Source organism: Grampus griseus, assembly GCF_964374135.1.
Source record: "Grampus griseus genome assembly, chromosome: 13".
Lineage (NCBI taxonomy): Eukaryota > Metazoa > Chordata > Mammalia > Artiodactyla > Delphinidae > Grampus > Grampus griseus.
In genome coordinates this window covers 73,296,424-73,368,512 of record NC_139007.1, presented here as the reverse complement: position 1 = coordinate 73,368,512, position 72,089 = coordinate 73,296,424, and the positions used below count along the sequence as shown (strand labels likewise).

The following is a 72,089-nucleotide window of genomic DNA, read 5'->3' as shown; positions in this document are numbered from 1 at the left end:
TTATTTGGGGGGTGTGAGGGTGAAGCAATAGTATCTTCATGGAAGTTGGCGAAAGATGCATCAGGAGTATCAGGCCTGACATCACATTAAACCAGAATCCCATGATAAATCTATGTTGAGACTATCAAAGAGAAGTAATGAATTCTAGTTTTTAAAATTTGGTAAAAATTCATGTGTACATATAACAAAAATAGTGCTTAGTAAATGCCAGGGGCTATTCTCAGTGCTTTACTTTAACTCATTTTACCCACAGCCATCTCAGGAGATGGACACTGTTTTATTTTTATCGCCCTTTGATAAATGATAAAACTGAGGCACAGAGAGGTTCAGGAACTCACTGCAGATCACACAGCTCCCAAGTGGCAGAGTTGGGACTCGAACCCAGAAGTCTGGCTTGGGGCCTCCTTGCTCTCAACACCACACAGCAGAGGTTGCAGTGTCCACTCCCTGTGGGCCAGGCTTTCAAGTATGGTGCTTTCAGCAAAGGAAACCATAAACAAGATGAAAAGACAACCCTCAGAATGGGAGAAAATATTTGCAAATGAAGCAACTGACAAAGGATTAATCTCCAAAATATACAAGCAGCTCATGCAGCTCAATATCAAAAAAACAAACAACCCAATCCAAAAATGGGCAGAAGACCTAAATAGACATTTCTCCAAAGAAGATATACAGATGGCCAACAAACACATGAAAGGATGCTCAACATCACTAATCATTAGAGAAATGAAAATCAAAACTACAATGAGCTATCACTTCACACCAGTCAGAATGGGCATCATCAAAAAATCTACCAACAATAAATGCTGGAGAGGGTGTGGAGAAAAGGGAACCCTCTTGCACTGTTGGTGGGAATGTAAACTGATACAGCCACTGTGGAGAACAGTATGGAGGTTCCTTAAAAAACTAAAAATAGAACTACCATACGATCCAGCAATCCCACTCCTGGGCATATACCCTGAGAAAATCATAATTCAGAAAGAGTCATGTACCACAATGTTCATTGGAGCACTACTTACAATAGCCAGGACATGGAAGCAACCTAAGTGTCCATCAACAGATGAATGGATAAAGAAGATGTGGCACATATATGCAATGGAATATTACTCAGCCATAAAAAGGAACGAAATTGAGTCATTTGTTGAGACGTGGATGGACCTAGAGTCTGTCATACAGAGTGAAGTAAGTCAGGAAGAGAAAGACAAATACCATATGCTAACACATATATATGGAATCTAAAAGAAAAAATGGTTCTGATGAATTTAGGGGCAGGACAGGAATAAAGACGCAGATATAGAGAATGGACTTGAGGACATGAGGAAGGGGAGGGGGAAGTTAGGATGAAGTGAGAGAGTGGCATGGACATATATACACCACCAAATGTAAAATAGCTAGTGGGAAGCAGCCACAGAGCACAGGGAAATAAGCTTGGTGCTGTGTGACCACTTAGAGGGGTGGGATAGGGAGTGTGGGAGGGAGACGCTAGAGGGAGGAGATATGGGGATATATAGCTGATACATATAGCTGATTCACTTTATTATACAGCAGAAACTAAAACAACACTGTAAAGCAATTATACTCCAATAAAGATGTTAAAAAAAAAAAAAAATGTGTGGTGCTTTGCTTGCGCTCACCGTGGTTGCAGACGCCAGCTCTGCTCTTCCCCTGTCCTTGGTTAGCCTCTCTCTCTAGAAGTCGGATGCTGGGCTTTGAGAGTGGGATGCAGATGCAGCTGCGTGGACGAGGCGGGCCCCTCACTGACTCAGGAAGCCCTGAAAGTGAAGGGAGCTGGGCTGCCCTGGAGAAACTTCAGTTCTCCTGTAGCGTTCTTTCTGCTTTCATGTTTTGTTAGATGTTGAATCTCCCTCCTTATCCTCTTCTGGTGGGTGCAGACAGAGCCCAGGGCACCTATAACTTATCGTGGTCCAGCGCATCCCATAACGAATGTATTCTGTGTAGGCAACACAGTGCTCGCTTCCAAAGGCCCACACTTACGGTCCTTCTGCAGAGCCTGCCTCCCAGCTGCAGGGCCCCTCTGTGGGCACCAGCAGAGCTTGCACTCCCCTGGGCATCCTTGGCCAGTGGCTGGTAAGTAAGGGCTGTGAGAGTGCAGCTCCCAGGGCTTCAGGCAGGACAAATCCAAGACGCAAATGACACTCCGGAGTTCTACAGGATCAAACCACAGCAATGCTCCACGGGGTTTCGTCTGAAATTGCACCCTGGTTGGCTTCTCCCCCTCCCTGTTCTGCCTTCCCCACCCGCTCCTGGTTTCTCCTGGGGGCATCTTAAGAAACTGCTTCACCCCAATCCTCATCTCGGGGTCTGCTTCTGAGGAGCCCAGGCAGGAGGAAGGAGCTTGCCTGAGTGGACAGCAGGGTGGTGTCCTATGGATGGGAGGGAAGGCAGGGTGTCTGGTGAGGCTGGGACACTTGGGAGTGGCAGGGTAAGGATCCTTCTGGGTGTTTCTGTGATATCAGTCATTAAATAAACCGTCTCCAGTAGAGGGGGGAGGAGTGCTGGATGCCGGGGAGGAAGGAGGGGTGTGAACCATTTGGCCGCAAGAGTCAGCGCATGACTGTTGCAAGGAAATTTGGTAAGACTTCTAGGCAGTGTGGGCTGATGTTCTCTGGCCACATAAGCTACTCGGGTTGGGGACTGGATTAACCAAGACTGGAGTTATTTCTAGGAGAGTAGGCTGGAGGGAAAGAGGTTCAAGGGGTAGAAGAAGGGGGCTGGGTGATTATGATGATGAGGGACCTTGGCTGGATACAGAAGGAAGTGACAACATTGGAGGGGTGACCTAGAAAAGAGGGTGACGACAGTGGATTGCAGATCCTGATAAAGTTAGAGCCTTGTCAGCAGAGCAGTCCTAGGCTGTGACCATGGGAAGTGGTGGGCAGAGGGCAGGGTGCCCGGAACGGAGGTTGCGCAGGTGATGAGGTAGTCGTCATGCCAGGGTCAAAGGTGCGGCCAGGGCATGGGAGGCTGGCGTGGGGTAGAGCGCCAGACCACCAGCTGCTAGAGCCCCTCTTCCCTCAAGCCGAGTAACTGACTGTTTAGACATTCTATACATTTGCTTTGTTTATTTGTTTTTGCTTGTTTTTTGAGACTTTAGCAAGGAGGTTAGGAGCTATGGGTAGAACAGCACTTGAAAAGTTGCTCCCAACCTGCTTCGCCCTCACTGAACCTGTACGCGGTGCCCTGGAAATCAGCCAGGACGCCCCCCTCCACCCAACACGTGCCTGGACGTGACAGCTTTCGCTCTACCCCAGAAGTTCTCTCAGTTTTTCTGTTAAGTCTTCAGATCTATGACCTCTAATTTCCGTGGTTTTCTCCCAGGTTCGTTTGAAGGGAAGGAGCTGTGAGCCTTGTTCTCAACCCGTGTAGGTTTTGAGCAATTTCTCCACAGAACTTTGAAAGCCAGGACTGTGTCTATACTCTCTCCTCATTTCCACAAAAGTTCAATATTTTAGAAGGAAACTCCTCCCCTACAGCCAAGTCGGCACTTAGTCTTAGCTGCCCAATGGCTCTGACTAATTCTTTACAACAGGGTGACACCAGGAAGGATGTAGAATCTCTTTCCTCAGCATCTCAAGGGTAAGTATCCCCCAACATACATGTGCACACAAACACACACACACACATGCAGTGCACACAGTCTTGTGAGTATCTAGCATAACCCAAGGAATGATTGCCAACGCACAAACATTGAGCAGGGTAGCTAAACGGTAGAAGACAAGAGAAATGGACCCTCCCCATGACTCTCTCTCTCTCTCTCTCTCTCTCTCTCTCCTCGTTTTTAGGTGAGGTGTGGTGTCTGCCATGAATCCTCTGTGAGGTGAGAACATATGTTTTCCCCAAAGTCTTGAGCACAGCAGGCAGGAGGGGGAGGGCGAGGAGATGCCGGCAGCATCCTTTTCTGGGTCGGGTGGTGGCCCTGAGACTGAGCACAGCAGGGACTGCAACAGCCCACCTCAAGGGCGTCTGGTGGCACTTGGGGCTTCTCTACAGATATTCTTTCTGCCCTCCTACCCAACATGAGTGGGGGGATGAGTAGGATACCGACTGTGAAGATCTTTTCCTTCTTTTGAGCACATACCTATGTAATATGGCTGTAGCTGAAATGTTTTGTCCAAATGGCTTAAGTTTTTGAGAAGCCAGGGAGCATGGCAAATCCCTCTGCACACGCAACAATTTCGAAAATGGATTTATTTAACATGAATCATAAAAGTGTTGAAAGAGTTTCTACAGTGAAGTTTGCCTCTTGCCTCCAAACAGAGTAGTGGATGCCACCATGAATTAAGTTTTTCTCCCAGCGGCATCACATAGCAGAAGTTGGAAAAGATGGAGAAACACCAGTTTTCTCTTAAATGAAAAAGGTTTGGGGCTTCCCTGGTGGTGCAGTGGTTGAGAGTCCGCCTGCCAATGCAGGGGACACGGGTTCGTGCCCCGGTCCGGGAAGATCCCACATGCCGCGGAGCGGCTGGGCCCGTGAGCCATGGCCGCTGAGCCTGCCCGTCCGGAGCCTGTGCTCCGCAACGGGAGAGGCCACAACAGTGAGAGGCCCGCGTACCGCAAAAAAAAAAAAAAAAAAAAAAAGGTTTGCCCCATTCCTCTCTTGTCTAAACATAAAGTATGTATGATTCTTTATTTGCCTACCACAGCCTGGACTCAGCCCTTTGCCAATATCAACAAATACTGGCAACAGTAAATATTGTATCAACTAAAGGTGTTTTCCAACATTTATCCAGGTATCTGCAGAGCCAACTCTCCGTTATCCATGGTGCAGGTTAACTGGGCTCTGCCGGGCATCTCTTTGTCCCCTCAGTCGGCCCAAAGTCTCCTTCCAGTCCAACCACGTGCCGGATGTTGGATGTACATACCTTCCCAAAGAGCCAGCCACTCCTACAGAGAGGGTGGTATAAAGCGTTAGGATGCGGAGGGAAGGAAGAAGCGGGGGTACCCACCACCTTGGACTAGTTTCATTATTTCTCCTTCCTCATAGTTCCTAATTAAAATTCACATTAAAATGTGAACACGCGTTCTTAACATGCTACCTCCAGTCTTGCTGAAATTACCTGGATTATAGATCATGTCCAAAGTAATTTCTTCCCAAAACCTGGTGTACAACCATAAGCTGGGAAGTTCATAATATGTGTTATATTTTATGATAACATTCAGGTAAAGCCATGCAAACTTGTCTATCATTGAAAGGTTCATTTTGAGTCGTGTTAATTGAAGGTGAGTTGATTCATTTATACACAACTCCCTCACTTCCCTTTGAGCAATTGTCAAGCGTGCTTGACGCAGCGCAAGTGACCTTCAAATACTGGGAAGGGAGGTGGGGATATTGGCCTGGACTGTCAGTGTAGATTTGGAGCATGAATTGCTCCAAAGAATCCTGATTTCTTACGCATGAACTACTGACCCTGGCACCGGGGCCAGGAGAACAGGACGGGAAGGAAGGTGAACTCCCGCTGATTCAGGGGCCCTCCCAGGCTGCCTTTTCCACGGTGTCAGCAGTATTCACCTCACTTTCCTCTCCTCCCTCTTCCGCCCCACCATAAGTCCTGTCCCTGGAAGCACTTTTCAGTTGCCAAGAATCAGGAACATTGGGAAACCATCCAAAAAGCTGGGTGGCTACTTTATTTTCCATAGTCCACACAGTAACACGTGGCCCTGCTTTTAGCATCGGGTCATAGGTGTGGACACAGCATGGCTTAAAGGAAGGAACACAGCACCAGAAAGAGAAGTCTTCAGTGACTCCAGTACCAAGCAAGCGTGTGACCTGGAAGCCAGCCTTCCTTACGGGCCTGTCTAGCTGAAGATGCAGGAATGTTCTGTAGGGCTTTCAGACGTTTTTCCTCTAGCTCCATTGCTCGGAGCGATGCTTCTCGTGTTGAAGCTGCTGGTCCGAGGGCCACATTTTCAGCAGGAAGAGAACAGGCCCCCATAGCCACATAATTTCCAGGAGATGGAAATAGAACAAGGAGAAAATTCCCAGAAGTCAATGTGCTGCCCACTGAGGACCATAGGAAATGCCCTTGAAACCAGTAACGGATCCTGAGCTGGAGAAACAGCTCCTGTCTTTGCTTTCAAAACATTCCTGATGTTCCACTGTGTAAGAAATATGTCAAACACCTCCGTTGGAAAAACAGGCTCCAAAGATGAAACGGTGCCAGTTGTCCTTGACTCATCCAAGCAGATGCCCAGGGACCTGCTGTTACACTTCATCAGCTCTCTGACGACAGGTGTAGCTCAACCTCATGTCAAGCAGCAAGGAACTCAGTTGTGTGGGCAAACATCCCTCGTTCACGTTTGACAAAGCCTTCCTAAAGTGATAAAATGATGAAAGCTTCCTAACTCCTCTCTAGCTGGACACCTCATCCCCTCAACTGCCTCTGACTCTCTCATCCTCTAACCTGGTTCCATGGATGCAGAAGATGTTTACAGAGTCCCTCTGCCAGTGCCTGTGTCATTCAAAGACACACCCATAGGTGGCCCACAAAGAGTCTTGTGTGCAAGCATACGGCTGTCACTGATAAAGGCCGTGGGTGGTGAACAGTTCTTTTCACACTTCACATCCTTGAGCTTATCCTGTGATGTGTGTGGGTAGCACCTGTTTGCCTGGCCCATCCTCATCTGAGATTCTGCCTCGTAGGACACCTGGGCAGGGTGAGGTGTCTTTTTCCCTTCTCTTAAAGCAGCAGCTTGTTCCTGAGTTCTGCGTGTCAAGCCGCTATGTCTGCTCCGCTTGTTAAATACTCATTGGAACTAACCAATAAGATCACCCATTTAAATATTTTCTGCACTCTGCTTTTAGGGTAAAGAAGCCACGCAATCTAAGGAAGCAAAAATCTCATGGCTTTTGAAAAAATAAGCAAACAACAAAACATCTTGCAGAATGAGTTGGTTCTAACACAGATTTAACCTGGTTTCTTACACTTGCTACATTAACTCAATAATCCTACCTGATGTTTAGAATAAACAGGTACACTGGGGCCCCTCATCAGACATCAGATAGCATTATTGGATTCAATATTTTACCTTAAATTAGGAAATCGGACTAAGGGGTTTTTTTTTTTTTTTGGTTTTTTTGGGGGGTTTTTTGCAGTACGTGGGCCTCTCACTGTTGCGGCCTCTCCCATTGCGGAGCACAGGTTCCGGACGCGCAGGCTCAGCGGCCGTGGCTCACGGGCCCAGCCACTCCGCGGCAAGTGGGATCCTCCCGGACCGGGGCACAAACCCGCGTCCCCTGCATCGGCAGGCAGACTCTCAACCACTGTGCCACCAGGGAAGCCCCAAACTAAGTTTTTAGAAATAAATATCAACTAGCAGAATGAATGGCAAAGAAAGAGGGAATGACTGGCATTCTTAGAGAAAAACTCATTTTCTGATGAGGATGGTCAAGGTCTTATTCTCATAATCATCGTGATCATAGCCCACTTTTCACTGCACAGGGTATTTGACATCCACTATCACTGTTCTTCCCAGCACCCCAGAGACATGGGTCATCTTATTCTCCTTTTATCCATGAGAAGACTGTAGATCATCTGACAGTTAAACAGACTGGTCTTTTGGCAAGGAAGCAGGATAGACGTATTTTCAACTGAGACATGCTTGACGCCAAAACCCATGTTCTTGCTTTTATGCCAAGCATCCAAAACAAAATGTTCACTAAATCCTAACAGTCAATTTAGTTCAGCAGTTACTGAGCACCTACCATGTCTTCGTTGTGATAAGGAGGACAGAAATTAATAAGTTACAGCCTTCAGTTGAGCACAAACACCTTCTTTAGGGAATCTTTCAGAACAAACACTTTCAGAAAATTTTCCTAATTGGGCCTGAGGTACTGACTTGACCCTTTATTCAATTTTTTTTAACCAACCAGCTGATTTAGCTAGCAAAATGGCAACTCCTACAAAATTAAGCATTCTATCTTTGGTTATACATTTATGACCCCCCAACTAATAAAAAACTTTGGTCATACATTTATGACCCCCCAACTAATAAAAAAACTTTAATATGATTTCTCCTAAAGAAGGAGATGGAAATGTCTTTTCTTGTCACACCATGAAGATAAGTAAACATCTTATATTAGTCATATTTGTTTTAGATTACAGTGAGGGATTATCATATGTGAGACCATTGAAAAGAAGCAAAACTAAGCATTAGTCCAAGGTTTTTCATGTGACAGGGTTGGTGTGTGGTTTCTAAAATATTATAATTTCATATGCATAATGGCAGTTGCCGGAAAAGAATTCCATAACAAGAGTTAGTTATGTGAGCGAAATTGCTTTATATTTCAGGTTACACGGGAGGCAGACACCGTGGCCCAGAAGAAGTTCCCAGAAGTAGTTCCCAGAAGAGATTGCTAATGTGTCTGTTTGTGAACATTTTTGGTGTTTTTAGTCTCCCGAAGCACCTGGGACTGACCTCTGTGGGAAACACAAAGTATAAACAGGTCATTGTTTGTAAGTACTCCAAAGGATGTTTCTAGAATATGCTTCTGTAGGTGAATAAAGCTGGTTATTGTTGAGCCTTTCTTCACCAAAAAATAACAACGCTGATTTAGTAGGCTGTTTTGGAAAAGAGCCTAGTAAAATCTGTTGCAGAGTTAGGATTTACTCTGAAAAATTTCTCTGTTTTTAGAAGTTCACTGATGGAGTATTTTCTTTCCTTAAGTGATATTTGTCAAACTGTTTCAAATCTGTTTTGGAATGAAATTGGAATTTAAAACTTCGTATAATAATTAAGTTTAATAAAATATAATTCAATAATACCCATGTTCTCTAATATCCAAAGTATTTGATCTATTACAAACTTACCAATAATGACCATCTCTTAAGTCATTTTCTAATCTTTTAAGACTTCATCCAAAGAAAAAGTAATTTTAACAAGACCAGAATAAAAGTGTTTTCAATTGCATTTATGAGGCTGTATTTGACCAAAATAAAACTTTGGGTGTGACAGCAAGAAGAACCAATTTTGCAACCTATGAGTTGATTAGCCATAGAAAAATAGGGCTTTAATTGCTGCAAATCCTCAACCTGGGCCCAGGTGAATAGCAGCATGAGGTTAGGAGGTGATGGAAAGTGTCTGAATCAATGTGGAGCAGGTTGAAAGGAGATTTTATTCATTTTTCAAATTCTTAAATAATTTACTCTGTGCCAGTGCTGTTCAAAGTTCATTATAGTTATTGATGCATTTAGTCTTCCTAAGACTCTAATTAGCTAATTTAGAGATGAGGAAACTGAGGCAAAGAGAGGCTGAATAAGTTGCCCAAAGTCACACACAGTTATGGCTGGAACCGGGATCCAAACCCAGGCAGCTTGTTTCAGGAGTCTTAACCCTTCACCACTATGCTAGGCAGCCTTCCAGATACACCAGCTGTGTGTGTTTATGAACATTTACAAAACTGACCCGGTTTCTCTGCAGCTGACCTACACCTCCCCTGCCCACCTGACTGTAACTTTCAAAAAGTTCACGTCTGTGGAGGACGTCTCGTTTCTAGAAGGACACTACTGCAATGGAAATGTATTAACCGGGAAAGAAAATTCCAAGCTGTACTCAGTGACATTCAGCAGGAAATTATTTTCTTCTAAGCTATGAGCCATCAGAGAGAGGTCAGGGCCTCCAAAAATGAAGCACAAGATAACTTTGAAGGTAAAGAGAGAAAACAAATGAGCTCACATCAGGTCCCGCTAGCAGGAGGAAGTTTGGATAGGGACTCCTGAGAAGCCTGAAAAGAACTTTGTGAAATTAGGCCTATACAAATTCACCGAAGCTTTATTTTTAATAGTGAGAAAAATAGAAACATGTATATATCCATCAATAGGGGATTGATTAGTTTATATTCATATGATGAGCTAATCCATAATCACTAAAAGATGAGATTCGATACATTAAATCGGGTGTGATCCTATTCGGTAAATATGTATGGAAATTAGTGCTGTGAATGTATGACACATCTCAAGAGAATACACTTAAACTGAAATCAGTGATTATCTTCGAGGGATGGGATTTCTGGAAATTATACATTTTGTGCTTATATTTCAGAATTATTTACACTTGACTTAATATGCATTACCTTTGTAAGAATGAAGAATAATAAAGAAATCATTTTTTTCTTTTTTTTCTAGAGGAGGTAAGCACGTGTGTTGAGGGGCAGAAAGGGGGAAGGGGGGGGCTTCCCTGGTGGCGCAGTGGTTGAGAGTCCGCCTGCCGATGCAGGGGACACGGGTTCGTGCCCTGGTCCGGGAGGATCCCACATGCCGCGGAGCGGCTGGACCCGTGAGCCATGGCCGCTGGGCCTGCGCGTCCGGAGCCTGTGCTCCGCAACAGGAGAGGCCACAACAGTGAGAGGCCCGCGTACCGCAAAAAAAAAGAAAAAAGAAAGGGAGAAGGAGGAGGTTAGCAACATTAATAAAGGGCTTTGCTCTCTCTGCCACACTCCCTTAACCCCACAAACATTGCTTTTATTCAACTGCACTTTGATGTTATCCCCTTGGCATCTGGAGGAACATAAGAAACAGGTGCACAAAATTCGTCACTGTGTCTAACGAAGAAGACATTGTTGATGATGTTGTCCATTACATCTTGGTTCCTCCCATATGAGAATTCACAGGAGACATTTTTCTCCGGTCTCATTATCATAAAAAGCTACTTCTCTCAACAGCCGGGCGCCTTACCTTAAGGATACTGTGATTCTTGTGCGCCATCTTGCATACCTCTCTGCTTCGTCTATTGGGAGGCTTAGAGATAAGATTCTCACCTGTCCAGCAGCCGTACAGCACCAGCTGGCACAGATCTGAGCATGCTGTTCTGACATCCAACTTTGCTCTGATTCTTTTGTATTTTATGTATCTTTGCCGGGTGCCTCAAAGAATCCATTTCAAAAGTAAGTCACTGTTGAATACCCAGTTAGGAACAGGTGTTACTTTTGCAAATGCACACCTTTGCAAAGGGCATCAGTTTGGACTGAGAGGAACCTAGTGTTTCATGCAGATGTCGTAAGGACCATATCTGCTTTTGTCTGTTTTACAGACTGGGATTATAGGCGGAACTTCAGTTAACAAAAGGATTCAGCTTCCTGAAAAATAGGTTTTAAAACCTCTGAAATAGAATCAGACTTGTATGCATTTTGAGGCATGAACTTGAATTATTTTATAAAACATATTTCAGGTATTAAACTGCACACAATATTCTTTCTATATCTTCACCTGTCATTATATATATGATTTACTGATTATTTTAACCTTGACCACATGTATCCCTTCAGCCAACCCCATCTTCTTCCTCTGGTTCAGAGCCAAACTTCACAGGACCTGTCTTCACCCACCGTCTCCATTTGCCCACCCCCTGCTCACCACCCGACCATCTGGCTGTTTGTTTCCCTCATCATCCTATTAAAACCAGCCACAAAAACCTCCAGGTCATTCAGTTCCATGAACATGTTTCAGCTTTTTGACTTCTCAGCAGAGTTAATACAGTGGACTACACGTTGCCATAAGGCTCCTGATCGTTTTTGGAGGCTCTGGCTGACCCCCTTCCTCTGTGAGCTTGTCTTCCCTTCATGGCCATTAACATCTTGAGTTCCTCAAGGCACTGCCTACATCCACTCTTCTCGCCTGGCCCATGTCCCACAACGATCCCATGCCTGCCTGTGTTTTCAATGATAATACTCCAGGGTCTCCCAAATTTGTATCTCCAGCCTCAACCCCTCTTCTCACTCCAGACCTATGGGTCTGCCTGCTTATTCAAGAGCTCCTTTAGGGTGACTTCACACCCAACAGGACCAAAACTGTGTTAAGGATGACCTTATGATCTTCTACATCAGCCTGTTCTTCTTGCGGGGTTTCTTGCCTGACTGACTGACACTCTCTTCCATCTGGTTCTACAGGCAGAAGCCTAGGGCTTCCCTGCCCCTCAACTCCCAATTATTATCCATCTATATGGTTCTCACAAATCTCTCTATACCCCTTGGTCTCCACAGCCACCACTTCAGTCCAAGCCACCATCTCCTCTCACTGGAGTTATTTCAATGACCTCTTAACTGGTTCTCCTTAATCTATGCTTACCTGTCTTCAGTAACATTCTTCATGCTGCAGTCAAAGTGAAAAAGTTCATCATACCCGCTCACTAACCTCCCCTTCTTGGCTTGACACGTGGCCTCCCATTGCTCTTAAAGTAAAATCTTTCACGTTGACCTAAAAGGTCCTGCGTGGCCTCACTTTACCTAAGTTTCTACTCACTTTCTTTGCTCCAGAATCTTGAGCCTTCTTTGAACATGCCACAGGACCTTTGCATATGCTGTTACTTCTGCCTGAAATGTTCACCTGCCTTACTACCCCTTCCCTGTTAATCTTTACTCTTATTCAGATCTCAACCCAAACATTATTTTCTTAGAAAAACCTTCCCTACTCCCAGGAGATCTTTCATGTCATAACTTAATCATTTATAGGACTTATCACATTTTGTAATTATACATTTACTGATGAGATTATTGTTTAATACTTGTATTCACACCAGATCACAAGCTCCAGATTATAGGGAAAACCTCAGTTACTGTTCATTATTACACCTCCAGCAACTAGAACAGTACTTGACCTCTGTAGGTGCTTGGGAAATATTTCTGGAATGATTAATTAAAGAATTAAATCCTGCTTGTTATATACCTGTTATGTATTAATCTTTGTTTCACTGGGCTCTAAATCAGATGGAATTTTTCATTAGATTCTAGGTCCAATGTTATTTTGGCATGTAATGAGTTGTTAGCAGATTTTAAAAGGAGATAAAAAATATTCCCAAACTAAAAAATTTTAAACAAAATACTGGGATGATCCTTTAAGAGGATAACAAGAATTATACCTTATACATGTAAAACAATCAAGACCATATTTAATGATCACAGCTAATTAGAAAACAAAATAATAAATAGCTCAATATGAATTATTAGAGTTTTTATTGTTAAAAAATCATTTTAGGATTTAGTAGGAATAATGATATAATCCTAGGTGATAATGTTGAACAAGCAAAATCTTTGTGGACTAAATTGTTACCCTTAAAAAAATAATGGTTGAACTTGAAAAGTAGAAGACCAACAAAATGAGCAGATATTCAGATGAGTGATTTACTAATCGATTTCCTCTACATCAGCATTCATGTCTTTAAAGACCCATGCCCTTCTCGCTAGGTAGGGAGGCTGAGGTGCTAAAGTGAATCTTCAAAGATCAACATTACAGAGTGATTTGCTCTTAGTGAGTGACATTATTGGCTACCCAGCACTTCTGTTCTAAGCTCTCCTTATTTTAGATTACAGTTTAATTTTATCCCCTAAATTGTGCATGCTATCTCACTTTTATTACCGACATTGGAAAGGGTGAAGTAATAAAAAAAGATTTATTCTTTACAAAGGGTCTATTGTGACTTTGCTTCTTCTTGTTCTACTCTTCCCAAGTCTCTGTCAAGACTGACAGATGAAGATGCTATACATGCAATAGGTTCTGAGTTACTCAGTGTGATTTCTTAGACGAGTTACTTTTCATTTATTTGAGAAAGTGCTGCAAGTGGAAAGGGAGGACTGAAACCACATGAAAGCCTGGGAGCTACCAGCCACTGAATCATAAAACCGGTTCAAAAGGGACTCGATCTAATACAGCATGCATATCCCATAAATTGATAAATTGAACTTCATCAAAATTAAAATGTTCTGATCTTTAAGAAGACACTTTTTTAAAAAAATGGAAAAAAAAAACGACAAGCCAAATATGGGGGGAAATGTTTGCAAAATCACAGATCTTCTAAAGAACTTGTGTCCAGAATAAAGAATCTTAAAACTCAATACTAAGCAAAAAGCTCAATGAAAAACAATAGCAAATGCTTTGAGTAGACACTTCATCAAAGAAGATATACAAATGACAAACAAGCGTATGAAAAGATGCTCAATATCACCAGTCATTAGGTAAATGCAAATTTAAACCACAATGAGGCACTACTATGTTAGAACGGCAAAAAATCACATCAAACCAAGACAGAACTGACATTAACTGCTGGTGGGTATGTGAAGCAACTGGAGCTCTCATGTACTGTGGGTGCAGAATGGCACAGTCACTCAGCAGTTTCTTGTAAAGTTAAACATACACTTCCCATACAACCCAGCAATCACACTCCTACATATACATCCAAGTGAAATGAAAACTTATATTCATACAGAAATCTGTACATGATTGTCAATGGTGGCTTGCTTTTTAATTGCCAAAAACAGGAAACCACCCAAATGTCCATGAACTGGTGAGTGTATCATCAATCTGTCACACATCCATACATTGCAGTACTATTCAGCAATAAAAAAGAACAAAGGACTGAAACAGAGGCAACGTGGATGAATCTTTTGCATCCTCCATGCCCCATGTCAAAGCAGAAGTTCAAGTTCACCTAGGTTGGAAAATGCTCTTAGAACAAAAGCAACTTTGGTGCTTCTCCTTGGCCTTTCCAGGTTTCAGCTTTCAATAAGACATTGGCCTGATTATTCCTTCCTATTGTCTTGATGCTTTGATAGTTTTAAGGAGATATTTAAAAATCTTTTTATCCAGAATTTTTAGTTGTCAGCAGAAAGACTGATCCAAATAACATAGTCCACCGTATTACCAGAAGCGAAAGTTGAGTACCTGTATTGAATAACAAAGAAAGGACTTGGTATGGGTGGATTTTAGGAACCTGGATGGAGACTCAGGAGACATCTTTAGGGAAAAGAAAAGTTTCCCCAGTGATGCTCATATCTCCTCACAGAGGACGGTGTCTACTCATTGTGCTGGGTGGTGGCAAGAGAAATTGCGTGCCAAAGGAGTATCCCTCACGGAACAGCATCAGAGTAACCTACCATGTGATGAGTCCAGTTCTATACTTTCCTTTAATTCACCACCACTTCCCTCAGTCTATGTAGCGAGCAACATATGAAAATGAGACAGTGGCGCCCTGTCCATTGGCTCCAGCACTGCTACCCGAACTGTATTCATCTCACCACTTCAGACTCAGTTTCCCCCTCTCCCTTCCCCAGCTTCTCTTCAAGTGGCACTCTTGGTACTTAGCACTTTTCTCCATGTGGTTTTGGCTCCCCTCCCAGGTCTGTGCTCCTTTTGCTTCCTGGCCCCGCCTGCCCACCTGGATGAGCCCCCTCAGAGGATGGCATGCTGCTGACATCGTCAGAGCCTTTAGCAGCACCTAGATGGTCCATGCAGGCTTCACGGCCCTTTGCACTAGAACCTTCTACTCAGATCCAAATGTGAAAGTTAATTCAATCCCCACAACCTCTGTTCACTGTCAAGTGATTCATTTCTAGGGTCAATGGCATTTTAAATGCTACTGGAAAGTGCAAGTTTCAATTTCTTACATTTAGAATCCTGTATGACTCATTTAAAAATGCAAATGGAAATGAATTATACGCCACTCTGACTTTAATGCCTCTTGTGTGTAGTCTTACATCACATCATGAAAAAATTAAAAAACGAGCTATGTTATCAGGAAATGTACAATTAAAATGAATAACTTCTTTTTTCTTTCTAGCCATAACTTACGGAGAGAGATACAAAGATCAGCTTTGGGGGCATCCGAGGATAAACAATTAGAAACATATTGTGTTGGCACTTAAATAACTGTTTCCTAATATCTAAGACGGGCTCATGCAATAAAGATACATAACTATATCATAAAGCATAAACCTGGAAGTAGATGACAAGGGGTTAGATTCGTGTCCTACACACGCCAGGCTCTCTCACTCTACTTGCTCTCTCATCCTTGTGAGAATCTGTCCAGGGCGTGTCTGGCACATCATAGAATGGCTCCAGAGCTCTGAGTCCCAAGGCTTCACACATCAAGTGCAAGGCATCAAAAAGGGAGGGCGGGGCTTCCCTGGTGGCGCAGTGGTTGAGAGTCCGCCTGCCGATGCAGGGGACATGGGTTCGTGCCCCGGTCCAGGAAGATCCCACGTGCCGCGGAGCGGTTGGGCCCGTGAGCCATGGCCGCTGAGCCTGCGCGTCCGGAGCCAGCGCTCCACAACGGGAGAGGCCACAACAGTGAGAGGCCTGCGTACCGCAAAAAAAAAAAAAAAAAAAAAAAGAAGGGAAGGCAACTTATCACAGTCCCTTCTTTTTATTATGAGGGGGTAAATTTCCTTGTTGAGCACTTGGACCAGAACATGCTGTATTCATGTCCTAGGGTTGCCATCACAAAGGGCCACAAACTGAGTGGCTTAAACAAGAGCACTGTATTATCTCACAGTTTTGGAGGCCGGCAGTCTGAAATCAAGGTGTCAACAAAGTTGTCCCCTTTTTTTATGAGGACAGTAGTCACACTGGATTAGAGCCCACCCTCCTGACCTCATTTTCACTTGATTCCCACGGTAAAGGCCTGGTCTCCAATAGGTCACATTCTGAGGAACCGGGGGTCAAGACTCCAACATATCCTTTTTCTGGGGAAACAGTTTAAGACATACACATCCCTAAACCAAGGGCTGGAAAAGGAGAATTTCTACACTTGGTTCAGACCAATCAGATTCATGCTCTGGGGCTGAAAGCAAAGGCCAGAACAAAACTGGTTTTCCACAGATGAGGGGAGAGGGACAGTTATCGGGTGAGCACCCATTCCGTTTACTCACAAGGAAACTGAGGCCCAGGGAGGGGAGGTGATGCACGGACAGTCACAGCACCAGTTCTGACGGCCCAGGCCGCGCTCTTCTCTGAGACAAGGTCTATCAGTGTAGGAACTAACAATGCTTTCTTTTCCTGGAAATAGGATTTCTCTTCCTCCTTCTCTTTTAAGACTCCTCTACTCAGGATGGAGTAGGAAAGACAAAGGCCCCAGTTATGACTCAGTGGTCTTATCCACCAGCCCCAGCCCAAAGCCATATCTCATTTCCCCTTCTGCTTCTTTCCATCCCAGTGGCCCCAGAGATGCTACCATGATACAATTCCAAGTTTTAAGGTAAAACTCGCAATATATTGAGTTGTCTCCTGTATGTGCAGCACTTCTTGGAATAAATGATGACGTGCTCCTAGATGGTCCTCAAAAATCCGGTTTAATCTGTAATGTTTCTGAAGTTTAAAACTATGTGTATGTATATAATTATTTATGTATATACACACACACATATATATATATACCTACTACGTATATAAATGTGAAAGTATGTATACACATGTACACACACTTACTATGTACATAGTATAAAAGTATGTATACGCACATACTACATATATAAATGTGAAAGTATGTATACACGCGTGTGCACATACTATGTATATAAATGTGAAAATGTGTATACACATGTACACACACTTACTATGTACATAGTATTAAAGTATGTATACACACGTGCACACATACTATGTATATAGGTATAAATGTCCTTGGCTCTTCCTCATCACTTCTGGTCTGGCTCTGGCCTCTCATTAGTTCCAGGTGGGCCCAAGTGAAGAAAGCAGTTGACTTCCTCCCTCATGTATTGTCAATGGAGCCTGAATCATGGGTCACCAGCCCTTTCTTGTATGTCAGAAGGGAACCTGTAGGTCTCAGCATACAATGAGAGTTTTATTTCCAGGCAAATCAACAATTTCATGCCTTAATGACTTCACACCGCTCCTTCATTATTGGTTTCTCTGCCTCATTTTGTCATCATCAGTTATTTTTATTATTAAAATCTGTTTGGGGTTGTTTAAAAAGATTGTGCCCCAAGGAAGATGACATTAAGGGTGCAAGTAATTGAAAAATTAAAAACAAAAAGAGAATATCTGTCTGACATTGATATTGTCCATGTTATTTCTTTTTTTAAAATTTTTTTAAAGAAGATATTGGGTGTAGGAGTTTATTAATTAATTAATTTATTTTCGCTGTGTTGGGTCTTCGTTTCTGTGTAAGGGCTTTCTCTAGTTGTGGCAAGCGGGGGCCACTCTTCATTGCAGTGCGTGGGCCTCTCACTGTCGTAGCCTCTCTTGTTGCGGAGCACAGGCTCCAGACACACAGGCTCAGTAGTTGTGGCTCATGGGCCTAGTTGCTCTGCGGCATGTGGGATTTTCCCAGACCAGGGCTCAAACCCATGTCCCCTGCATTGGCAGGCGGATTCTCAACCACTGCGCCACCAGGGAAGCCCTCCTGTTATTTCTTAAGCTTATCTAGAGGTGACATAAATTGATCTTTCCACATATGACTTGTCCCTTTAATGCAATTTTGTGAGGAGGGAGACTGACAGCATACAATCTCCACTCTTTTCCGAACATTCATCAGAGGTCATTTTCAAGTCATGTGAAAGACAACAGAACCAATTGGTCAGTTTTAAAGGTTTTGACTTGATAAAGCTAAAACTGGTATATGCTGGGCCTAATGCAGTCTACCCATAATTTTAAATTTAAGCTGCTATTCAGTATCAGAGTTTCACAGACCAGTTGTTGATGTCTGTGTTCAGGGACAGGAGTTCAGGCAGAGAAGTATCCACAGAACCAACCCAGAGAGAGAGGTTCTTAAATCTCTGAAAACTGACATTTTGGTAAAACTCTACCCAGATAAAAGAAGCCCTGAAGCCCTTCTGTGGCATTTAATTCCCTACTTCTCATTCATTCATTAAATATATACTAATTGGGCATCTGTGTTTTAGAGTTTCCTAAAATTAGGAATAACTCCTTTCTCTGAACTAGACCATCTTTTGACTCTTTTACCAACAAGGAAATAGAAATTTTCAGGACTAGAAATAGAAATCTACATGCAAAGATCCATGAAGTGTTTTCACATCCCTTTTAATCCCTTTTGAGAGTAATGCCTGCACTATGGGGGGATGGAGAAGGCTAGGGTAAGGGTGAATATAAAGAAAGGAATAGAGAGTTCTGGTTTTGCCGTGTTCAACTTGAGATGCCTGTTAGACATCCAAGGGGTAAAGTCAAGTTGGCAGTTATCGAAGGTCAAGGAAGAAGTCAGAATTATAGATGTAAGCTTGGGAACCACCAACACATATGACATTTAAGCCCATGGCAATGGTTGAAAGGCCTTGGGAAGGCTGAGGACTGAGTTCAAGAGCATTCCAACAAAGACTAGGAAAAAGAGACCAGAGAGATCAAAGGAAAATAACGTAAGTGTGGTGGCCTGGAAGTCAAGTGTTTAAGGAGATGTAATCAACTGGTTTGATGCTGTTAAGAGGTCAAGTGAATGTGGATTGAGAACTGTCCACTGGACTTGGTCAGATAAAAATGGTGCAAGACGACATTGTCAAGGGTGGTGTCTACAGAGAGGTGCAGGTGAAAACCTGATAGGGATTGAGAAGAGAATGGGAGATGAAGAGCTGGAAACATCAAATGGATGATTCTTTTAAGAAATTCTGCTATAAATCCAGCAGCAACCACCTCTAGGAGATGGTGTCTCTTACGAGGCCATGATCCTTCAATTATTCCTTCTAATCTGAACAGCTGCTTTCTTAAACCAGCTTCCTCTTGTTCAGTTTGCCAGGATAAGGCACTCTTAAACACCTCTCTTGTTGGTGGGTCTCTTCCAGGCTGGGTCCAAGCTAAGCAATAAATCCTTCTGGAGACAGAAATATGAGCACAGTGGCTCTCCCTGAATAAAGCTGTTTGTCCGTCACCCTTCCTGGCTGCAGGGTTTCATTTTGAACCACTTCATGCTTAATGTCAGGGCCTAAGGTAAAACAGGATTGAATTTGTTTACATTGTTGTTGTAAACAAAAAAGATTTTATGTGAATTTAAATACTTTCTTTTCTAAATTCAGTTTGAGGTAGAAATTTGAGTTTAGTATTGATACAATGCCAAAGCATAAAGTTAGACTATAGAGTTTATCTTCTTCTAGAAGGGAAACTTCTAGCTGTGCATTAGGCTTCAGGACAGGAAAGTGAAGTCCTAAACACCCTGTGAATGCTTCCCAGGTGAGTGACGGGTTTCGGAAGTGCTGTCCTCCTTTGGATAAGGAAGCAATGAGCGGGTTTAGAGGGACAGGGTTCTTGGAAACCTGACAGTAACCACCACCAGAAGACCACCAAGGGGTGTCCGTGTCCCCCAAACCCACCCGCCCCACACCTTTTATACAAACACAGCTAATGAAAGACCAAAAAATGAGATGCCTTTTTCACTTTTGAGCAGTTGGTCCTGTTAGAAGAAACCTAAGTGTTATTCAGGATTGAATTGAAAATGCAGCCAAAAAGAGAAGAAAAAAAAAAAGCATGCCCATTATAGAAAGGGGGCCAGGGGTATAGACCCACAGGAGGCTAGAGCTGAGGAGGGGATGCCCTCAGAAATCATCCAGCCCAGCCCCTCATTTCACAGGGGGACGCTGAGGCTGGAGCTTCCCCAGAAGGCAGCCCCCAGAGAGCAAGATGAGAAACCTGCTCTCGGGCATCTCTGTAAAAATCCCATGACCCTCATCTTTCCCTCTTTAAACATTTTTAAAATTGTGAACTATATCATATATTCCAAAGAACCTACATAACGTATGTGTACTGTTCCCTCCTTCTTGTCTACATTTTTATTGTGGGACAAAAAAAAAAATCCAGGATCAAAGAACTAGCCTTTTGCACATCAGTGCTCTGAAGGGAGTGGGGCTGGAAGAAGTGAGGCAGCATGATGTCATGCATATATACCCATCAGGCGGGCCTGGGTAGCATAATAACGTGGCAGCTCACACTGGCTTATCTCCCTTCCCAGCGTGGCTGGTGGGTCCTAGTAGACAGGAATCAGGGCCGAGCCAGCCCCGCCCCTGTGAGCCCTGCACCCCTGGCAGCTGGCTTAGCGACCGGCCAGTAGGGCAAGGCTGGAGCGGCAGCAGTTCTTGTCATTGTTGTAGCTGCAGCCTCTTCCTTCGAGACAGTCCACAAGGTCATGGCCTGCAGGAATCCCCTAACTCTGCACAGCTTAATGCAAATATTTAAAGGCACCATGCACATGTAAATTGGTTATTTGCTCTTTGGAAAAAACTTTAGAGCCGTAGATCCTGATTCTCAATTCATATGGTAGAAGCGCTTTTATCCAAACGTTATTGATTAAGGGACCGGGGCATCAACTGGTCATCAGTTAAAAAATAATCCAGATGAATGGATTGCATAATCCTAAAAGCATTGCAGAAGTTGCCCTTTCATTGATTCTTAACAAGCCTTATGATTCTCATGGGTAAAATGGAGTCATTGTCCCCAGTGGGCCGGATGCTCTGCACAGCTGCCTCTTCACCCCTGGGCTTGGCACAGCGGCTCCAAAAGCACCTTCCTGTCCCAGTGTTCTTGACTCCCGGGATATTTCCAGGTTCCATCTCTCCAGCTCACTTGCATCTTCTCTGTGGCCAAACTTTCCCTTCGAATCCACCTGGCACCTCAACCTTGCGAGCAAAGTCCCCTTCCTCACCCAGGCCCGTTTCCACTTGGCTCCAGCAGCCAGGCCAAAGCCCAGACCCACCTTCAAGGGTCGGGGGAAGGATGACAATGAACGTCTCACACTCCAGACTTCAGGAGGCTCCGTCCTGTCCCCAGACACGCTCACCCAGCGTGGCCTCAGGGCTGGTCCGGCTGCTCCCTCGGGAGCCCGACCAGGTAGCAATATACCAGGGATGAGACCCTGCTTCTAAGCAGTAGAACAGGTCTTTCGGGGCAGTGTTCACGGTCTAACTGCAGCTGCGGGAACTGTGGCTGGAGATCAGAATCCACCAGAATGTGCCCTCCAGCTTCACCACAAGCAACTTCATCTCTTCCACCCCCAGAGATGTGCACCACGGCCTGAGGCCCTCCTGCACTTTCTCCCGCTGCTGGGCTTATATTAGCCACATTCATGTCCAAGTTTGTGAATATGAGCTACAGACAGAAAGGGGGTCTCTCATAGGAACACTCCTTGAGGAGGGCAGGCATGGTCCTGGCTGCCCCATCATCAATCTGGAATGTTCTCGATTCTTCACTCCTGTTGCCACATGACTGTGTAGTGGATTCGCTGGGGCAGAGTGTGCTCTCCCCTGGGTAGAGGTACGTGTGGGAGCCCAGGGGTTGCGGCTGGGCGTGGGAGCCTCGTTGCCCCCCTAGTACCTCCACTTATCCCCTGGTCGGCCGCTCTGAGACCCTCCTGCTCTGGCCTCTACCAAGAGCTCCTTGGTTTTTCTCTCTTTTGTGGAAGATGCCTCTGCAGGTTCCTCTGCCACTTCTAGGGCTGCTGCTTCCTTCAATCTACTCCACTTGAGTTCTCAAAACTTGAAAGATTTGTGTCATCAATTGACCCTTTGTCTTATAGCTCAAATCACTAATTGCTCCTTATACAAACTTGTCAAATAGCATCAGTGAGACAGTTTTCCAATAAAGCACTTAAATAAACCACACCTTTGTGTATAATAGCAGAGAGCAGTGAATACATTTCTATTAAAGGAGAAAGCAACAAAGGAAATAGGATTTCTAAATATATATCAGTGTAATTCCAAAACCCATTATAGCAAAGGTTTTTTCTTTTTTTAAATACAAAAGTGATACAGTTCCAAAGTGTGTTAAATCCTGCCAATGTACAGACATTTGCAGACACATGTGTGGTACTCAGGCAGGCCTGGACAACTCTTCCCCAGCATAAGCATCTCACAGACAAAAGCCCATTTACACCAATTCAATATATATGTCAAAGGCAAATTCATTCCTTTGCAGGCTTAAAGAAGAATTATTCCAGGACAGTTTAATCTTGCTCTCCAAGACAGATTCTTAGTGGGTGAATTAACTCTCTTGGAGTAAATGAGACACATTTTGGAAACTGCCTTAAACTCTCATGGGTGTGCCACCTGTACGGTTGCCCAGGGCCCACACTCTGAAAGAGGCTGCTCCTGGTTTAATGCTCTGCTCTAGGAGTCTTGGAATTCTTAATAATTTTGGAACAGGGGCCTGCATTTTTCAGCTTGTACTGGGCCTCCCAAATACTGCGGCTGGCCCTGCCTTCAGGTCCTTATAAGAAGAAAGAGGTTCTAAATAGTCCTTTAGTACCCTTGTTCTCTGTCTAAATCATTTGTTAATTTACATGAATTCCTGGCATCTGCTTTGGTGACTGAAACCCTCTTCCGCAGTATACTGAGCTTTCAGAAACCATCTTTCACCTCTTTTAATTGTGGCAGGAATGGTCATGGGAGTGGGTCTGATGTCACTGGTTTTCATGGCCAGCGGGAATATCATATTCCCTCCTCAATTCAAAACACACCCTTCAGTTTATGTTTGTCCCAAGCCTGATTTCTGCTGCTTGCCTGCTTCCCAGAAATAAATGGTGAGAATTTGCTTTTTGGGGGAAAACGGCCAGTTCAGCCAGCTTAAGTTCATTTGCATTTGTGGCAATGGTTTAAAAAGGAAACCCGAAAGGTAAAAGAAAAAAAAAAAAAAAGAACATGGTAGGCAGTGCAGAGCCTCAAAGGACAGTTGACTCGCAACATGGGGTATGGAGGTGGGACAGGAGATGGGTGGCTCCAAGGGAGATTGATGTCCCTCCCCTGAAGAAGAGAGAGACAGCTCACCTCCTTGTGGAAGAGTGCCCGTTAAGGATGTGGGACTGTGCTTATGAATATTTAATTTGTGCCTTTTAATGGGTTAGAGTTTATCATCTTTCTTAGTTAAAAATAATTCTGACTTCATTCCCCCCAAAAAAGGTAAGTGAAGGCAACATAGTGCTGAGACAGCATCTCACATGGCTTCCTAATCATTTTGCTTGTTTTAATGCCCGAGTCTCAACACTCCTCGGGTACACTTGAGGTTAAAAGGATTCTCTGAAGGGCTCTACCCTTCCTTGCCCTCCTCCCACAGTTCCCGTCCTTCACCTTTTACTGGAAGACCGTCTGAATGATGAATCACCCAAGAGAAACTGGATTAGTCCTGGGTCGTTAGCCTTCCCCACCCCAAATAGTGAGTATAATTATCGCGACAGTTCATCTCACGGATGATGGTGATGCTGGTTCTTCCTCAGCAGAGACAAACAGCAAGAGGCAATTAACCTGTTGGCCAAACTGGTAACTCGTGGGCACAGCTACCTTCTGAAAGTCACTCAAAGAGCGACACAAAACGAATGGAGAATAAGCACTTCTAGGATAAACTGCCAATGGTGAGAAATAGCAAACAAAAGACAATATTTAACCCTCTAAACTGTCCCACCATGAACTGGTCCTAATGTGGGCTCAGCAGAGCGCTAGCAGCTGACATTTATGCGGTTCCCTACTGATTATAAGGTGCCTTTCGGTACGTTATCCTATCTTCAAGTCCCTGATCTGAGAAAATGCAAAAGGGTGACTTCCCACTGGAGAGACTCATTACAGACTTGGAAAATATATAAAGAAGATAAGCGCTTTCTTCATATAAACAAAGTGTTTGAAGAGGCAGTGACGGCTTGACAGTAATACCTGCGTTACCGTGGTTGCTCCTCTTCTGCAAAGTTGCCTAATGACTGGGGTTTCCTCCATCCTCTTGGCTGCTTCCCCCTGTTTTCTGTACTGTTCTTCCACGTTCAGGTTCCAGCCCCTCAGTCTGTTCAGTGGCTGACTTCCCACCCCTCCCCACCTGGACCTTAGCGCTTGGTTCGCGTTGCTGAGTCTCCCTGTTTACAGAACATCTCTCATCCCACGCAGGACACATCTCTCATGTCCAAGCGAGGCCTTTGACCACCCGGATGACGTGACCCTGGCCTCATCTCCCTCCTCTCTCTGCCTCACCTCCGAGCTCCGATAACACTGCCCACAGTGGGCAGCTCTCCGTACACACTGCACGTTCTCTCACCTCGAGCCTCTGCCCTCAGTGTCCTTTCTCACTGAGCTGAAGGTCAGCACGCAGTCTCCCTCAAGGGCCAGAGAGTAAATATTTGAGGATTTGCCGGCCACACAGTCTCTGTGACAGCGACACAACACGCAAGCAGCCACAGACATAAATAAGCATGTTGGGTTCTAGCAAAACTTGATTTAGAGACACAGAAAATTGAAATTTCATATCATTTTCATATGTTGTGAAATAGTCACCTTCTCTTGATTTTTTCCCCCAATCATTTAAAAATGTGAAAACTATTCTCAACTATGGGTTGTATAAAAACCAGGAGCTGCCTGGATTTGCCTCCCAGGATGAAGTTTGCCAATTCCTGTCCTAGACTAGATTAGCTCTTCACAGCCATGTCAGATGGTGTCTCCTTCAAGAAACTTCTGTGAACGTTGGGCATGTTTGACCAAAAAAATCCTTCATCTGTGCTCCCGTGGGACCCAGTTCATATTTTTTTCAGCTCTTCCCAAAGCATTTTGAAATGACCTGCTTCTGTGCCTGACTTGCTACTAGCAACTCAGTCCCCTGGGGCAAGGTTGGAGCCTCCTTCATCCTGGGCTCCAGGGCCCAGCCTGGTACTCCCAGCTGGGTCAGGGCTCAGTCTTTGAGAGGCCACTGAGTGGAGCTGGGCATTCTGGGGTGGTGTCTGAACCATCTCCCCTGATTTTCTTGGGCCCTGCAGGGAAACAGACCACCGTAAATAAGAAAGGGGCGTGTGGACTACACTGTGGACCAGACTGTTACCTGATCTGGAGAGAAGGAAGCAGTGATTATGGGGAAAATATGCAAGATACTTGGAACATACGAGAGCTCTGGAAAGAACGGACCCTTGAAAGGTGGGGCATGTGAAGGGGGGGACATTTCCCTGCTACCGAGCTCTTCTAAGGGTCGGAGGTGTCCTTCTGCCTCAGAATCACCAGCCTCACCCCAAGCCTACAGCTCAGAATGGCCGGGGGAGCTAGGGGATCTGCATCTTAAACAGCACACCCACCCCCGGGCTTCTACACTTTGCAGCTAGCGGACCGTGTTGTCCTGCTTAAGCACAGGCTGCCTCTGAAGACTGACTCAGGCTGCATCCAAGCTGGGGAGTGTCTTGGTCCAGCTGCTATGACAAAATGCTATAAACTGGGTGGCTTCTAAAGATCGAGAAGTTATTTCTCACAGGCTGGAGGCTAGAAGTCCAAGGTCAGGGAACCAGCATGGCCAGGTGCTGGTGAGGTCCTCTTCTGTGTTGCAGATGGCCAACTTCTCACAGTATCCTCACGTGGTGGAGAGCAGAGAGGGGAAGCAAGCTATGGCACTAATCCCATTCATGAGGGCTCCACCCTCATGACCTCATTTAAACCTAATTACCTCCCAAAGGCCCCAGCTCCTAACACCATCACATTGCGGGGTAGGATTGCAACATATGAATTTTGGGGGGACACAAACATTCAGTCCATTACAGGGAAATTAGGGAAAACAGTAGTCTAGAGCCCATGTAGCTCTAGCAGAGAGCAAACACACTCCAAGTGTTTCCAGAGGTCACAGACAGCTCAGGCCATCACATGGACATAAAAAGCACTGCAGGCCACAGGGCATCAATACAGGTGAGTTGAGCAGATGTGGGCAGTGGCTGAACAGCAGCTGAAGTGGAGGGCAAGACACAAGAAGGCATTGGCGGGGAGGGGATGGAAGGGGAGGGGATGGCGGAGGAAAGGAGGGTTTTAGTGTGCCAAGGCTGACATAACAAATACTACAGACTGAGTGGTTTCAACAGCAGATATTTATTTCCTCATAGTTCTGGAGGCTGGAAGTCCAAGATCAAAGGGTCCGCAAGTTTGATTCCTTTTGAGGCCTCTCTCCTTGGTTTGTAGATGGCCACCTGCTGGTCGTGTCCTTACATGGTCTTTCCTCTGTGCACATGTGCCCCTGACATCTCTTTGTGTATTCAAAATGTCTCTCCTTATGAGGACACCAGTCAGATTAGATTATGGCCATCAAGAATCTGCAGGCCAGTAGGACCCACGGGGACAATGCGCCAAGCTGGTGCTAAGTACACAGTTGCTGAACTGCGCTCAAGTGACTTCAGGCCAAACCCAAGCCCTCACTGCCCAGCCTCTACCATGCTCCAACATTGCCCCTGCTCCTCCCTTGGGGCTCAACTCTTAATAGAGAAGTGTGGTTGACTTCAGGTAAGCATAACAGCCAGAATGATTGAGATATCCAGCTTCTGGAATTGTACCAACCTAATCCCAGATACTGGACTCTGCCATTTAGAACATGATCAAGCTGCTTAAACTCTCCAAGAGTGTATTTTTTCATCTGTAAACATGGCAATAATCTCCAGTATAAGATTCTTGTGAAGATTTACATGAATGATATTCTACTTAACTAAATGATCTCTTCTTCTCAAAAAGAAAATCAATCTAGTTAAGGTTATTTATGAGTTAATGAACTCAACCTGGTTGAAGTGGCAGTATTTTTATGAAAAAGCCTGGATCCCCGAATGGCTGTATGGAGCAGGGCTCCCTCCCTGTCTCCTGAGAGACCCACCGAGCTGCGATGAGAATGAGAAATGAACCTTTATTGTGTTAAACCACTGCACATTCAGGTTTTTGTTACTGCAGCCAGCATTTCTTGTTGTGACAAATGCCAAGCACAAATCCTATGTAAATCTTTGCCATCCTAGAATTGAATGTAATTTTTACAACACTGAATCCATGTCTATGTTCTTTCATATTTGTGTTTTCTCATAGGACATATCATTTTCTAAATAATAAGAGCACGAAAGCCCCAGAACATGGTGCTAATGTGCAAACGCATAATGTCACAACTTATTACATGACACCTGGGCCAAAAAAACAGGAAGGTAAGGTTTAAAAATAAAAGTAAATAAGGAATTACTAAAAATGCAGTGCAGTGGTTGAGAGTCCACCTGCCAATGCAGGGGACACGGGCTCGTGCCCCGGTCCGGCAAGATCCCACATGCTGCGGAGCGGCTGGGCCCGTGAGCCATGGCCACTGAGCCTGCACGTCCGGAACCTGTGCTCCGCAGCGGGAGAGGCCACAATGGTGAGAGGCCCGCGTACCACAAAAAAAAAAAAAAAAAAAAAAAAAGCAATACTATATAAAAATTGATTCAGTGTACTCAAAACTTAAAAGAACTCTACCTCTTCATAAATGTCAAAGGACCACAGGGTTCTTTTTTATCCCAAGGACTGAACCAACAACAAAAAACTTCTTTAACCATATACTTCTAGAATTAAAGGTCATCTCTGGAGACTTCAATAACAGACTTATAAATAGTTTGCAAGGTGTTGTTGGCATAATCAAGAACTGTTTCTCAATCCTTTTCTAGAAAAAACTAGATCACACCCTTTTTTTGTGACTTAGACTATTACTTTTTGTCTTCTCCTTGTGGAGAGTGAGGACCATAAGAGAATCGAGGAAAGCATGGTCAGTGTGTCCACTTTATCCCACTCATCTTCCATCCTCTGGGGTCGGGTCTGCTGTCCCTTCATACCACCCGCTCCAGAGGCCGCCACCGCCTCAGGGGGTGTCTCTTTCAGATTCCATGAGATCCCAAACTCAAACCCTTCTTGGGACAGCAGCAGGGCCCCAGCCAAGAGGTGGACCTCCCAGCCCCCAGACTGTCCTGGCTTCCCAATGCCACCCAGATAGCTTCTTTCTGGCCACATTTGTGGCACTGTGACCTCAGGCTAAATAAATCTCATTTCTCTCTTCTTGCCTCTAAGTCTCTTCCATTAGTTCCCTTTCTTGGCTCTGAACTTGCTCCAAATGATGTCCTACCAAACTTTTCCTCAGGAGCCCTGACTCTGTCTGGCTCTAGAGGGGGGTGCTGGCTGGGGTGGGGCGTAGACTGGGAAATGGCGTATCTCAGTGACCACAGGACAGGCTCACTAACATGGCTGGTCTTGCTGCTTCAGATTCTGGCTGTGAATAAAATGCTTCCCACCTCTCTCTCTCTCTTTTTTTCAAAAGACAAAGACAAATAAAGCTGAGTAAAGAGAGCAAACATTTGCTTTGTGTCTTAAGACATTTCTTTAACACTTTTCCAAAAGCTGAGCCCCTTAACACATGCAAAATAAAATGAGTGGCAATTTTAAGAGGGTTAGGGAATTGCTAAACTATAAAAGAAAAATTTCAGTACATTAAAGATAGTAGTTTTCCTCTCCATCAGTATGTGTACAGAAGAGAAGAGACTCAGGCCACTGATGTAACTGTATGAAAAATAAAGGAATGTGTGGCAAAGGAATAGTCAAAATACTTGAACTGAAAACAAAGGAGAGTGACCGTTTTTTACAGCCCTGCCTTAGACGCGGAACAGTTGATTTGGACGACTAGCTCTAGCACATCTGCATTTACATGATCTGGAAGGCATAAATTACTAACACACAGGAAAATTCGGGGGGGGGGGGTGGGAGAAGTGAACTGTAGCTCTTTAAGTATCTGATGAAGTTATCTGGTGAGATTCGCTGTCCTCACCTATGAGCAAGTCTTGATCCAGCATGCATGTGCCATCTAGTGGATTCACAGTAACTGCCTTGAGCTGGAAATGTCAATAGATCGGTTCAGAAAGGTGCTTTGAATTTCCCATCAACTACAAAGAAAGGGGGTTGAAAGAGTATTTCTATGGCATCCACATGTAGCTATTTCCAAATTACGTGAGCCGATTATGGAGTGAGAGCTCATGAACTTCACACAAATTCCTGATTTCATCATTTAAAAGCATTCACTCAAATGTCAAAGTGTGTATTGTGTCTGGACACCAAAGACACCAACCAGCTCTGTAGACGGTCCCTGCCCTCCAGTTTAACTGCTGAGTAGAGGAGCTACGGACTTCTCTTTCCTTCTGTTTATAAGGTACTAAGAAGTAGTGATAGTACTAGTAGCAACTAATAAAGATGCAGAAGGATCCCCAAACTCAACAGCCGTCCTTTGAATAACCAAAGGCTGATGTTCTTCACAAGGCACCAACGTTGACCTGCTGAATCTCTTGCTCTGAAGTGGTGATGATGGTTGCTAATTTTTGCTCAAAATGTGAAGCCTCGCCACACCAGCTCTGGCTCTCTCTTTAGCTGGAGTCTCCTGCTCCCTGACCTGTGTTATGGAGGTCATCAGTACCCGCCTAAAGTTGTCCCCAGCCCTCAGATTCCCCCAGTTCTGCGAAGTTCTCGGATCATCCATTTACACTCTCAACTGGGAGGTTCTGTGCCAACCGCGGTGAAAGAGTCAGAAGAAACTCAAGGAAGAAAAAAAGAGAAAACTTCCAGAGTTCATTTTACAAGTTGCTGTGGAATGATTACGCATTTCATACAGATCTGTAAAAACATATGAGTGTACAGAATGGTAAACTAGCTGAGATGAGAAGGAAGTGAGGCTGGGGCAAAAGCGTCTGCATCCTTTGGAAACATTGGTAAAATTGAAATGTGTCCAATTTTTGAAACATAATCTACTCTTGAAACTAGAATATTCCAAATAGTTGATAACATTTATCGGTTTATTTACTGTTTTTGTTGTTGCTGTTGTGGTTGAGTTACAATTCACATAATGTAAAATTGACCATTTTAAAGCATTTGGTCATTCACAGAGTTGGGCAACCATCACCTCAGACTAATTTTAGAAGATTTTCATGACTCCCCAGAGAAACCCCATACCCCATACCTCCCTCACTCCCTGTCCCTCTTCCCACGCCAGCCTCTGGCAGCCAATAATCTACTTTTTAGCTCTACGGATTTGCCTATTCTATATATTTTATATAAATGGTAACATACAGTATGTGGTCTTTGATGTTTGGCTTCTTGCACTTAACACGTTTAAAGTTCATTCACCTTGTAGCGTTATAGTCCTTAATTCCTTTCATGGCTGAATGATAGATAGTCCATTGTATGACTATGTAACACATCATTTATTATACATTCAGTAGTTAATGGACACGTGGGTTGTTTCTACTTTGGGCTTTATTACGAAGAATGCTGCTATGAACATTCGTGTCCACATTTTTATAGAAACATATGTTTTCAATGCTCTTGAGTGTATACATGCATACATATATACATATGTAAAGTCAAGTCTAATCTGGAGCCAGAAAGCCAGTCGCCATGCGCTTTATGAAGTCATGACTTTCAAGTAGAAAAGAGATGGAATGGTATTGTAACGTGCCACTGAGAACATCCATTTCCTTATTGGCATCCACAGATTTCTGCTGGTGATTAATACCTTCCCTTCAAAAGTGACTCACAAGGCAATAATTGTCTCGGAGAAAGGAGCAAATGAGCTGGGACCGAGGAGCGTCCTGTGAGGTCTTACGCATGCATTTCTAATGCTTTTTTTCTTGTATTCAAAAAAAGGATGCAAAATTATAAAATGTAAATACTCACTAATACAAAGTGCTGGATTCATGTGCGTTTTTATATTCTCAGTATTTGCCTACATTTTTCAAATGACCAAAATAATATTTCAAAAAACAAATCCATAGATGTTTGGACATGTTGATACATGTGAAACCACGGATGCCACAGTTCCTTTTGACATGGCTAAAGGAGGCGGGTCACAGATTTCATATTTTATCACAACAAAGTTAACATACATCAGTAAAAACATAATTAAAAAACCACTTCAGAATGGTTACCATAATGTTCATAGTTTCTTCTAGGAGAGCAATTCACCTTCCAGCACTAGAGGAGGGAGGGAATACCTAGAATCCCCTGGCTCTGTGGACTCCTCACAGAAGCCTCAATAAAAAGCTTCTGTTTGAAGAGCTAGGCCCTTAGGAAATGAACTCATACAAATTCTTAGCGCTGCAAATTTACTGCACATGTTGGCAACTAGGAAGAAATAAAGCAAATGGTTCACAAAGATTATTTCTAAGTTATAAGATCAACGGGAGATTTATTTTCCTACTCTTTATACATGTTCCAAATTTTCTACAGAAAAAAAAAGTTATTTTAATATATTCTCTTTTGTCTTCCACTGTTTTAATATTCATCTAGAAGTTTATATGCTCTAACACAGTGATACTCTTAAACACTATTGAAGTTGCAAGCACTTTATTTTTTTTTCTTTTTACACTTTTAATTCATGATAATAATTTAAGGATGGGCAGGTAGTATTAAACATTTTTTTAATCATTGATTTTAGGTGGTAGCCATATGAGCCTGGCTTGAGGGAAAGCGAAAATTCACCATTTCATTCAAACAACTGGTTAATTGAAAACTAGTGCTTAGACACTGGTGATAGGACTTAAATCAACCAATTCTTTTAAAGTAAAACATTTTGGCTAAATTAAACTATTTCTACCCCTTCCCCCTTCCCTTTCCATTAACTTTGGAATATAGATACAACTTTTATTTATTTATTTGAATTTTATTTTATTTATTTTTTTATATAGCAAGTTCTTATTAGTTATCTATTATATATACATCAGTGTATACATGTCAATCCCAATCGCCCAATTCATCCCACCACCCCCACCCCCACCACTTTCCCCACTTGGTATCCATACGTTTGTTCTCTACATCTGTGTCTCTATTTCTGCCTTGCAAACTGGTTCATCTGTACCATTTTTCTAGATTCCACATGTATGCATTAATATATGATATGTGTTTTTCTCTTTCTGACTTACTTCACTCTGTATGACAGTCTCTAGGTCCATCCACGTCTCTACAAATGACCGAATTTCATTCCTTTTTATGGCTGAGTAATATTCCATTGTATATATGTACCACATCTTCTTTATCCATTCATCTGTCAATGGGCATTTAGGTTGCTTCCATGACCTGGCTATTGTAAACAGTGCTGCAATGAATATTGGGGTGCGAGTGTCTTTCTGAATTATGGTTTTCTCTGGATATATGTCCAGGAGTGGGATTGCTGGGTCGTATGGATTTCTATTTTTAGTTTTTTAAGGAACCTCCATACTGCTCTCCATACTGGCTGTATCAATTTACATTCCCACCAACAGTGCAAGAGTGTTCCCTTTTCTCCACACCCTCTCCAGCATTCGTTGTTTGTAGATTTTCTGATGATGCCCATTCTAACCAGTGTGAGGTGATACCTCATTGTAGCTTTGGTTTGCATTTCTCTAATAATTAGTGATGTTGAGAGCAGTTTTCATGTGCCTCTTGACCATCTGTATGTCTTCTTTGGAGAGATGTCTATTTAAGTCTTCTGCCCATTTTTGGATTGGGTTGTTTTTTTAATATTGAGTTGAATAACTGTTTATATATTTTGGAGATTAATCCTTTGTCCATTGATTTGTTTGCAAGTATTTTCTCCCATTCTGAGGGTTGTCTTTTCGGCTTGTTTATGGTTTCCATTGCTGTACAAAAGCTTCTAAGTTTCATTAGGTCCCATTTGTTTATTTTTGTTTTTATTTCCATTTCTTTAGGAAGTGGGCCAAAATATTTGCTGTGAATTATGTCAAAGAGTGTTCTTCCTATGATTTCCTCTAAGAGTTTTATAGTGTCCAGTCTTACATTTAGGTCTTTAATCCATTTTGAGTTTATTTCTGTGTATGGTGTTAGGGAGTGTTCTAATTTCATTCTTTTACATGTAGCTGTCCAGTTTTCCCAGCACCACTTATTGAAGAGACTGTCTTTTCTCCATTGTGTATCCTTGCCTCCTTTGTCATAGATCAGTTGACCATAGGTCTTGGGTTTATCTCTGGCTTTTCTATCCTGTATCTCTGTTTTTGTGCCAGTACCATATTGATCTGCATTTCTGTTTTTGTGCCAGTACCATATTGTCTTGATTACTGTAGCTTTGTAGTATAGTCTGAAGTCAGGGAGTCTGATTCCTCCAGCTCCATTTTTTTCCCCTGAAGATTGCTTTGGCTTTTTGGGGTCTTCTGTGTCTCCATACAAGTTTTTAGATTTTTTGTTCTAGTTCTGTAAAAAATGCCATTGGTAATTTGATGGAGATTGCATTGAATCTGTGGATTGCTTTGGGTACTATAGTCATTTTCACAATATTCATTCTTCCAATCCAAGAACATGGTATATCTCTCCATCTGTTTGTGTCATCTTTGATTTCTTTCATCAGTGTCTTATAGTTTTCTGAATACAGGTATTTTACCTCCTTAGGTAGGTTTTATTCCTAGGTATTTTATTCTTTTTGTTGCAGTGGTGGATGGGATTGTTTCCTTAATTTCTCTTTCTGATCTTTTGTTGTTGGTGTATAGGAATGCAAGAGATTTCTCTACATTAATTTTGTATCCTGCAATGTGACTAAATTCATTGATTAGCTCTAGTAGTTTTCTGGTAGCATCTTTAGGATTTTTTATGTATAGTATCATGTCATCTGCAAACAGTGACAGTTTTACTTCTTCTTTTCCAATTCACATTCCTTTTATTCCTTTTTCTTCTCTGATAGCCATGGCTAGGACTTCCAAAACTCTGTTGAATAATAATGGTGAGAGTGGACATCCTTGTCTTGTTCCTGATCTTAGAGGAAATGCTTTCAGTTTTTCACCATTGAGAATGATGTTTGCTGTGGGTTTGTCATATATGGCCTTTATTATTATTAGGTAGTTTCCCTCTATGCCCACTTTCTGGAGAGTTTTTATCATAAATGGGTGTTGAAATTTGTTAAAAGTTTTTCTGCATCTATTGAGATGATCATATGGTTTTTATTCTTCAGTCTGTTAATATGGTGTACCACACTGATTGATTTGCCTATATTGAAGAATCCTTGCATCCCTGGGATAAATACCAATTGATCATGGTATATGATCCTTTTAATGTGTTGTTGGATTTCTGTTTGTTAGTATTTTATTAAGGATTTTTGCATCTATATTCATCAGTGATATCGGTCTGTGATTTTCTTTTTTTGTAGTATCATTGTCCGGTTTTGGTATCAGGGTGATGGTGGTCTCGTAGAATGAGTTTGGGAGTGTTCCTCCCTCAGCTATATTTTGGAAGAGTTTGAGAAGGATGCGTGTTAGCTCTTCTCTAAATGTTTGATAGAATTCACCTATGAAGCCATCTGGTCCTGGACTTTTGTTTGTTGGAAGATTTTTAATCATGGTTTCAATATCATTGCTTTTGATCAGTCTGTTCATATTTTCTGTTTCATCCTGGTTCAGTCTTGGAAGGTTATAGCTTTCTAAGAATTTGTCCATTTCTTCCAGGTTGTCCATTTTATTGGCATAGAGTTGCTTGTAGTAGTCTCTTATGATGCTTTGTATTTCTGCAGTGTCCATCGTACCTTCTCCTTTTTCATTTCTAATTTTATTGATTTGAGTCCTCTCCCTCTTTCCCTTGATAAGTCTGGCTAAAGGTTTCCCAATTTCGTTTATCTTCTCAAAGAACCAGCTTTCAGTTTTATTAATCTTTACTCTTGTTTTCTTTGTTTCTATTTCATTTATTTCTGCTCTGATCTTTATGATTTCTTTCCTTCTACTAACACTGGGTTTTCTTTGTTCTTCTTTCTCTAGTTCCTTTAGGTGTAAGGTTGGATTGTTTATTTGAGATTTTTCTTGTTTCTTGAGGTAGGATTGTATTGCTATAAACTTCCCTCTTAGAACTGCTTTTGCTGCATCCCATAAGTTTTGGATCGTCGTGTTTTCATTGTCATTTGTCTCTAGATATTTTTTGATTTCCTCTTTGATATCTTCAGTGATCTCTTGGTTATTTAGTAACGTATTGTTTAGCCTCCATGTGTTTGTGTTTTTTATGCTTTTTTCCCTGTAATTGATTTCTAATCTCATAGCATTGCGGTTGGAAAAGATGCTTGATATGATTTCAATTTCCTTAAATTTACCAAGGCTTGATTAGTGATCCAAGATGTGGTCTATCCTGATGAATGTTCCGTGTTCACTTGAAAGTATAATCTGCTGTTTTCAGACGGAATGTCCTATAAATATCAATTAAATCTATCTGATTTATTGCGTCATTTAAAACTTTTGTTTCCTTATTTATTTTCTGTCTGGATGATTTGTCCATTGGTGTAAGTAAGATGTTAAAGTCCCCCACTACTATTGTGTTGCTGTTGATTTCCCTTTTTATAGCTGTTAACATTTGCCTTATGCACTGAGGTGCTCCTATGTTGGGTGCACATATATTTATAATTGTTATATCTTCTTCTTGGATGGATCCCTTGATCATTATGTAGTGCCCTTCCTTGCCTCCTGTAACATTCTTTATTTTAAAATCTATTTTATCTGATATGAGTATTGCTACTCCAGCTTTCTTTTGATTTCCATTTGCATGGAATATCTTTTTCCATCCCCTCACTTTCAGTCTGTATGTGTCCCTAGGTCTGAAGTGGGTCTCTTGCAGACAGCATATATATGGGTCTTTTTTTTTTTTTTTTTTTTCTTTTTCTCTTTCAGTACGCGGGCCTCTCACCGTTGTGGCCTCTCCTGCTGCGGAGCACAGGCTCCGGACGTGCAGGCTCAGCAGCCATGGCTCACGGGCCCAGCCGCTCCGTGGCACGCGGCATCCTCCCGGACCGGGGCACGAACCCGTGTCCCCTGCATCGGCAGGTGGACTCTCAATCACTGCACCACCAGGGAAGCCCTAGGTCTTGTTTTTATATCCATTCAGCAAGCCTTGTCTTTTGGTTGGAGCATTTAATCCATTCACATTTAAGGTAATTGTCAATATGTATGTTCTTATTACTATTTTCTTAATTGTTTTGGGTTTGTTTTTGTAGGTCCTTTTCTTATCTTGTGTTTTCCACTTAGAGAAGTTCCTTTAGCATCTGTTGTAGAGCTGGTTTGGTGGTGCTGAATTCTCTTAGCTTTTGCTTGTCTGGAAAGCTTTTGATTTCTCTGTCGAATCTGAATGAGATCCTTGCCAGGTAGAGTAATCTTGGTTGTAGGTTCTTCCCTTTTATCACTTTAAATATATTGTGCCACTCCCTTCTGGCTTGTAGAATTTCTGCTGACAAATCAGCTGTTAACCTTATGGGAGTTCCCTTGTGTGTTATTTGTTGTTTTTCCCTTGCTTTTAATAATTTTTCTTTGTCTTTTTTTTTTTTTTTTTTTTTTTGCCAGTTTGATTACTATGTGTCTCGACATGTTTCTCCTTTGGTTTATCTTGCCTGGGACTCTCTGTGCTTCCTGGACTTGGGTGGCTATTTCCTTTCCCATGTTAGGGAAGTTTTCGACTATAATCTCTTCAAATATTTTCTTGGGTCCTTTCTCTCTCTTCTCCTTCTGGGACCCCTATAATGTGAATGTTGGTGTTTTTAATGTTATCCCAGAGGTTTCTTAGGCTGTCTTCATTTCTTTTTATTCTTTTTTCTTTATTCTGTTCTGTGGCAATGATTTCCACCATCTGTCTTCCAGGTCATTTATCTGTTCTTCTGCCTCAGTTATTCTGCTATTGATTCTTTCTAGTGTACTTTTCTTTCAGTTATTGTATTGTTCATCTCTGTTTGTTATTTAATTCTTCTAGGTCTTTGTTAAACATTCCTTGCATCTTCTTGATTTTTGCCTCCATTCTTTTTCCAAGGTCCTGGATCATCTTCACTATCATTATTCTGAATTCTTTTTCTGGAATGTTGCTTATTTCCACTTCATTCAGTTGTTTTTCTGGGGTTTTATCTTGTTCCTTCAACTGGAACATAGTCCTCTGCCTTTTCATTTTGTCTATCTTTCTGTGAATGTGGTTTTCGTTCCATAGGCTGCAAGATTGTAGTCCTTCTTGCTTCTGCTCCATTTTCTGGTGCTTTGTTGGGAGATAGCTGAGGACTACAAGGATGCTTAGGAATCTTCTCAGGACAAGAGTCCTTGTGTTGTTCACCAGGCTCTGTTCCATGGTCCCTAAGTGTGTTAACTCCAGAATCCTTATAATAATCCTCTGTGGTAGGGATGCTATGATCCTTTCCACAAATGAGAACACTCGATGGAGAGGTCTACAAGAGCTCGTGGTTAGGAAGTGGACCCGGAACTTGGACGCAGGTTGCTGGCCTCTGGGTCCTACACTCCTGCCAGCCAGGCCCACTGCTTCTTCAGTAAGATGGGGAAGTTCATCGGCAGTTTCCATGGAAACTTTGAGGGCAGGAAGTGAAAAGCATTCGCTCCTCATTGCTTTCAGGGCTACCAAGGACATTCTAGTTTTTACTTTTAATTTTAAATGTGCTATTTTCTTTTCTAGAAATATTAGTAGGCACCAGAAAAAAAATTTTTCCCTGTTTGAAAAAAATTTTTTTATTCTTCTTAAAACAAAAATATCGAAGAAAGGAAGGAGAGAGGAAGGTAGAAAGGAAGGAAGTCTCAGCCAATGAGAAGCACTGGAGGATGGGAGGAAAGGCAAAGTCAGAGTACTTCTCTCTCTTTGTCTCAGACGGTGTCCTGGCTGTGGCTGCAAAGCCCTGTGGTCCCTACCTGGCAGGCCGTCTATGTTCCCAGCTTCCTCCAGGTGGCGCCTCTGTGGAGACCCCTCCCCAGCCCCCCAACTACTGGGAAACGGAGGGTAATGGCTCATCCACCATTGCCTCAATGTCTCCTTTGGTTTGTCAGTGCTCCCATCAACTTTGCAACCAATTTCTTTTTTTAAATCCCTTTATGGAAACAAATGGTCTCTGTTTACCTGGCTGGACCTGTCTAATACACCCTGTAATACCTTTCTTGGAATGCAGCAGCATGGGTGGCATCCAACCCTTCCAAGAGCAGGGAATGGGTGTAGAAATAGCCTTTCAATTCCTTTTTCAGTCCAAAAATCTATATTAAACATGGTGTTTAGTAAGCCCTGGGTTGCCAATTTGTGGACAGAAATTAAATTATAAGCTCAGAGTGCCAAAGAGTGAAGAGGTTGCACTTAGTTTAATCCCATCCTGCCACCTGCCCTCCAAATACCTACCCCTCCTCTGCCCATAATTATGTGGGTTTTGTTGTAGCTTATTTATCTCACCACTAAATCTGAGAGACCCAGGCTCTTCTTTTTATTCCAAGAGTGCAGAAGATATTTTGGTGAAGTCTCCCAATCATTCAATGATAGCATCAAATTGCAGGGCTTCCCTGCAATGGGAATCCTATCAGACAATAATTACCAAGCAACTACCATAGGCCAGGCCACGTGCCAGGTGCCCAGGGGACACCAAGCTGAACTAGGCTTGGCTCCTGCTCTCTGGGAGCTAAGAGTCTAATGGAGGCCTTGACCTGAGGAGGAAGATGGCAAGTGCCGTAGGAAGGGACACCATGGATGCTCGAAAGAGAGGGATGAGCCCAGCCTTGGCCTTGGCATATGGGAGTCTGACTGGAGAATCTGGGGGGACTTCTTCAGCAAAGTGATGGAAAGTTGGGCCTTAAAGGATGGGAGGACAAAGCTGGGAGAAGGAAATGGGAAGGTTGTCTGGGTCTGAGCAGGGAGGGCAACCATGGGGGAGTGAGGGGCCAGAAAATGGTCCAATTTGACTAAGCAGCAATGGTGGGACACCCCAGTGCTGGATTCTTGGCCTAGTTCTCTTTCATATACTCTGAACAAAGGCTCAGAAAAGCACTCTCTCTCTCTGTCTCTCTCTCTCTCTCTCTCTCCAGGCATCTGAGTCTGGCAGAGCTGGTCCTCGGGGAGTAGAAGACACTGTTACTGCCTCTGTGACTCACATCCCCAGCCCCTCTCTGCCCCCATCCCATGCTTCCCGCTCCCTTTCTCCAACTGCCCGTCTTCAACCCCACTTTGGGGGTTTCATTTTCTATCCCTTCAGTGGCCCTGCTGTCTGCTTGCTTGCTAAGTGATATATCCATTCCAGACTGAATCCAAGGCAGAGTGCGATGAAAACCAAATGCAAATCGACTAGAAAGAAAGGCCAGAATAAACACACACTTCAAGACTTCAAGCTAACAGTTTTCAAAGCTGAGTCTGCGTCTGCGCCATCCTCCAGGGCTCTGAGGCTCAGCCCAAAGCCCATCTCTGCCTCACGAGGTCTGCCTCACGAGGACGCATGGGGAGCTGGAGGGAACGTGTCTGGGCGTTCCTTCTTCACCTTTGAAAGGCTGGTGTCATCTCAGGGCTTACACAGGGAGCCTCTGCTGGGTCAGCATTCTCTCTGCCAATGGAGTGTCCTGTTCCCCCCCACCCCGTCCCCTCTGTCACCACAGCCCCCGTCGCCCCCAGCAGCTCTTGGGGCAGATGCTAGCCTTCTGAAGAATCTTCAGGAACCACACCTCCTACCTCCACTGGGCACGTGTGTCCGGCTCGCCCCAGCTCAGGCACGTGGAGAGCCCACTGGCTGTCAGTGTGAGTTCACTCTGGACTTTCTTCCTGGGTACAGAACTTTGGACCCATAGCTCGAGGGACTGTGCTTCCAATAACTGCTTCCTCTTTGGCGTTAGGGAGTAGCAGCCTGAGCTCAAATCCCAGCTTTGTCCTTAAGACATTTTGTAACCCTGGACAAGTCACTGCACCCCTCTGGGTCACCATATCTTCAGCTAGTCAACAAATATTCATGTTACTGCCACTGTTCTGGGCACCACAGACATAGAGGTGAGCATGAGAGATAAGACGTCTTAGAATTTAAGTCTGGTCATGGGAGATGATCAATAAATGAGTTTTAAAAATCCGGGGCAGGGGAACCTTAGGAGAACAACTTAGTTGAAATATCTAGTTGAAATATGAATGCCCTTTCACCCAGCAATTCTCTGCCTAGGTATATACCCTCGAGAAATTCTTAAGACATTTACACAAGGAGAAAGAATGAATATGAAAGAATTTAAATGTCAATTTGCAAGAGAATGAATAATGTGGGACTTATTCCTACGGATGGTGCAGAGTAGTGGAAAGAAATGAATAGCAGTTGCACATATCAAGGTTGACTGTCTCACAGACATACCATTGGCTTAAAAAAGCATGCCACAGGGCTTCCCTGGTGGCACAGTGGTTGAGAATCTGCCTGCCAATGCAGGGGACACGGGTTCGAGCCCTGGTCTGGGAAGATCCCACATGCCGCGGAGCAATTAGGCCCGTGAGCCACAACTACTGAGCCCGTGCGTCTGGAACTTGTGCTCCACAACAAGAGAGGCCGCGATAGTGAGAGACCCACGCACCATGATGAAGAGTGGCCCCTGCTCACCGCAACTAGAGAAAGCCCGCGCACAGAAACAAAGCCCCAACACAGCCAAAAATAAATAAATTAATTAATTTTTTAAAAAAAAGCATGCCATAGAAAAATATGTAATGTGCAATACCATCTATGCAAAGTTAAAATATGCAAAATAATAGTACATATTATTGAGTGACAAGGCATTTTTTAATGCATGGGAATGAATAACATCAACTTCATTACACAGGGAGGTTAGTGCTTTCTTCTGTGAAAGGAGAGAAGAGGATGGAGTTGGGGAGGGGGAAGTAATGGGTATCAACTCTGGTAGTGATGTTCTATATCTTAACCCAAAGTTGTGGTTACGTAGTTATTTCTTATAATATTCTTTAGATCATGTGTGTATATTTTAAATGTTGCCTTAGTTTTTAAAACTTATTAGATAATGACAAGTGTTATGAAGAGAATAAAGAATGACCAACGTGGTGGTATTTGGATTGGATGGTCAAAGAAAGCTGCTCAGAGAGGTAAGAGTTGAGCTGAAAATGTGACTGGCATGGAGAAGCCAGCCGCGATGATGCCTGCAGCATTTGAGGTCGAGAGAACATTTAGTGGAAAGTGTGAAGAACCGTGAAGGGTCTGAGTGAGTACCCTTCTTGCATGCTAACAAGGTAGCCTGCCAGTTTTGTGGGCGCTGGTCGAAGACCCGAGACATCTGGGTCAGACCAAGAGATTTTACTATTCTCGGCAGCAGACAGAGTGACATTCGTGTTCACACGGGTTCTCCATGCTCACTGCCTGCAGGCGACGCAGAGGTAGAGTGGGTAAGACTTGCTGATGACTTTGGATGCGGGGGATAGGAGAAGGACAGAAATTTAGGATGCTTTCTAGATTTGGGGCTGCATCTAAAGGAGAATGAATTGAGGATCCTAGCAAGGGGTGAGAAAGATTCAGAATAATTACTCTGAGCATGGAAGCATCTAAGATGCTTAACAGACATCAAAGATGAGATGCCTAGTAGACATCTTAATAGATGCTTAATAGACATCCAAGAGGAGGTGGAGAGGAAGCAGTTGAGTGTAAGTGTCTGGAGTTTAGGGAAGAGGTCAAAGCTGGAGGTAGAGACCTGAGAGGCACTGGCAGAGGGCAGGTACTTAGAGCCCTGGGATAGAGGAGCTTGTTAGAGAATGCTGTTCATGTTTACCAGCAGAACCACTTGGAACACTTATTAAAAACATAGATTTCCAAGTCCCATTCAGATCTTGCATGTAAGCTTTTTTTATAATGTAGATATATTTTTTGCATAAATGCAATCTTTTCCCAATATTTATTGTGTGCCTATTATTTCAAGTACTGTGCTTGGTTGTGGTGAGAGAAGCTATATCATTGTCCTGTGGCCATAAAGAAAGGCCAGGAGAACCACTGAGATTTTGGCACAGATTTCATGAACCCTGGACCTGCTTCCAAACTTAACATTATGAGGGAAAAATACCCCCCTGTTTATTTAAGTCACTATGGTTGGGGTTTTTTGTTTCTTACTTTCTGCCAAAAGCATTCTAACCTGATACACATGTTGTATTATTATATTTATAAGTCTAGTACATTTAAATAAAATAAAACTAATCACGTCAGGGAAGGGGGCTTTGATTAATGCTTGATTAACTCAAATTGAATAACCAAACTCCCTTAAACCATCAGCCTCCTTAACAAGCATCATTTATTAAAATCTCTTAAACATTTTCAACTCCTTTTATGGACCTAATCATAGTTGATTTTCTGTTTTAGCACTTCATATAACTGACCTGGCAAGTTTACCGCTAATTAAGCCAAAATGTTCTCATATACTCAAACTGCTCTTCTAAATGTAATAAGTTAAATTTATAAATACAGTGAATCTATTTTAATACTGTTAATGAGTAAAGTCAAATTTTCTTACACCTTTCAACATAAAATTAGAAGTCTAAATCAATTTCACATTTTAAATTGGAATCATACGTTTTAAAAAAACACATTTAAATTACTTAAATAAGAAACATATGCAAGATTATTCTTGACATGAGAGTATCAATATTATGGGTTTGATTTATTTCATCACCTCCATCTTCGATTCTAAACATTCTCAGACTTGGGAAGTCACTTATTCGACAAAGGAACAGATTTCCGACCTCAAGGGAGTCCAAGTTACTCGTGACCACAGCGTGGTGGAACCTCAGAGAAGCCGAGGGCACCAAAGAGCGAAAATCAGAAGGAAAACGAGGCACCGACCCTTTCTGTAGTTGCTATGACAACAGGGGACACCTTCAGAGGCATTTGATTTTAGAAGCTTCATTCCAGTTTCCTCTCAGTTATTATTCTTTATTTTTCGTGATTAGAGTAGAAGGACGTTGGCAACTCCACCTCCACCCAGGTTAGCTAACTTCCTCTATTACTTTATTGGCTTCTATGTTTGCTTGGTCCTCTGCAGACATTGCTGACATATTTCCGTGTTGCTCTAAGGACATTTTAATGCTGTTGAATTTAATCCTGAACGTTTGGCTCTGAACCATGATTCTGAAGTCATGAGACTAACACAAACCATTCCCCTTCCTTGTGACTTTTCAGGAATTCCCAAAATGAGATTATAGCATCTCACAGTTCATTAGAACTACCGTATTTAACTCACAGGATCTCTGCTGCAGGTACTGTTCGTCCTGGAGGCTGTACTTGCTGGATGTTAGCTGAGACCACCCAAAGGGGATGCTGATCTGGTCCCAACCTCAGATGCATCAGCCCTTTCAGCCCACTGCAGCACAGGGGGTCTCCTTACCATCCCCACCTCCTGTTCTCTTTATTCGCTTCTCTCTAAAAGGCAGAGAAGTTCCCCCTTTTTTGAAGGTCTGGTCTTTTGTGTGTGTGAAAGTGAGGCCACCACAGCAGAGCTGGAGCAACGTTTGTTTTAGATTTTTCATTATTTATAGATATGTGTGGATTGAAACATTACAATTGTTCCCATCTCACCAAATTCTAGGGGAGTAGTCTGCTGATATCCGGCAAAAGAAGTTATATTCCTCGTGCCTCTAAAGAGAAATATTCATTGACAACTATATTTTCCTTAGGTTAAAGATACTCCTAAAAATGGTTACAAAAAATTTTTTTAGTATCATATCTGTTCAAATACTCTTTAAAACCCCAATATGTAGAGAAATTCACTGTTAATCATCTTTCTAAGGTGAATAATCACTTGTAATTTGTACATTTGGCTTAAAATGGAGTATACTTTGTTGAGTTTGAACTTGAGCAATAAGTCTTTTTTCCTCCAATTTCGCCAACCAGAGAAGCCCCTCTTCCTCCATAGAGATAAGCAAATAACGTGGAAATAGGGACTTTCCTTCAGTACTTCTGAGATAGAAGTTTCCACTTTGTAGGCAGAGGCAGGAATGTTTAGGAAGAAGGGAATTTTAGTTTGCTTCTCTATATATTTATATTGATTTTCTTGGCCCAAATGGTTGCTCTCTTTAAAAGCTGTATCAGACAAATATCAAGCAATCTTAACGTTTCCCTTTCAGAAGAGGATCTTTATGCCTTTCATCATCCTAATTCTAATTTCATCCATTTCTTCAGCCTTCCTTCCTCTCGGCACATTTTTTGTTGTATCCAAGTTTATTTCCTAAGTTCCAAGTTACTTGTTTGGGGGAAAGAGACTTTTGATGCTTACTCCCATCTCAGTCCCCTCTTTTTCCAGACACAGGAGGATAACATTTCCTGACCTTCTGATGAGGCCATGTGACTTAGCTCTGGCCATTATACTCCAATAAAGATGTTAAAAAAGAAAAAAAGTTAGCTCAAAAATCTCCAAAAAATAAAATAAAAAAATAGATACAGAGGCCTGAGAGGAGAAAGGGCTATAAGAGAGCCCTCATAGGGCGAGTTTGTGACAAAATGTTGAGATGATTTACAAATGGGGACAATATATACCTTGGGAGCAGCTGTCGTATGTCGGTTAGATATATATTTAGAGAGAGAGACAGATGGGAAAGAGGGTTTTCAGTTTTGGAATCTTCCTTTGCTGCATTCTCAAAAGAAGGCAGTAAAGATATTAATTGCTGATCTATGATTATTGGACAAACAAGAACCATCTGATGTTTCTTTGAATGCAACCCTACACATAAGTGGGTCAAAGGGCTGGGCTGTACCCCCATCACTGAGAGATCTTCAGGGAGCAGTTGTTTTGCTGGCTCCAGCTCCCTCTGCCCCGGAAGCTTAGTGGGAGTCTAGGGTTTGGTATCTGAGGGGCAGACTCTAAACCACATTTAGATGTGCCCCTTTTTTCTGACACTGATTGCCATCATAGGATCTTACTATATGTCTCCAGTCTTTTTTCCCTGAAAATCAGTTTTCCAAGGAGCCTTTTCCTTACTATTAAATAGATCTCTGTTTCTAGACCTCCCTATTAAATAGACTCTGAGGTCCCATCCAGAGGCTCCCAGAACCCACCAGAAACAGCCAAGTCAACCTAAATCCTCAGAACAGCTCAGGCTCAAGCTGAGATGACAGAATGCCTTTCCTTTATATTTTAAGATGATTTTGTGCATTAAGGACAAGACTCTTAAAGGGTGTCATTTTATTTTTTAATTTTTGGGGTCAAATGTGCATAGCACATGGTATTAATGATAGTGATAATAACACTAATAATAATATCAAGAGCCCAAAATTAACACCCTGTGTCACCTACCCTATGCCGGGAACTACATGTGAATCATCACACTCAGTCTCCACGGAAGCCCTGAGGTAAGCCCTGCATTTATCCTCATTTCACAGCTGAAGATAATGAGGCTGAGACAGGTTCAGTTCTCCACAGCCACCCAGCTGGGGAGCAGCAGAAGGGAAACCTGAATCCAGGCCCATCTATGCTGTGCTGTCCAGATTAAGAATTACTGGGCTTCCCTGGTGGCGCAGTGGTTGAGAGTCCGCCTGCCGATGCAGGGGACGCAGGGTTCGTGCCCCGGTCCGGGAAGATCCCACATGCCGCGGAGCGGCTGGGCCCCGTGAGCCATGGCTGCTGAGCCTGTGCGTCCGCAACAGGAGAGGCCACAACAGTGAGAGGCCTGCGTACCGCAAAAAAAAAAAAAAAAAAAAAAATTACTAATCATTCCATCCCCCAAAGAGAAAGCTGGCTGGAGCACCCCCCAAATCTGTACCTTTGCAAATGTGTTCAGCATCCATGAGAAATCAGGGCTGTGTTTCTGGGTGGCACGATTAGAAGGTGATCAACCCTTTGCTCAAGGGCCCTAACCCATGTGATAGGACTTCCACTTTCCTCTCAAGTGGTTCTGTACTTGAACAACTGCACTCAGACCCCGACCAGTGTCCGGATTCCTTCTCCACCCCACACCTGGGGGCAAGGTTCTCCCGCACCCGCAGCTCCTCAGCAGGGTGCCCTAAAACTAGCAAAGAGCTTCAAAACATTAGAAATAGAAGTTCATAAATATAACTTCAATTTCTTTGCACCGTGATGCCAAAGTGTTTATTGTTCTGCTATTGGAACTCAGAGTATCTTTTTCCTATGAAAAACAACTTGAAGTACAGTGATTAGGTTCCCAGTGCAGTCCACATAAATCTAACAGAGCCACCATGTTGTTAAAACAATGCTCGTTGACCATAAAGAGTTCAGGACAAACAACTATCACAATACTAATATTTTTTTTAAAAAGAATAGAAACAAGATATAAGAAAGTTTGTATTTAGTAAAATGTGTAGACTTGGGGAAAAGCACGTTTAGAGAAAAAAAGATTTACGATGGAAGATCTTGGAGATTCTAAAAGAGACTCTGGGTGCTTCAGAGGCCGACAACACAGGTTCTTGTAATATCCAATTATATGTACATATTTTTAAGAGTTTTATTTCTTTTTTTTTTTTTTTTCTTTTTTTTGGCCACACCACGTGGCTTTCGGGATCTTAGTTCCCCAACTAGGGATTGAACCCGGGCCCTCAGCATTGAAAAGGGCGAGTCCCAACCACTGAACCACCAGGGAATTCCCTCTAATCATATTTTAAAGGGAAAAAAATTCTTCCTTTTCTGTATTCTTCTCTGATACAGATTTGTCACCAGCTCTGACTCTTATCAATGATACGATTGATGATCTTATCAATGCACCGTGTGACACACGAATGAAGTAAAAAGAGACAGGAGAGTTTTTCTGGAGGGATCTGAGTTTAAAAAAAAATAGAAGAGAAAAAAGACAGTGGAAGGGGATAGAGAGGTGAGTAGAGCTGCTTTTGATGAGCAATTATCTGAGCTCTGAGTGTACCTGTGTGAGCAGCACCCCTGGAAGGGAAGACAGAGGGTGACAGGTGAAGGGCTAGAGCTGGCAGTCCCTGCCCGGCACCCTGTGACCCCACCGGCTCCATACAGTGTGACTGCCAACTGGAGAAAAAGGATAAGTGTGTTTCTTTGGGGGAGAGTAGAAAAGAAGGGGAGCACAGTTAGAACTCCCTGGTGTCTGGAAGACAGTTCCCTTTAAGAAAAAGAAAGCAAGCCCTGATTTGTGTGTTCCTGCCAGTTGCCATGGTGTAAATCCTCGCACCATGGGCAATTTCAAGCTGCAAATGGTTTAACAACTGGCTCACAAAATTCCTGAATATTTAACCATCAGCTTCAACCAGCTGGTGCGAGGCAGCTGCGACACGCACTCTGGACTATGCGACTAACCATCTATATGTCCAGATGGCGGCCAGTCTACACAGCACGCGCTGTTCTGTTCTGTGCTTGTGATGTTTTAATTATTTTGAAGGTTACTCATTAAAAACTGGCAGAATAGGGGCTACCCTGGTGGCGCAGTGGTTGAGAGTCCGTCTGCCGATGCAGGGGACACGGGTTCGTGCCCCCGTCCAGGAAGATCCCACATGCCGCGGAGCAGCTGGGCCCGTGAGCCATGGCCGCTGAGCCTGCGTGTCCGGAGCCTGTGCTCCGCAACGGGAGAGGCCACAACAGTGAGAGGCCGGCGTACCGGAAAAAAAAAAAAAGTACATCCTTGCCTAAAAGCCACCAGAAAGCAGGGGGCAGAAAACTGTTTGATCAGTCTAAATTTAAATTTAAAAATCATCACATAGCTGAATTCTTGGGACTATATTAAATTTTCTGATGACTCTTTCCTCTTTGAGTTTTTAAAGAGTGAAAGAAAAAATCACCCGTGAGTTTTCTGGAACAATTAAAAAACCTTAAAAACCAAGGGCATGTTCTTAGCAAAAATTTAATGCATTTCCAAAGTGGATAAGAAATGGAAGAGAACATACCTATTCATCTCTTACTTTGTATGGTTCAGCTAATCACACTATCAGAAGCAGGGCTTCTCAGACCCAAAGTGCTATAGAAAGTGCAAAGGTTTCTTCACACACACAGAGGCCAGCCCTGTGGAGTGGAGTGCCAGGAACACCCAGGGAGAGAGCAGCCTGTACTCCCAAAAGAAACAGGAGAAAGGAGTGGGGGGCATCACCTTCCAGCACGTCCCTGCCTGTGTCCTGCCTACACAGTCACCATGATCTGATCCAGAGGCTTCCGTGCGAGGTCAGGCACCGTGGCCTCTTCGCTGGGGTACCCCACAGGGAGCAGTATTAGCAGCTTTTCATTTGCAGGGCGGTTCAGGAGCACCCTCAGACGGGGGCCACAGTTGAGAGGAGTGGTCGTGACAGTCACCAGTCCCGCGTTCTGTAACAGGAGAGGAAAAGAAAACGTTTTAAAGTCAGCAGGCAAAATCCCAGCCTGGGCATGTTCTAGTCCCTATAAGATTTGCTTGTCCCATCATTTCCCTGAAGTTGGGCGGCAAAGAAACGACCAGCTTGGGCCATGGTGTCTTGAATCCTACCTGCCCTCCTCGACCTCCCCAGACCCCACCTTCTCTTAACCAAACAGTGGGAAGCTTCTCAGAGAAGAAAATACCAGTCATTTTTCACAGATGCTTAAGAAATGGGAATGGTTATTTCATGGAAAGAAATTTGGGGAATCCAACTACACCAAAGGAACGGAAAAACAAAAGGCAGTTCCTGTGGTTATATAACCAACAGTGGAAGCAGAGCGTCATCCCTAGCTGAAAATACCTATGTCCAGTGAGGGAGGACCTAGTGGCCAAGAGGTATGTAAGAGGTAGAGGAAATACTCCACCAACCTCTTCCCAGCCCCCTCGAATAATAAACATCCAATAAAAATCACATGTAACTTCAAGACACTTTCCCAGTTGGCCCTCTCCATCCCCCCCTGCTTTTCCCATCAGATGCTCACTACTAAGCCTGGACCAGAAGGAGGTTCTGGAACTGCCTTTGGGAGTCGAGCACGCCTCCAGTCTCTGTGCAATCTGCCCAGACAAGGGCTTCCAGAAGATTCCTTCCTCCTTGACAAATCAAGACCTACACTCAGACTTATGCCTTACAGAAAGCTAGAGGGCAGCAAACTCCACAGTAAAGTGGGAAAAGTTGCTGATGGGAATGCACAGAAGGCACAGGTGAAGGGAACCCACGCCAAGCCTAAACTGCCTCTTCAGGAACCCTGTCTGGGACGGGGACGGTGCCTTGCGGTCTGACGTAGCACAGCAATTCTTTTATCTGTTACAGAGTCGGGAGGTAGATAGGATGCCAGCTCCTTTGGAACAGTTTTTCAAGTCATCTAAAAATATATTCCTCTTTTATGTCACAATGACTATTTTGCAAGTTTTCAGCAAACACATTTTTCTTTGAGATAACAAAGAAGCACAGTTTTTTGGAATCTACTCTCCCTTGAAAGTAGGCTCATTCGCTCTTATAATCCTGTTTGTTTTCTTTATTTCACGTGTTTACTGTCACTCTCCACCCTCTCCCAGGACTGTAGTCCCCACCAGAACGTACAGTTCACGAGGTGACTATTCCTGGTGACTCCTGAGATCTGCCACATAGAAGGAGCTCAGAAAATATCTGTTGAGCGAATGACTTGAATCACGTGAAAGGCAGACCTCAATCCTGCTCTGTTTGACGCTTAGCAGGGCTGTAGCTACTATGTAGATGGAAATTTTTTAAGCACATGGACATCTTTCTAATGCAATACGATGTAAACTCAACTTCTGAGGACAGGAGCTCTATGATAGAGTTCCCCTTATAGCTATTGAATCATCCCACTGGCTCAGACAACAGTAAACACAGCTGAGAAGCCAGGCCCTGGAACTTTCAGGCTCTGAAGCTCTTCATGTGTATTTACTAAAGCCCTTAAAGCTTCATATGGTTACAGATGAAGGCAAACACTGCGACCGTTTTTTGACCCTTAAATAATGTTATAAGTAAATTTCCAGGAAGGATGCCAGCTTGTTTGAAACATCATCCTCACCAATCCAGGTTTCCAGAGGCAGTTTTTACATCAGAGTTCCCTTACTGAGGAATCCCTGTCCCTGAACTAGAAACTCAGCTGAAATTTGCAAATAAAACCACAGTTGGCCCCCAAGTATTAAGTCTCTCTCTTGGGCCCAGTGGGAGGGTGACATACCTGCAGGGCAGCTAGGAGGATGCCACATGCGATGGAAACACTGATCTCGTTATAGTAGTGGATCTTTTTCTTGCCATTTGCAGCAAAACCGTGTACTCGTTTGAAAATGAGAATCAAAACAGGCGCTGTGTCCAAGTACTCCTTAATCCAGTTGGTCCTAAAGGGGGAAAAAAAGATATTCAGAATATTTTCTCTTAATGGTTTTTTTGTTCCCTGTTTACCACCTTATATACATTAAAAATAGAAACATTTCCTTGTCTTTTATGTTTAAATTGAAAAAGAGTAGGATTTTTGTTCACGTCATGTTTACCTTTTTCTATCCCAAGTCTATCTATCCCAACAGGTATTAATAAGGGCCTAATATAGCAAGACACGTGAAATGCTGAAAGATACAAAGATAGATCCTATAACCCAGAGGGCAGTAAGCCAAAATTAGCAAACTAAAACCTGGTAAGTGTTGTTAAAGAAATATAAGACAAGGGCCTTAGGAGCCCAAAAATAAAATGTTAGCTTTGAATAAGATTGTCAGAATATTTCCAAAGTTTCTCTTGAGGCGGGGCACTGAAGACCAGCTAGAGAAGGGGCATTGGGAAGGGCAGCCTAGGGAAGAGATGAGCAAAGGGCAGAGTCAGAAGGAGAATGCTTGGCCGGACAGGGAATTTCAGAAGCCTGGTAGGCTGGACGACGGTGTGCGTGGTGGGGCACGGGTTGGGAGGCTCGCAGTTTTCATACAGATTTTGCAGGGTGCTGGACTTGGTTCAGCGGGTGATGGAAAGTTATCACAAGCTTCTGAGCAGAAGCATCACGCAATAGGATCTGTTTCAGAAAGAGACGGATTGGTGTGGGCAAAGGACCAGCTCAAACGGGACCAGATAGGAGACAAGGGCAATGGCCCAGGAGAACTTGGGGAGTTGTAGAGGCAGGAGCTGACAGATCCGGCACTGGAGCGCACAAGGGAGAAGAAGAAGGTGATGGTGAGTTTGAACCGAAATTCCAGGTGGGCAGATGGTAACGTTCTTAGCCTAGTTATGGAGAAAAGGAAGGAAACTTTTGTGGGAGTGGGAGATAACTCACAGGAGGTATAAATGTTGAGTTTCCATTTTTATTTTCCAGATAAGAGCATATCTTTCTCTGTTTCATTACCCTGCCCGTACATTTCGGCAAACGCTTCACTCTAGCTCAGATATTCAAAGGAAAGATACTCATACGATGCTATATATTGGAATTTTTCCTTAGGGTAAATGATGTCATCAATAAGCAAGAGATAGTCACCACTCATTTCATTCTTAGCTTAGTTACGCTTCCTTGTTTTAAAACACATTAAAACCACGTGTGTATTTTCTACAGTTCCTTGAACACTGCTAATTTCTATACATTACATTCTCAAAGCTACTTTACCATACTCAGCCAGCTTATTCACATGTGACTAGTATCAATTCTTTTTCTCTTTACAAAGTGGGAGAATGTTAATAGTTTACAAAAAAAATCTGGAGTCAACTAGCTTTGCCACGTTGGGCAACCGCTCACCTTCTCACAGTTCAGTGCCCTAAATGTAAAACGTGCTATTGTACCCTCACCTCCAATGGTTATTGCGACAGTAAAATCGGTCCCAATAGATCAAGTGCTTAGAATAGTGCCTAGTACCACGTACGTGTGAGCTAATATTATTATTATTACTACGTATTATTTTACAGTGAATAATTCAAAACAATTGTTAAATATGAGGTGAAGAATAAGCAATTTACTAGGTCAGAGGCAGGTTAGCAATTTTTACTAACCTTTGTACTTATTTTGCCTAGGCATACATTGGTAGCTAGTATTTTGGGTTTGTTCAATTTTACAAGAATGTATCGTGACATCATATCAGAGCTAATAAAAAGATAGCACCGTGCCGAGGCCTGTTAAGAAAGGACAACTAGCACCTTCCACCTGGGGTGAAGGGTCTCACGCCAGCAGCAGGAGAAGAAGGCTTGACGGGGAGGTTGGACCAGATTGTATATCAAGCCTTTAATGACAGCTATGAGTTTCAGAGTTGACTCAAACTGGCTATCAGGACATATGTTCATTTGTGATGCAATTTAACAGTTATTTAATTACCTACTATGCATCAGCACTGTGCTAGGTGCTACAATATAAGACTTTTTTAAACTAGAGGTCTCTGGACCCTAGAGACACTATATATATATATATATGTACTATATATATATGTGTGTATATATATATAGAATATATACATATATATATGTATATGTATATCTGTGTGTGTGTGTGTGCACGCATATTGTCTGCAGAGAAAGTCTATAATGTTAATTGGATTCTCAAGAGTATCTTGGTGTACCACAAAGGTTTCTAAAATATGGCCTATAAAATGAGAAGAAAAGTAGGCCAATAATTAAATAACCATGTCATAATGGCTATTTTAAATGCACGGAAGGTGTGTATTAGGTGCTTTGAGCACAGAGACAAGAGAGCAACTGATGCTGCCTTCTTTGGGGAGTGACGGGGCTGGCAGCGGGCACACACAGAGCACAGCATCTCTCTAAGAAGAGAGACTCAACTTTGCCCATCCGTTTTTTCTCATGAATATGCAATTAGATTTACATATTCATGATTAATATCCTGCACTTATTCCACAACACAGCCATAAGTTACAACGCCAATAGACATCAATTTCAATAGGGTTTAAATATCTCAGGAAAAAAATTGTCCTCTGGGGCAAATAAATGAGACAGGAGTAGGACTAAGAGGCCATCCTTCTCACCACCCAGCCCTGGCTACCGGAGAAGAAGTCCCACTTTACCCCACAAGATGGAGATCCCACTGTGTTTTCTTAGGCTTGTGTCACAGTGGGTATTGGATGGCTGGTGCTGGAACTGGCCGCTAAAGGCCCAGAGCTGAGAGCCAGAGGCACGAGTACCTCTACATGCTACGTGCCAAGAACTCGAGCTGGCTTCCCCTCAGGGCCTTCTGAGAGGCCAGGACAAATATCTGTGCCCCATCCCCCCTCATGCTCAGCCCGAGAAGGGGTTAGAAGGGAAAGGAGATGCCTCTGTGGGGAGGGCAGTATTTGTAAAGGGGACCCTGTGACCAGCGTTTTAAAATGACACGGCTGAGCCTGAAAAAATTGAAAGTGACTGTGTTAACTACCAAAATGACTGAGAAATTATGGAATCCATCCTAGATATTGTGTACGGTGACTGGTCCTCCGTGGGAAAAGTGGGATTAACAAGCATAGTTAGTTGTAGTTTCCAGAAGAAAAGTGAAACCTCGCACGTGTCTACCCAAATACGCTGACGTTTCACGGTAAAGCCAGTTACACTGAATTCCAATCCGCTTCTTCCCTGGAGATAAGGAAGCCTGCAAAATTACTAATGCCTAATGAATACTATACCTCTACTAAATTTGTACTTTTATTAAACATGTACTAAAATGAAAGCCTGCTGAGTGAGATCATGTACAAGACTATAGGAAAATGTAATTTACGTCACTCAAGATCCTGAGAAGTATTTCACAATTTACTAATAATTATTTGGGTCATAGCCTATTTAGTTGCCAGATTCATATGGCCCTTTCTATGTGCCATCACTGTTCTAAGTGCTTACAAATTCATCTAATTTTCATAATGAAGTAGATACTAGACTAATTCCCATTTTACGGATGAGGAAACTGAGGCACAGATAGGTTACTAAGTGGCAGACCTCATATTTGAACCCAAGCACTCTAGCTTCTCAGGCCCTACTCTTAGCCTCTATCTTATTTAATCCTGATACCAGTTTTTAACATTATCGTTTTGGGTGAGAAAACAGAAGTGTGGTGGTTGATTTTATGGGTCAACTTGACTGGGCCACGAGGCACCCAGATAGCTGGTTAAACATTATTCTGAGTGTGTCTGTGAGGATGTTTCTGGATGAGATTAATATGTGAATTGGCAGACTGAGTAAAGCAAATTGCCCTCCTCAACGTAGGTGGGCCTCATCTAAACCGTTGAAGCCCTGAATAGAACAAAACAGGTGGAGTAAGGGAGAATTTTCTCCGTCTTCCTGACTGTCTTTAAGCTGTGACATCAGTCTTCTCCTGCCTTTGGACTCAGACTTGGACTGCAACTTACACATTGGTTTTCCTGGTTCCTAGGCCTTTGGACTCAGATTGGAACTATTCCATTGACTCTGCTGGGTCTTGGGACTTCTCAGCCTCCATAATCACTTGAGCCCATGATTTATAATAATTCTCTTTCTCTCTCTGTTTCTCTCTATCTCTCTCTGTCTCTCTTTCTCTGTCTCTCTCTCTCTCCATTGATTCTGTTTCTCTGGAGAAACCAGACTAGTGCACTTAGAGGGAGTAAGCAAATGCCTAAGGTCTTGCAACTGGAAAACCAGAGCTAAGACGTGAACCCAGATGGGATTCCAGTCGGCATCCCTCACCCCTGCGCAATACGTGTGCTCAAGGCAATTCAGCGGTGAGGCCTGAGTTAACTTCCATTATTTCTTCCACAGGTAAAATGAAACTTTTTAACACCTAAAACAAAACCAGAAAACTGAAGTCATAGTTATTTCATTTTAGGAAGCCAAACCAAACAAGCCTAATTCTACCCACTTTTGTACCTCAGTTTCTTCAGGTCTGAAACCCATTGAGGTCCCATCCTCTTCAAGTAATTTATTTCCTCTTCCTCCTCAACGATCTCCCGAATCTTATGCTTCACGTCTGGGTCCTTCACAACCACAAAGGTCCAGGGCTCTGTGTGGGCCCCACTTGGGGCTGTTCCTATCACCCATTAAATTAAAATCAGAAATTAAAACTGCAAGAAGAATCTGAGTCTGTTAATTAAGAATAAACGTAACTCATAGCTGCTCAAAATGAAGTTAGATCACCTGACACACAAAATGCCTCGCGGTAGCCTCTGGGATGTTGCTGCCAGGCCCGTTTTGTTCAGCCTCTCTGTCAGGGTCTCCAAACCAACTAACTGAGATCAAAGCCAGTAGTTCCTAGGTTTGGGGAATTTATCACTGCTTCTCTGATCATGTGAGAGAAAACATCCCTAGGCACTACTCTGTGACCAATAAGGGAACACAGATGGGAAGCTCTGATAGCCAAAAGCCTCCAAAATGCTGTTTTGATATTCTTGAAAAATGATCAAGTCAGGAAGTTTATTGGAAATGGCAAAATTTAAATGGCAAATGGTTTCAAAAGGATCTCCAAAAGGCAATTGAACTATAAATTGTTTAGTGCCTATATCAAAGTTCTGAGTGTGGCACTGTGGGGTTTGTGGCCCTGTTGTGAACACATGAGAACTCTTGGCCCTGGGCACTCAGACACACAGCAGAGTGTCTTCCAGCTCTTACAGGTTTTGGGAAACCTCAGCCCACCCTTGGATCAGTGCCAATATCCCAGACAAAGCTTCATAGTGCATCATGGGACCCAAGGAGCTTAAGTTCCCTTTAAGATTCCAGCCAGCAGCACTTCCCTGGTGGTCCCGTGGGTAAGACCCTGTGCTCCCAATGCACGGGGCCTGGGTTCAATCCCTAGTAGGGGAACTAGATCTGACATGCATGCTGCAACTAAGAGTTCGCATGCCACAACTAAAGATCCCACATGCCACAACTAAGACCTGGCACAGCCAAAATAAATAAATAAATAAATATTTTTTAAAAAAAGATTCCAGCTATGGGCTGGCCCAGCTACTGATCTGGGTGTCACCCCTCTGTCCTAGAAATGGCTGTTTCTAGAAGTAGACCACGGTGACCCACTGGTGGTATATTTCAGAAGCAAGTATTTCTTTCTTCCTAGTGAGTAGTTCAATGGCATAAACTCTACAGGAGGGGTCTCAGGCCTGCCAGCCTTGATGAGTTTGCCATCCACAAGTCCCCGTGGTAGAGAGGGCATAATTAAACTGTGAAATGCAAGTCAAATCTAAACATAAAGCCCAAATTTCTGAACAGAGGGATTCCAGTTCACTTTGTACACGTCGTCTGTTCACTAAATATTGGTGTCACCAAACACAAGAAATAAATTGCCGCTTAATGTTTTCAATTACGCCAAACCTCTCTGAATGTCATATGCACACACCCACATATTTAGATACAGATCTATACACAGAAGAAATTTAGTAACTGCTATTAGTTAGATAAAGGACTCACCAATCTAGTGTATTTGTGTTCTTAACTGAAGTGAACTGTTTTATTCTTACTTCCTTTTAATTTGGGCAATGGGTTTATAATAGTCATGCAATAATTTCTGCAAATGAACTTGAATGTGATTTATATAGGAATAAGAATCCAATCAGAGGAGACTCTCAAATAGGGGGCTTTCTCATATCTCCTCTCCCTTTTTCTATAATTCTCATCTATTCCTCTGGGAATAGATATTAATTTACATTGAAAATGCATTTGGGGGACTTCCCTGGTGGTCCAGTGGTTAAGAATCCGCCTTCCAATGCAGGGGACGTGGGTTTGATCCCTGGTCAGGGAACTAAGATCCCATATTCTGTGGGGCAACTAAGCCCATGTGCTGCAACTACTGAGCCCCGGTGCCACAACTGAGCCCGCTCGCAGCAACAAAATATCTTGCTTGCCGCAATGAAGATCCCGTGAGCCGCAACTAAGACCCGAAGCAGACAAATAAATAAATAAATAAAAAGCAAAAGAGGGGGAAAAATGTTTGCCTTACTTTGATTTATTTTGTGAATTCACATGAATATATTTTGCTAGTTCATTAGAATACAGTACTAGAGCATCATGGTGTGTAATATAAGAAATTTGGTTCCCCAAAGAGAAATGTATAAATGTGTGTGTGTGTGTGTGTGTGTGTGTGTGTGTGTGTGTTTTAAGGTGAGGTGAAAGTAAGGATGTTTCTTTTCTGATGTATAATAATGTGTTCAGAAATTTTCATTCTTCAAAAATTTTATAATGTTGAATAATTTCAGAAGTTTTGAACTATTGTCACATCTGCTCCCGAGAAGTTTGTAATAGTTAAAAGTTTGTAGAGGGCTTCCCTGGTGACACAGTGGTTGAGAGTCCGCCTGCCAATGCAGGGGACACGGGTTCGTGCCCCGGTCCGGGAAGATTCCACATGCTGCAGAGCGGCTGGGCCCATGAGCCATGGCCGCTGAGCCTGCGCGTCCGGAGCCTGTGCTCCACAACGGGAGAGGCCACAACAGTGAGAGGCCCGCGTACCGCAAAAAAAAAAAAAAAAAGTTTGTAGAAAGTGGAAATCATCTTGTGCTTGGAAGTCAGTCAACACCTGGGTAAGACTTTACAGGTAAACGTATCATTCCAGGCTTTATTCACTGTGTTTGAACTTCAACATTGCTCCACTATTGTCACTTGTAGCGGATGTTCTCAAAGACCCACTGTGCACTTACAGACCTGCTGCTTTGATGACATTATCAATCACTTCCATTGGGACTTGCTCATTACTTATGAATCTAACAGACCGTCTCTTATTGAGAAGTTCATAAAATTCCCGGGATCTCGTAAGCATTTCCTTCTCAGGATACCGGGTGTGGGAGAATGGGATGTGTTCCACCTCTTCCTCTGACACTTGCCAGTCGTCAGCGTCTGCCAGTAAGAACAAGGAAGACAGCAAATTAGAGGATCTCTCTTGGTCATGAAGGGGAGTGCAATGTGCCCCTCCCCCAAAATATGTCTCTTTAGCATAAGAATTATTTTGAGTTAACTATTTTTAGGAAACGCAGACACAGGAGAAGTTCTGAAAACCCGAGTAGAAGTCACCCTATTGTAAGAGACATTTATAAAGGAAATCTCTATTTGGAAGTGTTTCCCTCTCTGTACCAGGAAGAGAAGGATGATTCTAAATCACAAGAAACTCTTGTCAACAGAGAAGGTGTGGACTTAAATCTCTGTAACAATCTTACCCTTGTTTGCTCTGCTTTTCCTGACAACCTCCCCTAACTGGGTCTCCCCAGTCCCCAACGCCTTTCTTCTGTCTTTATCTGAAGATGGATTAAGGTGGTGGCTAAGGCTGTTTGGGGGAGTTACTCAGTTTTCCTGGGTCTCTCCCATGTACACAAGAGATATACATGTTATTAAACTTCTGTTTGTTTTTCTCTTGTTAATGTGTTTTTATTATGGGGGAGTGGTGACCTCAGCCAGAGAAAATTATTTTTACTCCCTTATAGTCATAAGGTGGTCACTGGGGAGAAGGAAATAAAGTTCTCAAAATATCTGTAAGGTTATGAGCTCAAAAACATCAAGCAAAAATGGGAAAAATAGGTCTACAGAATCCTGAAACTCTGATCTTGACTGTCCTTCAAAGCCCAGACTGGTTATATATCAAGAAAAAGAAAACTTTTACGTACATAAAGATGAAAAATGTAAATTTCTGTTAATGGTGAACTAACTTATTTGAATCAATCTCCGTTGGCTGAAAACCACTAAGATCTTTTTTTTTTTTTTTTTTTTGGCCAGATCTTAGTTCCCCGAACTCGTGCCCCCTGCAGTGGAAACATGGAGTCTTAACCACTGGACCACCAGGGAAGTCCCCTGAAAACCACTAAGATCTTGAAATAAATAATTTTTTATAAAGCCGTTTTAAATTCTTTGAGTTACTGACAACATAGTAAGAAATTCCCAGGCCAAAAGTGAAGGGAAAATATGATCCTGCAGAAGTAAATAAGCACAGACGCTGCATTTGCCCTGATAACATCTGCCAATCCCAATATATTTGAATTTTTATTTTTATATTTTCAGGGATCAAGCGGGACAGAAATCAAAGCCCAGGTCCATATACGATGGGAAGTCTAACAAGCTGGGACCCCAAGACTACATCCTTAGAAAAACTAAGAACCATAAATAAATCAGGGACTTCCCTGGTGGTCCAGTGGTTAAGACTGCACTTACACTGCAGGGGACACGGGTTCCATCCCTGGTCAGGGAACTAAGATCACTCATGCAGCATGGCACGGCCATAAATAAATAAATCAGCCCCCAAGAGTTTATAACATTTTGATGGGTCCTGCCTCAAACCTGAACTTGGAATAGTGTGGTCCTGCCTGAAAATACCCCCATTACCCAGCAGAAGCAAATGCCAATATATAAATAATTTTAAGTACAATTATCAGCAACACATAAAAGACAACCAGACATACAAAAAGAGTATCTTGAGCAAGAAACAACAGAATAGGTTTTTAAAAATAGAGCCAGACACCAAATTCTCCAAATATTGGAATTATCAGACTCAAGAGATAAAACAACTATGATTACTAGGTTTAGAGGGGGGAAAAAAAAGACAGGCATATATAAATCTGTAGGGTACAGGAAAAGATGAAAAGTGACATAGAAAATATTTTAAAATAGAACTTTTAGAACTGAAAAATAAAATAATAGAATTAAGAACTTGGTGGGTGGGTTTAATAGCAGGTTAGACATACCTAAAGGAAGAATTAATGAACTGAAGACAACTCAGAAGAAAATATCTAGAATAGAGCAAGGAAAGACCAAAAGACAGAAAACATAAAAGAACGATGAAGAAAAAATAAAGCAGAGCGAGAATGTTCTAATATACGTGATGATAGTGACAGCAGGAGATGGGAAAGAGGATGTGGCAGAGACCATATTTGAAAGAGAATATCTGATATGAAAACCTGATGAAAAATGCCAGATCTACAGATTCAAGAGGCCCAGTAAATCCCACGCAGTATAACAGAAAAGAAGCCCACACCTTTTATAATCAAATATAAAATCTTAAAATCAGCCAGAGGAAAAAAAAAGATTCCCTTAGGAAGAGGCCCAGATGGTTTCATGAGGGAGTTCTACCAAACACTCACAGAACAATTATTGCTAACTTTTCTCCAACTCTTCCCAAGAATAGAAATAGAGGACACATCCGCCACCCACTCATTCTATAAGACTAGCGCACACTTGCTACCAAGCCTGACTAGGACATTAAAAGAAAGAAAAGCTACAGGCTCAACTTTCTCATAAATATAGATGCAGAAAGTCCTAACCAAAATATTAGTAAACAAGGGAGGGTGGGAGGGAGGGAGACGCAAGCAGGAAGAGATATGGGAACATATGTATATATATAACTGATTCATTTTGTTGTGAAGCTGAAACTAACATACCATTGTAAAGCAATTATACTCCAATAAAGATGTTAAAATGAAAAAAAATATATTAGTAAACAGAATTCAACAATATATCAAAAAACAATACACTTCGGCCAAGTTAGGATTACCCCAGGAATGCAAGGTTAACTTAACATGAGAAAAGCAATGTTGTTTGTTACATTCACAAGCTAATAATCGCTGTAATGCAGAAAAGGTGTCTGATAAAATTTGGCATTCATCTCTTAGTAAATTGGGGTAGAAAGGAACTTTCTTAACCTTATAAAGTCTAACTATGGGGGAAAACACCAAAACAATCCAGAACCAACTGCATAGTTAGTGGTGAAACATTGAAACTCTTCCATCAGATATTGAAAATTAATGAGTATTGCCTGTTCTCACCACAGTTCTAATTATGAAAGACTGATTTTTGAAGCTTTTAGAAAAGAATATAGGAGACGATATTCATGACCCTGTAGAGAAGAAGGATTTCTTAAACAAGATACAAAAATATTAACCATAAGAAAAAAATCTGTTCAATTTACCTACAGCAAAGTTATCTTTACACCTGCCTGCTTCTGCCACTTCTGGTTTCCCCCATTTCCTTCCTGTTCAGAGAGCTGTGGAAACCCGTGATCTGTAGCTCAAGATCTTACAGAAGATGAAGATGCAATGGAGGATTCAATAGCTGAAGCTGAAGCTCTACCTCTGAATACGCGTGTTTCTTCATTCCTTTCAAACCCATGAGTAGACAATACTTTTGATCTGAACTACAAAGATTTCAATGTGAACTACAAAGATTTCAACTGAAAGAAATTCTAAGATGCAGTATTCAAAAAGTTAAAAAGTGTTAAAAATAGGAATGCTTTGAATGGAGTATATATACATATACTTATATATATACTCCTTGCTTATCTTGAATTAGCCTTGGATTTCTGATTGTTGTTGGACTTCATCAACTCCCAGAATCTAGGAGGCAAAAGATACCAAAGGGGCTACTACAGAAAGTGGACCTCGGTACATCAAACCAGAATGAGTTGAGGTGAGTTGGACTTTTCAGGGAATTTTAATCACGTAAATAAGGTTTCACCAGGAAGTCTGCCCAAGAAATAGACACTGAAAGTATCAGTGGACTCTAAAGAGTAGATGGTTCTGCTGAAGACTTTCCTGAATCTGCTCTGACGCTTTTCAGCCTGACGGGGACCCGTGCAGAGAAGCCGTGTCACCAGTAGGAGGCAACTCCTACTTAGATAAGAACAGATAATCAGAGTCCGCGATGATAAAATGGCTGAAAATGCCCAGCACTTAACTTTCATTAAAGTAACAAATTTAGATTGTTTTAAACCATTAAGGTTTATTTGTGTGCATGGGTATGCCTTACCTGAATTATTATTGTACTACCTAAACTGTGTCTTTAGAAAACTGAATGTAATGCTATCACATATCTTCATCATTCACAAACACCCAAAAGCCAATGAATATTTGCCTGATATAATGTATATCCCATGCCTTCCACTGTGTGATAGGAAATAATTAGTCGTTACTTCCTTCTTTGCGTAGATACAAATCCACTTTGATGCCATAGATTAACTGATGCCATAGATTAGCTGACATTTACTAAAGGATTTTCACTTCCAGTAATGGTTATTTACATAATTTACCAAATCTCCAAAGTAAAGAAAGCTAAAATCCTTAGTAAAATACATATAGAACATTTTCTTCTAAGTACTGAAGAGCTAACCTGTGACTGTAGAACATCACAGTCAAAATCTGGGTGAAGGTTAGTACCCACAGGGGTAGATCGGCACTCAAATGTCCAGAGAATATTTTCCAATTACCTAGATACCGCCCTGAGGCTGAGCTGAGATAAAAGGATGGTGACCAAAGTCAAACCCCCAGGGCCATCCAGGGCCTGAAGATTTATGTTACAATAGTAAGAGTAAAATGTAAGTAATCCAGCCCTGGTGACTTAGAGCCTAAGGTAATATCCTGTGAGTGATCCAGGGAACCGTAAGCCTTGAGCTCAGATTAAAGTTGCCCCAGAGTGTGAGGACGTTGCTCTTCTGATAGGTGAAAATGTGAATATTCCCTGGAATAAGTAACAGTATCCTAGACCTCAAAAAAATTTATATGTAATTTTCCAATAGAATGACCAGCAAAGAAGTAATTCCCATAAAATTCAAAATAATAGTTACTTCTATAGGGTATGGAAGAGGTTGTTACTGGGAAGGAACATATAGGGGTTTATGGAGTACTGGAAATTTATATTTCTTGATCTAAGTGATAACTATATAGATTTTTGCTTAAAATTATTTGTTAAGCCATTCATCTATCTTTTATACACTTTTCTAGTAAGCATATTACATTTCACAATTAAGGGTTTTGTTTTTTTTTAATGAGAAGGCCATAGAAACGAATTACCAAAAACACCCACAAGGGTAGTTCAACTGACTACAACTATTATATTGATTTAAGGACATCTGAAAAAAAAAAGAAAAGACGCTTGACACTTTCTTAATGAGATAAGAGGATGAGAGATGAACCATTTGGGGAAGGTGGGACAAAAGTAGAAATAGGAATGAATGGGCACAATTAACTTCTCCTGACCAGGCAGCAATCCTTCATGAAGCCAGAACTACCTAGGTTTCTTAACTCCTTAATCAGTGGGTTTTCCCCCAATACAGTAATCCGTAATCCTCCCTTATCAGAGGTTTTTCTTTCTCAGATTTCAGTGTCCCATGTCCAGCTGTGTTCTGAATATATGAAACGGGAAATTCAAGAAACAAACAATTCATAAGTTTTAAATTGTGCACCATTCTGAGTAAGATGATGAAATCTCATGGCTGTCCTGCTCCATCCTCCCACCCACGTGAATCATCCCTTTGTCCACGTATCCACCCAATTAGTCACGTAGTAGCCTCTCGGTTGTCCACTGTCAGGATACTGCTTGTGTTCAAGTAACCCTGATTTTACTTAATAATGACCCCAAAGCACATGAGTAGTGATGCTGGCAATTTGGATATTCTCTTACTGTGTCTGATTTATATTCAAGTTTATCATAGGTACATACGTAGAGGAAAACACTTAGGGTTTCAGGCATCCACTTGGGGTCTTGGAACGTATTCCCTGAGGATAAGGGAGGACTGCAGTAAATGCCTACTCCAGTAGGCAAGAGGGAACGCTTGTGAAAAGGGAACTTCAAAGACACTGAGAACCCAACTACAATACCAAAAGGGACCACGGTTAGCTCATAGCTAGTACTGAGAAACTTCTTTTTTTATGCTTTACTAGCCGGGGCAGTGGGGACCCACACTGTGTACATTTTTTTTAACTTTTATTTTATATTGGAGTACAGCCAATTAACAATGTTGTGCTAGTTCCAGGTGCACAGCAAAGGGCCTCAGCCATACACACGTGTATCCACCCCCCTTCAAATGCTCTTCCCATCCAGGTTGCCACGTAACGTGGAGCAGAGCTCCCCATGCCACACCACACAGCAGGTCCCTGCTGGCTTGAGGAAGTAAGTGTGATGGGAGAGTGGCAACAGCTATCAGCTTTCTAGCAATCCACTCTGAACCGAGCCCAGATGTCGTCAGTATCAACCCCGAACCTTATCAAACGTGTCAGCAAAGACTTCAGCACCAGTGATACTCCCACGCCATTTGTCATGAAGTCCGGCAACCTCCGCAGTCAGTAAGTGGAAAATGAGCCAATGCATGCAAGGTCTCTTTAACTTCGGGTCCCTTCAGCACCTGTGTAAACTAAAGGCAGCCGAGCGGCATGACGGCAGTTTCTGCAGCAGCTGAAGTCCAGGGTAGGCGCTCCGACTCTAGCGGAATGAAGGGGCTGCTCCCTGAGCTTTATCAGCACAGCCTTATCTCTGAGCACAGCAGACAAATGGTCCCAACCACCACTGGGCTGGATTGTCCAGAAGGGCTATCCAAGCAGAGCACTGGGGCGCTGCTCTTCCCGGAGCCTCTCCCAGGGCAGAAAGTCTACACTTGGCCTGGGGAAAGGGGACAGGCTGAGCCAGCTGGGAAAGAAGCTCCAGGGGATCTCAGGGCAGTGAACCGATAAAAAAGGCACAGCTCTCTCCTTCCTCTTGAACTCCTGACTGCCCCCAAGGCATAAGCCCTCACCAGAGAGAAGAGAACAGCCTCTGTTCCACAGCTGTCCCGCCTCCACCCTAGACCAGCCAAGCAACGCTGGGGGATTCATTCAAGCTGTGGAGCCCACATATCCTAAAATAAACGCACGCTACAGTGGTCTGCTTTTAATGTAAGTCCTGTGCTGCCACACATGGGGTTTGCTATTGACACCAAGACCAACACGCCTTTTATCATTGCTTTAATGCCAAGGAATCCTAAATTGCTCCGTAATTAGGTTTAATGACCAAGTAATTCTAGGCCACGGCTATCCTTTAATGTTTAGCTTAGAGGCATTTTTTCTGGCTGCATCTCTTCGGGAATTGCTTTTGTGTTTTTGCAGTTCTACTTCAAAATCTTTGCAAATGGGCCAAATGTTTTCCAGCTATGAAACTACAAGGCCAATTTGTGTCATGTCACCCTTGTTCCCTCCCTGCAATTTCTGGGGAGGCTTAAGCACCAGTATTAATAAGGCTCAGGGTGACACGGCTCTCACAGTAGACAGATTCTGATGGTGGCAATGAGAGCAGCTTCAAGGCTCAACACCGGCTCAGAGAACTCCTCCTTCCCACTGTCTCGGCCATCGCTCTGCTTCCTACGTGGGCCTCTCAGCCATTCAACTCCCTGACTGCAATATAGACTCACTACCTCACTAGCAGCAGCAGGGGTGGGGTGGGGGCTGGGGAGTCTGCGGATGTCCAGATGGAAAGGCCTTGAAGAAAGCAACGCTATCCCAGGTGAAGTTGACAGAACTTGTTTTCTGAGCCCCTTTACCTCTCGTGGTGTCCCCGGTGTCCCCAGTGTTCTGTACTGAGCTTCACTCTCCCCAGCAGAACCCACCCAGACCTGATCCCAAGAACAACATCTCCATTCAAGTCCTTTCCTTTCCCTAACCTTCTCTCATCTGAATTTGAATTTACCTGTCCTTTGTCCTAGAACCGTAATGTCTTACAGGAGCCCTGGTAGACCAGCCTTTTAGAATTAGCCATGCAGAAGTATGCACACGTAGGTGTGCCAAAGAATGATGAAATGCAAAGATGAAGCTGAATGTTTTGCTTCCTGGGGCAAAGGAAAACTGTGCTGGGCATGAGTGCTGCCCTTACATAGTGTTTTTGTCAGTGGTGTGCTGGTAAACCAGCACTCTGAGAAGAGGGAAAAAAGAGCCCTGGTTTATAGCACTTGCCAATTTCCACAGAGTAAACACTCCCATGATGGCCCGATCTCAAGCTATTGGCAATTGAACAAATGGCCCACAAATTTCCTGAACATTTATCCGTTGGCTCTCACTAGCCCCATAGGCTAGCTCTTGCACACCACTTGGTTGGGAAGCATGGAGTTCAGGCATTGGTGGACTTCCAGGCATGTAAGAGGGTTGATATCATCTGCAGGAACAGTGTTACTTGGTTGAGACTGTTGTTGACTGGTTGGCCCTCAGAGGGGCTGGTCCTGGAGTGAATCCATCTCTGATTGGTTGACTTGTTAAGCTTTTACTGAGATGTGTTGTCATTGATCCAATGAACAGGTTCGAAACAGCTGCCTATGGGTATATAAAAATCTGTCTTTGCCCAAGTCCGAGGGAACAGTTTTATTCTCAGGTGCTGCCCACACCAGATAAAAATGTTAACAAAGGCTTTTTTAGTGGTCATTGGGACAATCAAAATTTCAGTTAGAATAATAGCTTCCGGATGGCTAGTGAAGCTGAGTGAAGAAAATCCCCACTAACATTAAAATGGACACATCTTACTAAGATGTGTTTCCTGTATCTTTTTCTCCTGTTTCCAGTTCCATGAGCTTTCATGAATCTGGGCCTGACTAGAGAATTTTCGTTCAGTATTTCCCATTCATTTTAGGGAAACGATCTGAGGTTTCCACTTTGAGATGAAATACCAGTCATTTCTGGTATTTAATATTTCTGGTATTCTGAGGAGTCATTTCTCCTCCTCAGACCTCTGCTACAGATAAACAGGGAACTGAAATGCGTTAACAGGATGCCATGTGTGACTGGTCCCCAGAGGAAGTCTGTGTCTGACTTCTAATCCGCATGTCTTCTCTGTACCCCCGACCCTTCCCCCCACCCCGTCCCCCCAAACAGGCTGATTCCTTGATCTATGAATGTCGAATAGGAATTCTTTGTGAATCAGAGATGGCGGAAGCTAGATTGGTACCCATATATTCTTTAACTCACACTAGAATGGCCCACAATACTTATTTTACTGTTTTGTCCCTGATTGTTAATTTTCAAAATGGTTTGAATCTGGTATCTATTTGCTGTTATCAAAACCATCTCATGTTTCCTTGGTAATGGAATCCCTTCTCTTCTCCAATTATACATCCTCTCTTAGACTGTGTCCACCCCCCCAATGGTTAAGAGCAGGGACTTGGGTGGCAGAGGAGACTGAGTTTAAACATTAGTCCTTACCTACCACCTGTGTGACTGTGTGACCTCAGTAAGTATCACTTATGTAAACAACAAAAATCCCAACAAGAGACTGTGGACTCTGCACTCTGGGAAGATCTGCTCACGGCTGCCGAGCGGCCACTATGTGTTCAATTCATTTCTCTGTGTGAGGAAGAGAGAGTGGAGAGGCAGAGGATTGAAAGTGAATCATTAGGTGGAGAAGCAGAAGGGGGCCATACAGCTTTGTTCTCTGTTCCCAACCTTCAGGCTCAGCCCCAGGTCCCCGGTTCCCCACCAGCCTTATCACCCCCTCTGTATCCCTCAAACTCTTGGGTCTTCAAATCCAGCGGCCTTTCCTCCATACACACTACCTCTGATCTCTCAGGGAATGTTTAACCCTGCTGGCCATCTCCTGCCCCCTCTGTTCTGGGTCATTCTTTTGGAAAAGCAGCCTAGCGAATTGCCTGTAGGCCTGGACTCTGGAGCCAGCCTGCCTGGGTCCTGACTCTACCACTAATTGCTTGGGCAGGTGACTTAGCCGATTTGAGCCTCAGTTTCCTTATCTGTGATATGGATATGATAATAGTGCCTGCCTCACTGTATTGTTATGAAGACTAAATGATTCACCATATGTAAAAGTGACATTGGATACCGGAAGCACTATGTGAGGGCTTGTTATTACTACCCTGGCCCTCCTTTCCCACGCCTTGTTTTCTGAGTCCATTCCTTCCAGCAGTTCCTCTTATCTGAAGGTGCCCCCCCCCCCCCCCCGCCAAGTTCTAACCTCAGCCTTCTCTCTAGCAATACCCCACAGTGAATTCATTAGTTTTCCAAGTTCCAAGCATCACCCCTATGCTGGTGACTCTCCAGTCAGTGTCTATGGCCTGGATCCCTCACCTAGAAACCTCCCTGCCTTTCTGCTTCAATGGGTCACTATCCTCTCAAATCCAACACGTCCTGCACTACATTCAACAGCTTCCCCTTTAAACCGGATCCCCTTCCCGCACCCATTGATGACAGTTGTTATTCTGATTCCTCCAGTCTCCAAATCGTGCCCACTTCTCCCTCCGTTCATGTCTAATTTATTACTAGACCCTGTTCTTCCTTGACCGTCCCTCTAGTTCACCCCTTCCTCTGCATCGCACTGGCGCCACCGCCCAGCCCATCATTACTGGAACAGATCCTTACTCAGCTTCACAGTGGGTCTCGTGCTCATTCAACGGAAGTGCTTCTCAACTGGCATAATTGGCATTCGGGGTTAGTGGGGGAGAGTAAGAGGCTGCCCTGCCAGGAGGCTGCCTGAATTTGGATCCTCCTGGGCAGTACATTCAGCACTGCTGGCTCCCAGCACTGAGTGCCAACTTTATACCCCATTCCCCAATCCTGAGGTTAGGACAACTTAGAACACACACACACACACACACACTTCCAGGTGGCCTCTGTTAGAGGGAGGGAGGGTAGAGGCATTACTACCCCAGCTGAGAGTCACTGAGCCTCTTCCAAGTCAAATCCATCCCACAAAACCACCTCAGGTAAACCTCAAACACAGATTACTCAAAGCTCCTCCAGAACGTCTCCCCTCCTGCCTGCCTCCTTCATCACCCCTTCTTTCTCAGGTCAGCCATGCCCCGGCCCGCCCTCACCACCCCACTTCATTTTCACCCCTCCCCTGGTCAGTACAGTCCTTCCATCTTCTTGACATCTTTCCCTGGGGTTCCGGACTCAGGCGCTTCCTGTTCCTCTTAGCCTCCTAACCTTTGTATTCATATCCTAGCAATGCCCCAGACCTGGTTCAGCCTTTTTCTAGCTGCCCCACCAAACCCCCAAGCCTTCTCAAAACACCTTACAATCAGTTCCACCCAGTTCGCCTCTGTTTTACTCTCTGTCGTTTGCCTGTTTATGGCCTTGTCTACTGAATTGGACACTCAGATTGGAGGACAGCAGCCACTCTTATCTGTGACCCACAGGGCTGGTGCAATGAAGGGTAGCGAGCCCTTACGTAGATGCCTTTTTTTATTCCAAAGTTCTTGATCAAAACCTGACCACTTAACCCGCAGCCCCCGCAGCATGTGATGTGCCCCTTCAGAAAGATTTTAGCAGCCTCAGAGGACTGGAGCCAGGGAAAATGTCGCCCCCTCAACAGCTTTTTACTGAGGACCCAGGAATAAAGGGAGCTTGGTGCCAGGAGGTGACAAGCTGACCGCCAGAGAGAAATGATGTCTCTGTCACACACTGATTTGTTTACACGGCAGAAGCTGATGATGAAACTGACCTGCCTATGTTTCTTCCTCTCCATAAGCCCCACCATCCACTTGCCCTCATCATAAAAATACAGAAGTTGGAAACCAAGCAACATGGCCAGTGTCCTTACCTTCTTCCAGCTGGTGGACGTCAGTGCTGTCTTTCAAGTCTTCATCCACCCAGGGGCGAGCCTCGGCCCTGGCTCTAGGCTCCCCCTTCCTTCTCTGGGTTCCTCCATCAGCATTTTGAAAGATCCACACCATCAAAAGGCAGACAACTGCTACCAAGACTGAAGTCAGAAGAAACATGGCGCTGAGGCTGATTCTGAATGGGGCCAATACTTCCGGGGCCGGTATTTAAACAAGCAGGGACAGGAGTGGGGAATGCCGGGAGACGGAGTGAAGGAAGGAGAGGGGGGCCGGGGGAAGGAACACAGTGAACTCGCTGACTCTGCAAGGACTTTGCAAAGGAGAAAAGATCACAGCCGTGTGTCCCGGGTGTGTTGTGGCTCTGGGAATGCACTGGTGCGTGAACTTTTTTAAACTGTGTGCTCCATCAATATCTTCTTAGACAGTAATTGCCAGGATTTGAGGAAACACTTTAATGCACTAGATCTTACCAGCAGTGGTGGAAAGGGTTTACTCCTCCTCCTGTGGATTCTCTCTGAGAGCAGTGTGTCTTCAGCTGGCCTGAAGCTAGGAATCACCTGGAGTTGGCCCCTTCTCAACCAATCTCCATGCCCCTTTTGAGCAATTACCAAATCTCCCGGGATCTTGTCCTGGGGTTTTGGAGACGGGGAAGGATTGCCTATCTCAGGCCTCTCACTCACATTTTGCCTTATATGTATCTACGTTATTTGAATTTTTTTCAACCAGCATGAACTGTTGTTTTCTACATTTTTATTGTGATAAAATATAATAATATCAATATAAAATTTACCATCTTAGCCCATTTTAAGGGTCCAGTTCAATGGCACTAAGTACATTCACCATGTTGTACACCCGTCACCACTCTTCCCCAAACTGCTTCATCATCCCAAACAGAAACCCTCTAATCATTACGCAGTAACTACCCCCTTCCTTTTCCCACAGGCCCTGGTAACCTCTAACCCACTTCCTGTCGCTATGATTCTGACTATTCTAGGAACCCTAAGTGCAATCATAGACTATTTGTCTTTCTGTGAGTGGCTTGTTTCACTTAGCAGAAGGTCTTCAAGGTTCATCTAGGTTTTAACAGGTATCAGAACTGCATTTTCATGGCTTAGCAGGGGCTATTTATTTTTCTAATTAAAAATAGATGCTAAATAAATACCTTGTGATATTTTTTAAAGATCGTTACAATGCAGCGCCATGAGTGCTACAACAGATGAGCACTCTGGGTCCCTCATTCTGTCTGAGGCAGAACAAGACCCCACAGAGGACAGAAAGCTTTTACTGTCTTGACAAACCCAGTGTGACCTGGGACAGTGCTACTCAAGCAGCTTGTGCCAAAATCTAATCAATGCATTCTTCCTTTCCTTGACAAACTCTCTCCAAATAAATACATAAATACAAATGAAAAAGCCAGCTGGCCTAGGCAGCATGTAGTGTAGTGACATGGTTGCTTTGCCTGAATTTCCATCCTAGTGTGTGCTCTGTGCCTCATTGTGACTGGCTAACAAGAGTGGATGGACCGCCCGTCTGCAGACCACGTGGTAAATAACATTAGTCTAGAAAACCCATTTTCCCAAGACACACCCACGACTTTTAACTTCCATTGCTGATGGTGAATCTGATTATCCCTGTCCCTGTGTCCTTCTTGCTTTCATAACATCCCACAAGTGTATTTGCAGGGGAAGTCAAATGAGGTGAAAGAGAACTTTCCAGGAAAGAGACTTCCTGGGGTGTTGAGGGAGGGAACACAGTTTCTAATGATTCGCACGAGCAACCTTCATCAAGCATTTCTCTCAAGTGCTCATTTAGCAAGTGTTATATCAAGTATTCAAGCTAAAGGCTTGAAATAGGATGTGCCTATGTCTGCAGCAAAATCTTATCTCAGTGCAAGTGTGAAGTTGGGGGAAAATTTCCAAAATATTTTTAAATCTAATTGGCCTCACCTATACACAATTCATACTCACTAATAACATCAACACCATCAAAGGGTATTTATTTTATATAGATCTAATGCCCAGAGGGCTGTGTGATGCAGAAGTTTATGTTACTATGTGTAAGCACTGTGTTGATTCCTTATCTACTTTATCCCATTTAATCCACAGGACCAGGCACTTTAAAAGAAACTCCACCGCTCTAGCAATTCTACTACTGGGTATACATACAAAAGAATTGAAAGCAGGGTCTCAAAGAGATATTCGCACACTTATGTTCATAGCACCGTTTTTCACCATAGCCAAGAGATGGGAGCAACCCAAGTGTCCATGGACAGATGAATGAATAAACAAAATACAGTATATAGAGACACTGGAATATTATTCAGCCTTAAAAAAAAAGAGGGAAATTCTGACACATGATGCAGCATAGATGAATTTTGAAGACATCTGCTAAGTGAAAAAAGCCAGTCACAAAGAGATAAAACTTGTACAATCCACATATATGAGGTATCTAGTGCAGTCAAATTCATAAAGACAGAAAGTAAAACGGTTGTTGACTGTGGCTGGGAGGGGGGGAAAAGGAGAGTTATCGTCTAATGGGTGCAGACTTTCAGTTTTGCAAGATGAAAAGAGTTCTGGAGATGGATGGTGGTGATGGATGGCGGTGACGGTGGCACAACAGTGGGAATGTACTTAGCACTACTGAACCCACTTAAAAATAGCAAAGACGGTAAATTTTATATTGTGTATATTTTACCCAAAAATATGTTTTAATTAAAAAAACCTCCACTGCCCTGAAGAAAATGAACAGCTTATACACTGTAGCTAAGGCACGGTGAGTGAGTTAGAACAAGGTCCTCAAAGTGTGGTCCTGAATGCCCACCATCAGCATCCCCGGGTGATTTGTTAGAA

At 43.2% G+C, this 72,089-nt stretch overlaps 1 protein-coding gene across 1 annotated transcript; it reads right to left on the bottom strand.

Moving 5' to 3' along the window:
• Positions 1-47,947: 47,947 nt before the first annotated feature.
• IYD (iodotyrosine deiodinase) lies at positions 47,948-69,402 on the bottom strand. Its single transcript, XM_082668599.1, has 5 exons — positions 69,222-69,402; positions 57,609-57,800; positions 54,849-55,008; positions 50,248-50,404; positions 47,948-48,450 (listed from the first exon to the last, which is right to left on the bottom strand). The coding sequence occupies exons 1-5, from the start codon at positions 69,397-69,399 to the stop codon at positions 48,268-48,270; spliced, it is 870 nt and encodes a 289-aa protein (XP_082524725.1). The 5' UTR covers positions 69,400-69,402; the 3' UTR covers positions 47,948-48,267.
• Between the last annotated feature and the right edge of the window lie 2,687 nt (positions 69,403-72,089).

Bases quoted from the DNA above. Each gene is read 5' to 3' on its own strand.
- IYD (XM_082668599.1), bottom strand. From the start codon at position 69,399: ATGTTTCTTCTGACTTCAGTCTTGGTAGCAGTTGTCTGCCTTTTGATG. The intron at 50,405-54,848 runs GTACAAAAGTGG...TTCCCCCTTTAG, and splicing joins TCAGACCTGAAGAAACTGAG to GACCAACTGGATTAAGGAGT. The intron at 48,451-50,247 runs GTATGTCACCCT...CTCCTGTTACAG, and splicing joins TCCTCCTAGCTGCCCTGCAG to AACGCGGGACTGGTGACTGT.